Source organism: Ylistrum balloti, unplaced genomic scaffold (genome assembly GCF_031769215.1).
Source record: "Ylistrum balloti isolate Yb309-2 unplaced genomic scaffold, AGI_CSIRO_Ybal_v1 Utg370302, whole genome shotgun sequence".
NCBI lineage: Eukaryota > Metazoa > Mollusca > Bivalvia > Pectinida > Pectinidae > Ylistrum > Ylistrum balloti.
This window is the reverse complement of record NW_026782226.1, coordinates 90,786-162,874: the sequence shown is the minus strand read 5'-3', so window position 1 is coordinate 162,874 and position 72,089 is coordinate 90,786. Positions and strand designations below refer to the sequence as shown.

Sequence of the window (72,089 nt, the reverse complement as noted above, 5' to 3'; positions counted from 1 at the left end):
GGACATATAGGGGGAAATGAATGACAACTCTCAATGTATTCATTGCAATCTATCACATAGGACTAGGACCACAATTAAATACTTCCGGGTTCAGTACCCACGAATGAAGTCCCTAAAAATGTATGTATATTAGGGAAAAATATAATATGCCTCTTTGAATTCGATGTTTGCCTATAAATTTGATGTAGATGTGTTATAAAGATGATAATCTAACTATCAGTGTGTAAATCATTCATATTGAACATGTATTTTGTGCTGCAGGATCCGATGTATAACGTCCTGATTTCACCTTTACCCCTAACCCGGATGTATATAATTGACGTTGATGACACACATGGAGGTATATCTCCAGAAAATGCCCAACATGATGGGTTGAAACTTTTACATTTTGCTTATCAGATGTTGATCTTGGCCAGGTGAAATGGAAATTTGCAGATGAAACTTTGGGACTTAGTTATGAATTTTAATGTTACAATGAAACATATAGTGAAATTAATTGTGGTCTTAGTCCATAGTCTTGGTTCACTGAAAGTTGAAATGTAGACGAGACTTATTTTGGATTTCGGTACGCTGACCCTGTATGCCATATTTTAAATCACGAAGATATAATTTGAGTTTAGTTTGTATCGTCTAAGATCCAACTGAAATATATAAGCACCGTGAAATTTAATTTGAAGATTTTAGGGTTTAGGATTAATTAAAAACAGTCACAGCAAGTTTAAGACTGATAGATTATTTTGTTGTACCTCGAACGTTAGAGCAACCAGGGTTCGGAGACCGATTGAACGTCAAACGTTACATACGTACAGGTATAGAATCACCGAAAGATCACATGATATTTCCTTCAATATCAATACCCATTGAGAGATACCTTTCGGGCCAAGGAAATGATTTGATACCAGCTATAATGATTTGTTGCGTACTTGTTGTAAGTTTTAAATAGGAAAAACTGAATCGCTGATTTCAGATCAAACGAATGATGTAACCGGACGATATGATCACGCAGTATCTGTTTTTTTCAACATCCGTTAATGAGTTTTGAATCAGGCAGTATCAGTAATAACCTTTCACCTCAATAACGTAATACATTTTGTTTCATTTTTTAAAAATTTTAAACAACTGAAATATAAACACTAATTATAATCACTCTCATGTTTTAATGGTATGAAAAACGGATGTATGTAATATTATGATAATGCAACATTGATCTATACACATTGACTATCAATTCCATAAAAAGGCCCACACAAGACAGGTCCTGCATTTATATATTTTAATCGCTCTTTAAATTGGATTTCATTATCAAAGATTTCTGGCATTCAAGTTCATTTATCCATATAACACAGCCATACTTATATCACATGCATCAAATACTTAATTAAATACATAAATCATATCTCATGCACATCAAAGGGCCAGTTCCAACCACAAACCCTAATATCGGCCCGAGGGGCCGGGGTCCCAAGGGTTGATATGTGTCGAGATTTGATATGGGACAAGGTGAAGAGATATACGTATGTGTCAATAAAAAGTAATGAGACTAATCATTATATACTAAAAAACATAAATCTTGTGTTTCGATAGGTGACTCGTGATTTGGAATTAGTTGTACCGTAATGTAAGATATCGTATATCGTGCGGGGTCGAAGAGAAAACAAGGACAATAAGACCAAGTGTTCCGGAATAGTAAACGTATTCCGATTCATCGACGACACCATCGATGTCTGAAACTACGTGAAAATGATAAGTGATGATTACTGAACATGTTTCATGTGTCATTATGGCACAGTCTATGTACGGCTAATGACATGTCCAATAACCTATTAGCCGAACAACGTTTGATTACTGATATATATTGATACATAAACGAAATGATGTGAACGAATAACTGGTGACAACTTAAGTTATATATTATTCATATCTATAGATACATCAGTTTGACCTTTGGAATGAATAAACACGTATTATTACGAATTCCTAGAGAGAACAAAAAAAAAAAAAAAAAAAAAAAAAAAAATAAAAAAAAAAAAAAAAAAAAAAAAAAAAAAAAAAAAAAAAAAAAAAAAAAAAAAAAAAAAAAAAAAAAAAAAAATATGTTTTATATCTATTTACTTTGTTGTCTTTTAGTGTAAATTCATATACATAAAAGTGCACAGCAAAGCCATTTGAGTTAGCTCCCTTTGCATAATAAACATATGCAAATAAAAATTCGTTCGTTAGCAAAGGGTACAGTGCGAATATGGTTGACATAGTTTATATTATGCTCAGATATGAACTTTTCTTTACGAATTATAAACAATTGATTTACATTAATCTATACATCAATACAATATGTATGTCTTAATGATACAATAATCTTGAAATATTTACATTAAAAAAAGCCCAAAAAACCAAAAAAGTACAAATCTCATATTCATTTGACTGTTATGTGAACCAATGAAATTCGCTTTCTGTCGATTCCAGTAAGTATATGTATTCATGGTATGGTTCATGTATTAACATGCAATATAATAAGCAAATGCATTATACCATATCCAATATAAACTGCATTAATTATATCACAGTCATGTGTCAATATGATTACAAGGACAAATAACTACAATGACGCCATTCTGATCGATTTTACACAACACCAATACGGTCGTTACTGCCATAATAATAAATCTTTTCTTTTAATAAGGTAAAATTCGGACAGGCATTATTCTGCAGCAAAAGTTCCACGAATATCAAAGTGTTCGACGAGCATGAAGAACCTTGAAATTACTTTCACTGATACATAAATCGAAATGTACATCAAATGACTAGTAGAAGTTTTGAAAATTGATGCATTTGGTCGCGAAATCGTAAAATAGGATTCTAAATCATTGCGAAATCATTTGATTCCAAATCAATTAAATGTCCCTGTTGTTTTCGTCGTAACAGCATTGCCTATTTTCTATATCATAGTCAAATCTAACGTTTCAATTCTCATTTATTCTTCGGTAAACAATGATTAAATCTTGCATACGACAAAGATGACCATCTACGACCTACGAATCTCATACCTATGATTCCCTTACTAGTCACATTTTCATGACTGGGGACATCACCATACACTTGTCAGTTATGGCAGCGGTTAAATATCGGTTCTTGTGTCCTAAATAATTTTCTCGTAAATGTTTCTGGACATATAGGGGGAAATGAATGACAACTCTCAATGTATTCATTGCAATCTATCACATAGGACTAGGACCACAATTAAATACTTCCGGGTTCAGTACCCACGAATGAAGTCCCTAAAAATGTATGTATATTAGGGAAAAATATAATATGCCTCTTTGAATTCGATGTTTGCCTATAAATTTGATGTAGATGTGTTATAAAGATGATAATCTAACTATCAGTGTGTAAATCATTCATATTGAACATGTATTTTGTGCTGCAGGATCCGATGTATAACGTCCTGATTTCACCTTTACCCCTAACCCGGATGTATATAATTGACGTTGATGACACACATGGAGGTATATCTCCAGAAAATGCCCAACATGATGGGTTGAAACTTTTACATTTTGCTTATCAGATGTTGATCTTGGCCAGGTGAAATGGAAATTTGCAGATGAAACTTTGGGACTTAGTTATGAATTTTAATGTTACAATGAAACATATAGTGAAATTAATTGTGGTCTTAGTCCATAGTCTTGGTTCACTGAAAGTTGAAATGTAGACGCGACTTATTTTGGATTCCGGTACGCTGACCCTGTATGCCATATTTTATAAATCACGAAGATATAATTTGAGTTTAGTTTGTATCGTCTAAGATCCAACTGAAATATATTAGCACCGTGAAATTTAATTTGAAGATTTTAGGGTTTAGGATTAATTAAAAACAGTCACAGCAAGTTTAAGACTGATAGATTATTTTGTTGTACCTCGAACGTTAGAGCAACCAGGGTTCGGAGACCGATTGAACGTCAAACGTTACATACGTACAGGTATAGAATCACCGAAAGATCACATGATATTTCCTTCAATATCAATACCCATTGAGAGATACCTTTCGGGCCAAGGAAATGATTTGATACCAGCTATAATGATTTGTTGCGTACTTGTTGTAAGCTTTAAATAGGAAAAACTGAATCGCTGATTTCAGATCTAACGAATGATGTAACCGGACGATATGATCACGCAGTATCTGTTTTTTTTCAACATCCGTTAATGACTTTTGAATCAGGCAGTATCAGTAATAACCTTTCCCCTCAATAACGTAATACATTTTGTTTCATTTTTTAAAAATTTTAAACAACTGAAATATAAACACTAATTATAATCACTCTCATGTTTTAATGGTATGAAAAACGGATGTATGTAATATTATGATAATGCAACAGTGATCTATACACATTGACTATCAATTCCATAAAAAGGCCCACACAAGACAGGTCTTGCATTTATATATTTTAATCGCTCTTTAAATTGGATTTCATTATCAAAGATTTCTGGCATTCAAGTTCATTTATCCATAAAACACAGCCATACTTATATCACATGCATCAAATACTTAATTAAATACATAAATCATATCTCATGCACATCAAAGGGCCAGTTCCAACCACAAACCCTAATATCGGCCCGAGGGGCCGGGGTCCCAAGGGTTGATATGTGTCGAGATTTGATATGGGACAAGGTGAAGAGATATACGTATGTGTCAATAAAAAGTAATGAGACTAATCATTATATACTAAAAAACATAAATCTTGTGTTTCGATAGGTGACTCGTGATTTGGAATTAGTTGTACCGTAATGTAAGATATCGTATATCGTGCGGGGTCGAAGAGAAAACAAGGACAATAAGACCAAGTGTTCCGGAATAGTAAACGTATTCCGATTCATCGACGACACCATCGATGTCTGAAACTACGTGAAAATGATAAGTGATGATTACTGAACATGTTTCATGTGTCATTATGGCACAGTCTATGTACGGCTAATGACATGTCCAATAACCTATTAGCCGAACAACGTTTGATTACTGATATATATTGATACATAAACGAAATGATGTGAACGAATAACTGGTGACAACTTAAGTTATATATTATTCATATCTATAGATACATCAGTTTGACCTTTGGAATGAATAAACACGTATTATTACGAATTCCTAGAGAGAACAAAAAAAAAAAAAAAAAATCACACAAAAATAAAAAAAAAAAAAAAAAAATCAAAAAAATAAAAAAAAAAAAAAAAATCAGGCAAGTAAAGACGAATTTGTTAAAATAGTTTGCCTTAATAAGATATTGTTATCATTGCAATGTATTGTTTCGTCTTATGACAATAACATAGTTTTACAACCAATATGTTTTATATCTATTTACTTTGTTGTCTTTTAGTGTAAATTCATATACATAAAAGTGCACAGCAAAGCCATTTGAGTTAGCTCCCTTTGCATAATAAACATATGCAAATAAAAATTCGTTCGTTAGCAAAGGGTACAGTGCGAATATGGTTGACATAGTTTATATTATGCTCAGATATGAACTTTTCTTTACGAATTATAAACAATTGATTTACATTAATCTATACATCAATACAATATGTATGTCTTAATGATACAATAATCTTGAAATATTTACATTAAAAAAAGCCCAAAAAACCAAAAAAGTACAAATCTCATATTCATTTGACTGTTATGTGAACCAATGAAATTCGCTTTCTGTCGATTCCAGTAAGTATATGTATTCATGGTATGGTTCATGTATTAACATGCAATATAATAAGCAAATGCATTATACCATATCCAATATAAACTGCATTAATTATATCACAGTCATGTGTCAATATGATTACAAGGACAAATAACTACAATGACGCCATTCTGATCGATTTTACACAACACCAATACGGTCGTTACTGCCATAATAATAAATCTTTTCTTTTAATAAGGTAAAATTCGGACAGGCATTATTCTGCAGCAAAAGTTCCACGAATATCAAAGTGTTCGACGAGCATGAAGAACCTTGAAATTACTTTCACTGATACATAAATCGAAATGTACATCAAATGACTAGTAGAAGTTTTGAAAATTGATGCATTTGGTCGCGAAATCGTAAAATAGGATTCTAAATCATCGCGAAATCATTTGATTCCAAATCAATTAAATGTCCCTGTTGTTTTCGTCGTAACAGCATTGCCTATTTTCTATATCATAGTCAAATCTAACGTTTCAATTCTCATTTATTCTTCGGTAAACAATGATTAAATCTTGCATACGACAAAGATGACCATCTACGACCTACGAATCTCATACCTATGATTCCCTTACTAGTCACATTTTCATGACTGGGGACATCACCATACACTTGTCAGTTATGGCAGCGGTTAAATATCGGTTCTTGTGTCCTAAATAATTTTCTCGTAAATGTTTCTGGACATATAGGGGGAAATGAATGACAACTCTCAATGTATTCATTGCAATCTATCACATAGGACTAGGACCACAATTAAATACTTCCGGGTTCAGTACCCACGAATGAAGTCCCTAAAAATGTATGTATATTAGGGAAAAATATAATATGCCTCTTTGAATTCGATGTTTGCCTATAAATTTGATGTAGATGTGTTATAAAGATGATAATCTAACTATCAGTGTGTAAATCATTCATATTGAACATGTATTTTGTGCTGCAGGATCCGATGTATAACGTCCTGATTTCACCTTTACCCCTAACCCGGATGTATATAATTGACGTTGATGACACACATGGAGGTATATCTCCAGAAAATGCCCAACATGATGGGTTGAAACTTTTACATTTTGCTTATCAGATGTTGATCTTGGCCAGGTGAAATGGAAATTTGCAGATGAAACTTTGGGACTTAGTTATGAATTTTAATGTTACAATGAAACATATAGTGAAATTAATTGTGGTCTTAGTCCATAGTCTTGGTTCACTGAAAGTTGAAATGTAGACGCGACTTATTTTGGATTTCGGTACGCTGACCCTGTATGCCATATTTTATAAATCACGAAGATATAATTTGAGTTTAGTTTGTATCGTCTAAGATCCAACTGAAATATATTAGCACCGTGAAATTTAATTTGAAGATTTTAGGGTTTAGGATTAATTAAAAACAGTCACAGCAAGTTTAAGACTGATAGATTATTTTGTTGTACCTCGAACGTTAGAGCAACCAGGGTTCGGAGACCGATTGAACGTCAAACGTTACATACGTACAGGTATAGAATCACCGAAAGATCACATGATATTTCCTTCAATATCAATACCCATTGAGAGATACCTTTCGGGCCAAGGAAATGATTTGATACCAGCTATAATGATTTGTTGCGTACTTGTTGTAAGCTTTAAATAGGAAAAACTGAATCGCTGATTTCAGATCTAACGAATGATGTAACCGGACGATATGATCACGCAGTATCTGTTTTTTTCAACATCCGTTAATGACTTTTGAATCAGGCAGTATCAGTAATAACCTTTCCCCTCAATAACGTAATACATTTTGTTTCATTTTTTAAAAATTTTAAACAACTGAAATATAAACACTAATTATAATCACTCTCATGTTTTAATGGTATGAAAAACGGATGTATGTAATATTATGATAATGCAACAGTGATCTATACACATTGACTATCAATTCCATAAAAAGGCCCACACAAGACAGGTCTTGCATTTATATATTTTAATCGCTCTTTAAATTGGATTTCATTATCAAAGATTTCTGGCATTCAAGTTCATTTATCCATAAAACACAGCCATACTTATATCACATGCATCAAATACTTAATTAAATACATAAATCATATCTCATGCACATCAAAGGGCCAGTTCCAACCACAAACCCTAATATCGGCCCGAGGGGCCGGGGTCCCAAGGGTTGATATGTGTCGAGATTTGATATGGGACAAGGTGAAGAGATATACGTATGTGTCAATAAAAAGTAATGAGACTAATCATTATATACTAAAAAACATAAATCTTGTGTTTCGATAGGTGACTCGTGATTTGGAATTAGTTGTACCGTAATGTAAGATATCGTATATCGTGCGGGGTCGAAGAGAAAACAAGGACAATAAGACCAAGTGTTCCGGAATAGTAAACGTATTCCGATTCATCGACGACACCATCGATGTCTGAAACTACGTGAAAATGATAAGTGATGATTACTGAACATGTTTCATGTGTCATTATGGCACAGTCTATATATATCGTACGGCTAATGACATGTCCAATAACCTATTAGCCGAACAACGTTTGATTACTGATATATATTGATACATAAACGAAATGATGTGAACGAATAACTGGTGACAACTTAAGTTATATATTATTCATATCTATAGATACATCAGTTTGACCTTTGGAATGAATAAACACGTATTATTACGAATATATTGATACTAGAGAGAACAAAAAAAAAAATATATTAAATCACAAAAAAAAAAAACACATATCACACAAAAAAAAACACAAAAAAATCAGGCAAGTAAAGACGAATTTGTTAAAATAGTTTGCCTTAATAAGATATTGTTATCATTGCAATGTATTGTTTCGTCTTATGACAATAACATAGTTTTACAACCAATATGTTTATATCTATTTACTTTGTTGTCTTTTAGTGTAAATTCATATACATAAAAGTGCACAGCAAAGCCATTTGAGTTAGCTCCCTTTGCATAATAAACATATGCAAATAAAAATTCGTTCGTTAGCAAAGGGTACAGTGCGAATATGGTTGACATAGTTTATATTATGCTCAGATATGAACTTTTCTTTACGAATTATAAACAATTGATTTACATTAATCTATACATCAATACAATATGTATGTCTTAATGATACAATAATCTTGAAATATTTACATTAAAAAAAGCCCAAAAAACCAAAAAAGTACAAATCTCATATTCATTTGACTGTTATGTGAACCAATGAAATTCGCTTTCTGTCGATTCCAGTAAGTATATGTATTCATGGTATGGTTCATGTATTAACATGCAATATAATAAGCAAATGCATTATACCATATCCAATATAAACTGCATTAATTATATCACAGTCATGTGTCAATATGATTACAAGGACAAATAACTACAATGACGCCATTCTGATCGATTTTACACAACACCAATACGGTCGTTACTGCCATAATAATAAATCTTTTCTTTTAATAAGGTAAAATTCGGACAGGCATTATTCTGCAGCAAAAGTTCCACGAATATCAAAGTGTTCGACGAGCATGAAGAACCTTGAAATTACTTTCACTGATACATAAATCGAAATGTACATCAAATGACTAGTAGAAGTTTTGAAAATTGATGCATTTGGTCGCGAAATCGTAAAATAGGATTCTAAATCATTCATTTGATTCCAAATCAATTAAATGTCCCTGTTGTTTTCGTCGTAACAGCATTGCCTATTTTCTATATCATAGTCAAATCTAACGTTTCAATTCTCATTTATTCTTCGGTAAACAATGATTAAATCTTGCATACGACAAAGATGACCATCTACGACCTACGAATCTCATACCTATGATTCCCTTACTAGTCACATTTTCATGACTGGGGACATCACCATACACTTGTCAGTTATGGCAGCGGTTAAATATCGGTTCTTGTGTCCTAAATAATTTTCTCGTAAATGTTTCTGGACATATAGGGGGAAATGAATGACAACTCTCAATGTATTCATTGCAATCTATCACATAGGACTAGGACCACAATTAAATACTTCCGGGTTCAGTACCCACGAATGAAGTCCCTAAAAATGTATGTATATTAGGGAAAAATATAATATGCCTCTTTGAATTCGATGTTTGCCTATAAATTTGATGTAGATGTGTTATAAAGATGATAATCTAACTATCAGTGTGTAAATCATTCATATTGAACATGTATTTTGTGCTGCAGGATCCGATGTATAACGTCCTGATTTCACCTTTACCCCTAACCCGGATGTATATAATTGACGTTGATGACACACATGGAGGTATATCTCCAGAAAATGCCCAACATGATGGGTTGAAACTTTTACATTTTGCTTATCAGATGTTGATCTTGGCCAGGTGAAATGGAAATTTGCAGATGAAACTTTGGGACTTAGTTATGAATTTTAATGTTACAATGAAACATATAGTGAAATTAATTGTGGTCTTAGTCCATAGTCTTGGTTCACTGAAAGTTGAAATGTAGACGCGACTTATTTTGGATTTCGGTACGCTGACCCTGTATGCCATATTTTATAAATCACGAAGATATAATTTGAGTTTAGTTTGTATCGTCTAAGATCCAACTGAAATATATTAGCACCGTGAAATTTAATTTGAAGATTTTAGGGTTTAGGATTAATTAAAAACAGTCACAGCAAGTTTAAGACTGATAGATTATTTTGTTGTACCTCGAACGTTAGAGCAACCAGGGTTCGGAGACCGATTGAACGTCAAACGTTACATACGTACAGGTATAGAATCACCGAAAGATCACATGATATTTCCTTCAATATCAATACCCATTGAGAGATACCATTCGGGCCAAGGAAATGATTTGATACCAGCTATAATGATTTGTTGCGTACTTGTTGTAAGCTTTAAATAGGAAAAACTGAATCGCTGATTTCAGATCTAACGAATGATGTAACCGGACGATATGATCACGCAGTATCTGTTTTTTTCAACATCCGTTAATGACTTTTGAATCAGGCAGTATCAGTAATAACCTTTCCCCTCAATAACGTAATACATTTTGTTTCATTTTTTAAAAATTTTAAACAACTGAAATATAAACACTAATTATAATCACTCTCATGTTTTAATGGTATGAAAAACGGATGTATGTAATATTATGATAATGCAACAGTGATCTATACACATTGACTATCAATTCCATAAAAAGGCCCACACAAGACAGGTCCTGCATTTATACATTTTAATCGCTCTTTAAATTGGATTTCATTATCAAAGATTTATGGCATTCAAGTTCATTTATCCATAAAACACAGCCATACTTATATCACATGCATCAAATACTTAATTAAATACATAAATCATATCTCATGCACATCAAAGGGCCAGTTCCAACCACAAACCCTAATATCGGCCCGAGGGGCCGGGGTCCCAAGGGTTGATATGTGTCGAGATTTGATATGGGACAAGGTGAAGAGATATACGTATGTGTCAATAAAAAGTAATGAGACTAATCATTATATACTAAAAAACATAAATCTTGTGTTTCGATAGGTGACTCGTGATTTGGAATTAGTTGTACCGTAATGTAAGATATCGTATATCGTGCGGGGTCGAAGAGAAAACAAGGAGAATAAGACCAGGTGTTCCGGAATAGTAAACGTATTCCGATTCATCGACGACACCATTGGTGTCATTTTGGTCATTCCAAGATTTACATGTCGACTGTTATGCTCCGAGATATATATATTCAGAGAAAGCATTTAAACAAAACAAAATGGAAGGAATAACCAATGAGTGCAAAATATAACTTGCATAGAACACATGGTTGTCTCTTATGTATACCGTCATTTCTTAAACGCAACCCTTGTACTATATATATCGTATTAAAATATATGTACCTATTCTAAGCAATATACATATATATGTTGTGGAATTCATTCCGACGTTTCGGAAATAGGAAACCTTACATATATAGATATCACAAAGATGTACATTTGTTGTTGTTTTTTTTTTTTTATAATTATCCCTTAAAACATTCTTTTATTATTTAGTTTCAATCATGCGATCAGGTCAATGGTTTTTCAGGCGTTCAAAATGTCACCTCGTTGTATTATGGACAGTTTGTAACCCTCACTGAAGATAAATTACAGCTAAAATAGATTTTTGAGAGATTTGTATTTAAGTAAGCTGAAACTACGTGAAAATGGTAAGTGATGATTACTGAACATGTTTCATGTGTCATTATGGCACAGTTTATGTACGGCTAATGACATGTCCAATAACCTAATAGTCGAACAACGTTTCATTACTGATATATATTGATACATCAATGAAATGATGCGAACGAATAAATGGTGACAACTTAAGTTATATATTATTCATATCTATAGATACATCAGTTTGCCTTTTGGAATGAATAAACACATATCATTACGAATTCCTAAATAGAACAGCAAATCACACAAACAAAATCAAGCAAGTAAAAACGAGTTTGTTAAAATAGTTTGCCTTAATAAGATATTGTTATCATTGCAATATATTGTTTCGTCTTATGACAATAACATAAAGTTCTACAACCAATATGTTTATATCTATTTACTTTGTTGTCTTTTAGTGTAAATTCATACACATAAAAGTGCACAGCAAAACCATTTGAGTTAGCTCCCTTTGTATAATAAACATGTGCAAATAAAATTCTTTCGTTAGCAAAGGGTACAGTGCGAATATGGTTGACATAGTTTATATTATGCTCAGATATGCACTTATCTATACACATTATAAACAATTGATTTACATTAATCTATACATCAATACAATATGTATGTCTTAATGATACAATAATCTTGAAATATTTACATTAAAAAAAGCCCAAAAAACCAAAAAAGTACAAATCTCATATTCATTTGACTGTTATGTGAACCAATGAAATTCGCTTTCTGTCGATTCCAGTAAGTATATGTATTCATGGTATGGTTCATGTATTAACATGCAATATAATAAGCAAATGCATTATACCATATCCAATATAAACTGCATTAATTATATCACAGTCATGTGTCAATGTGATTACAAGGACAAATAACTACAATGACGCCATTCTGGTCGATTTTACACAACACCAATACGGTCGTTACTGCCATGATAATAAATCTTTTCTTTTAATAAGGTAAAATTCGGACAGGCATTATTCTGCAGCAAAAGTTCCACGAATATCAAAGTGTTCGACGAGCATGAAGAACCTTGAAATTACTTTCACTGATACATAAATCGAAATGTACATCAAATGACTAGTAGAAGTTTTGAAAATTGATGCATTTGGTCGCGAAATCGTAACATAGGATTCTAAATCATTTGATTCCAAATCAATTAAATGTCCCTGTTGTTTTCGTCGTAACAGCATTGCCTATTTTCTATATCATAGTCAAATCTAACGTTTCAATTCTCATTTATTCTTCGGTAAACAATGATTAAATCTTGCATACGACAAAGATGACCATCTACGACCTACGAATCTCATACCTATGATTCCCTTACTAGTCACATTTTCATGACTGGGGACATCACCATACACTTGTCAGTTATGGCAACGGTTAAATATCGGTTCTTGTGTCCTAAATAATTTTCTCGTAAATGTTTCTGGACATATAGGGGGAAATGAATGACAACTCTCAATGTATTCATTGCAATCTATCACATAGGACTAGGACCACAATTAAATACTTCCGGGTTCAGTACCCACGAATGAAGTCCCTAAAAATGTATGTATATTAGGGAAAAATATAATATGCCTCTTTGAATTCGATGTTTGCCTATAAATTTGATGTAGATGTGTTATAAAGATGATAATCTAACTATCAGTGTGTAAATCATTCATATTGAACATGTATTTTGTGCTGCAGGATCCGATGTATAACGTCCTGATTTCACCTTTACCCCTAACCCGGATGTATATAATTGACGTTGATGACACACATGGAGGTATATCTCCAGAAAATGCCCAACATGATGGGTTGAAACTTTTACATTTTGCTTATCAGATGTTGATCTTGGCCAGGTGAAATGGAAATTTGCAGATGAAACTTTGGGACTTAGTTATGAATTTTAATGTTACAATGAAACATATAGTGAAATTAATTGTGGTCTTAGTCCATAGTCTTGGTTCACTGAAAGTTGAAATGTAGACGCGACTTATTTTGGATTCCGGTACGCTGACCCTGTATGCCATATTTTATAAATCACGAAGATATAATTTGAGTTTAGTTTGTATCGTCTAAGATCCAACTGAAATATATTAGCACCGTGAAATTTAATTTGAAGATTTTAGGGTTTAGGATTAATTAAAAACAGTCACAGCAAGTTTAAGACTGATAGATTATTTTGTTGTACCTCGAACGTTAGAGCAACCAGGGTTCGGAGACCGATTGAACGTCAAACGTTACATACGTACAGGTATAGAATCACCGAAAGATCACATGATATTTCCTTCAATATCAATACCCATTGAGAGATACCTTTCGGGCCAAGGAAATGATTTGATACCAGCTATAATGATTTGTTGCGTACTTGTTGTAAGCTTTAAATAGGAAAAACTGAATCGCTGATTTCAGATCTAACGAATGATGTAACCGGACGATATGATCACGCAGTATCTGTTTTTTTCAACATCCGTTAATGACTTTTGAATCAGGCAGTATCAGTAATAACCTTTCCCCTCAATAACGTAATACATTTTGTTTCATTTTTTAAAAATTTTAAACAACTGAAATATAAACACTAATTATAATCACTCTCATGTTTTAATGGTATGAAAAACGGATGTATGTAATATTATGATAATGCAACAGTGATCTATACACATTGACTATCAATTCCATAAAAAGGCCCACACAAGACAGGTCTTGCATTTATATATTTTAATCGCTCTTTAAATTGGATTTCATTATCAAAGATTTCTGGCATTCAAGTTCATTTATCCATAAAACACAGCCATACTTATATCACATGCATCAAATACTTAATTAAATACATAAATCATATCTCATGCACATCAAAGGGCCAGTTCCAACCACAAACCCTAATATCGGCCCGAGGGGCCGGGGTCCCAAGGGTTGATATGTGTCGAGATTTGATATGGGACAAGGTGAAGAGATATACGTATGTGTCAATAAAAAGTAATGAGACTAATCATTATATACTAAAAAACATAAATCTTGTGTTTCGATAGGTGACTCGTGATTTGGAATTAGTTGTACCGTAATGTAAGATATCGTATATCGTGCGGGGTCGAAGAGAAAACAAGGACAATAAGACCAAGTGTTCCGGAATAGTAAACGTATTCCGATTCATCGACGACACCATCGATGTCTGAAACTACGTGAAAATGATAAGTGATGATTACTGAACATGTTTCATGTGTCATTATGGCACAGTCTATGTACGGCTAATGACATGTCCAATAACCTATTAGCCGAACAACGTTTGATTACTGATATATATTGATACATAAACGAAATGATGTGAACGAATAACTGGTGACAACTTAAGTTATATATTATTCATATCTATAGATACATCAGTTTGACCTTTGGAATGAATAAACACGTATTATTACGAATTCCTAGAGAGAACAAAAAAAAAAAAAAAAAAAAAAAAAAAAAAAAAAAATAAAAAAAAAAAAAAAAAAAAAAAAAAAAAAAAAAAAAAAAAAAAACTTTGTTGTCTTTTAGTGTAAATTCATATACATAAAAGTGCACAGCAAAGCCATTTGAGTTAGCTCCCTTTGCATAATAAACATATGCAAATAAAAATTCGTTCGTTAGCAAAGGGTACAGTGCGAATATGGTTGACATAGTTTATATTATGCTCAGATATGAACTTTTCTTTACGAATTATAAACAAATGATTTACATTAATCTATACATCAATACAATATGTATGTCTTAATGATACAATAATTTTAAAATATTTACATTAAAAAAAAACCCCAAAAAACCAAAAAGTACAAATCTTATATTCATTTGACTGTTATGTGAATCGATGAAATTCGCTTTCTGTCGATTCCAGTAAGTATATGTATTCATGGTATGGTTCATGTATTAACATGCAATATAATAAGTAAATGCATTATACCGTATCCAATATAAACTGCATTAATTATATCACAGTCGTGTGTCAATGTGATTACAAGGACAAGTGACTACAATAACCCCATTCTGGTCGATTTTACACAACAATAAGGTCGTTACTGCCATAACAATAAATCTTTTCTTTTAATAAGGCAAAATTCGGACAGGCATTATTCTGCAGCAAAAGTTCCACGAATATCAAAGTGTTCGACGAGCATGAAGAACCGTGAAATTACTTTCACTGATACATAAATCAAAATGTACATCAAATGACTAGTAGAATTTTTGAAAATTGATGCATTTAGAAGACTGCCACGAGTATACGCGCATAAGTAAAAATATGTCGTTTAAGAAATGGAATTAGCGAAATCAGTCGCTGTGTAGATAATATGTAATCAAAATATTTCTATGTTAAAAACAAAACATGGAGATATTAATCTACATATATACATATATACAATGAATTATAACACATCTAGCCCATTAACTTTGAAATATTCGCCGTAATTTTAACATTATATTTAAAAGTATACAATCATAAATTATTTGGCTCCATTGAACATATCCTTATTGTTATATTTTCATATTTTTTCAAGTCACGTTATATAGATTATAAAGTATATAATTCAAAATTAAAGCTAAAAATGAAGTTTGAATCTACATTGATTAAAAAATAAACAGTAAAAAACCCTTATGTTATAACCCTACATCATCAAGTGTATTTGCCGCCGATTGTATTGTGTACGTTGCAACAGAAACTTGCTGTTTTAACAAATTCCACTTATCCGCCCTTTTGTTTATCTGGATGTCATGCATAGTATCAACCACTCCTGGAAAACTGTTGTCGGAGTAACTATCATATAGGCTAGGAGCAAACATCACATGTCTGAAACATAAAGAAGTGTTAGGTACATAAATTTCAAATTGCATTCATTAGTCAATAAAAAATACGATTAAATATTGAACTTCATTCTCATGTCTTCAAAAACAAAAAATGCATTCTATAGATGATGTTTTTAATGTTGGTATCATTTTAAAGATAAACACAAACTAAACTCACTCCTTCTTTTGAAGATGAATGCTAAGTATCAAATTACAAGAACATTCACATATATCACTGTCAGTAGTACAACCATCGGTTTCTAACTTTCTTCCTATCAGAATGTAAAATGTGCATCCAAAATATAATACTTTTTTATTTTCTGTTTGTTTTTAATTTGAACATACAATGTATGTTACTATTTTCATTTCTCACGATTTAATACGTTCTTAAAAACAGTATTAATAATTAAGATATTGTTATGTTATGACCGATTACATATTGGTAAAATGTAATAATGTGTAACGTAAAGTTTATATATTGAAACTGGTCGTACTCGTTGTATGTTATTTCAAATTCGAGAAATCGGTATTAGCTATAATGATGAAATACAGATTTGCACGTACATAGGTATATCATGATATATGCTATCCAGTAAAGAAATTAATTAGATAACGAAACTAGGTTCCAAAATAAATGTAACTAGCCACATCTGCTATGCAACATGAAGCTTTAAGACTGCAGTTCATGTTACTCTCTCGTCCATGCATGTCTATTTTGTTTCTACCAAAGCATTTTCGTCATGAAATATACAAACAGAAGTAATGACATACTTGTATATTCTTCTGTCCGGAAGTCCCTCTGGGTCTATGAATGCTCGCTCGAATTGGATCATTTTATCATTCAGCATTCTGATAGTCAATGGACTGCAAATATTAGACAGATATGAAAAACTTAGTCATCCAATTCACATAAATCAAGGTGATTTATGTCACAAAAGGATATTTTTACTTAAACATTATGTTTTTACTACGGTTGGTTAAATTTTGTGAAAACCTAAATTTATCACAAAACCCTGAACGATAAGAATGCCATATCATAATAAATTTGTCCAGTTACTTGGCGTAAGAAAAATTCTTATCCAATCCATCTGAAATTTCATATAGTTCTATTACCGTGTGGTAATATATCTACTTTGATGGCTTGCACTTCTGATACGCTACTGTCAATCAATGATAACATATATAATCAAAAGAAGCATACTTATAGAAAGCGATGCATTTTGATAATGATGATTTTCAAAGATGCTGTTTGTCGCCATTATTCATTACTCTTCCAAATCGTGTTTTAATTCTGTATTGAATGGAAATTTTCACAAGTGTGTCTATTTTTACAATCTATGAAATACCTTGCATCTTTAGGAAGAGAGTCTATCTTGATTTTAAATGCATTGGTGCTTGCAGTCAGGTTATTCACAGCAGACTGTAGGGCTTCTGTTCAGATGTAAAAGGAGTTTATTAAGCTGTGCTCGTTTTTCGTGAAAGAAAACAAGAGTAATACAAAGAATACTTGATATTCTACCGTGAACACTTGTGTAATTCACATTTCATTTATTTTAAAGAGGCGAGAATGGCCATCAAAAGGGACATCAAAAATGGAAAATAATGAACAGACACCACGAGCAGACGGGAGAGAAGTTACTATTTTTCTTGACCGCTTCAGGATCTGTTCTTAATACCGTTATCATACTGAACTTTATCCTTTGATATAACCAAGAGAAAGACATTTAAATCCTTAAGAGTATCTTAATAGAAAATAATATGGTTTCACTTGAAACAACATATTGCTTGTTGTACATGTATATTGACCAAACAATAACAATGATTTTAAAACATGTAATCCCTGCTCACCTATATTGACATCTTGTTCTTGCCATACAGAGCCAAAATCTTTTTTCAGACTGTCGACGAAATTCTGTATTGCTGTAGCATACCGTGTAGCATCAAACGGCAGCTTTTCGACATTAGAAAGGTCCCTGGAGAGAAGAAGTAACAATGCTATCGATGTCCACGCTCAATATAAAAATGTAAATATAATTTCAAATGTTAACCAACAAAATATTTAAGTCCTATCTAGAAACAGGATAATCTGGTCTATAGTGAATATATACCACTCGCACACCTTTTAACAGGTAATGAAATACAGCAAAAATTAAGATGGATAACATCTTTTCTCTGTCCACTATTGCCAGAGTGAGGTAATCAAATATTTTCATTCATTGTGGTTACAGAACTTACCATGCCATGATAGCCCACATTTGTGACATAGCTAATGTGTAGTTGAAATTGGGATCAATAAATTTAGTGAACATCTCAAACGTTTCGTATGCGGAGTGGTAAGTCGGATAAGATAGAATGTCCCATCTGTCCTGGAAAACCAATATTAAAGATTAAAAATATAACTTGCTATAGAAGTAGTGAAGAAATGAGTCGATGAAATAGACTAAACACAGTGCATAAAGATTTGCTTTCTGCGTGAAAGGAAATGAATACAAAAAGGGCAGTTTTGATTGAGAAAAAAAATTGATGCAAGTTTTGAATAGGTTTGATAGTGGTTATTGCAGATTACACTACTAACATCGTCATAGGTGAACCACATGTCGACACTAGGGACGCCTGCCCGTTGGTAGAATGTCGCCATATCGCTCCCAGATCCTAGACTATAGTAAACACTGTAAAAACAAAATGTCAAATACTGTAAGCTTTTTTTTCCGAATGATTTGGCGAGGAATACAGAAACACAGCTTCATTGAAGCATGTTTCGCTGTAAGAAAAGCCAAAGTGATGTCTCTTTAGTAGCAATCTTTTTAATCAATTAATTGTATGATTATGTGGGCTTATGGCGATAAAATTATCAGATAAATGTATGTCGATAATATTCAACTTTATCTAAAATGGAAAATGTAGAGAATGTCCGTGAAAGTGTGGAAGCATAAATTGAATTATATGAATAATAAAAACACTTCATGAAAAATTGTTTTACATTAAATATACTTGTACAATATATGTTTTAGAGTTGTCAACAGATATCAACAAGCTTGTTTTCAAGAGTATTTTGCTTTTTAAAATAAACATTACGGTTATGTTTCCACAGATACAAGTATCTCGAAGAAAAGAACATCTCAAGACTCGACACCCACATCAGTAATGTTTTGCTTGAATAGTGAAATCGAAAGAGTATGGATTGTAGGTGTAAAAGTTGTTTCTACACGTGACAGCAAGGAAAAACGTGCTTTAAAGCTGGTAAACTTGTTTTCAAATTGCTCTTGGATAAACTTTTCATTTATGTATTTATCTAAGTACCAATCTATTGTTGTAATTCGATTGTCATATCACGTATGATGCGACTGAGATTAATATCATATCAAATGTACTCCATTTTTATAAATCCATTGTACTGGACTCTTGTTACTCCGTCGATTGTTGCTTAAATCAAATTTCAAAGCGAACAAACATGATGAATTGAGTGTGTTTAACACCTGTAGAGTTACCTACCTTGGTTCTGTACCGGCTGTGTTGGGTAATCGATCGACCCACGCATCGTACAATGTCTTAAACTGACTGTTCTTTTCGGGATTCGGTACCTTTTCAAAACAAAATGAAATTGTTATGGTCACTTATTTCAAAGCAAAGTCATATCATAATATAACACATTTTCGTTCAATTTGTGGTTAATCTTCGTCCAATAATCCATGTGTCCAGGAAATAAACATAGACAATTGACATGTTCAATGTACTTCAAAACAGGTGGATTTCGAGAGATTTATCCACGTACTCAGGTAACGTAAATGCATATATATTTTGCAACGCTGCGAAATCCGAGCCAAGAAAATAAAGATCATTTCACAGTAAACATAACATGTATTAAATACTAAACTAGCAAGACATTAACTTCATAACGTTAAGTTTCTGTTGAATACTACTGATTTCCACGACTTTCAACTTATTCTATGATTAACACGAAAAAAGACTTTATTACAGAATTATTTCGCTCGTTTAATTTTTATCTTTTACAAGTTATACTTGTTACACTCTTACAGCATATGACAGAATATTCCTTACAGGCCATCAACCGCAACCCTACCTTACAATGCATCACATGCAGTTGTACAGTGTGCTGGACGTACTCACCTATCGCACGTCTGCGCGTGCGTTGTGTAGTTCTATCGTACAAATGTGCGATTCTATCGTGGTTAATATAGATCTAGTAACAATTTATAGATAAGTGTGTGATATGATTTGTTTTCAAATATATATGAGTACAATTTGAATAGTTTCAAGGTGCCACACGCGACCAGTCGTATGGAACAGACACTCAATATGCATGTGCGTGCATTATATACGTAAGCATTTAATGGACATCTCTTTCTTCTCAGCAATGAATCATCTAAAATCTCATAACGTCGGAGAGGACATTTATTTTCATCACTTCATTATCATCTCATTTGTCTATTATTCTGTAAACAAAAAACGTAAACTCAGGTAATTTTTAAGTGACGTGTTTGTTACACAGGAAACTTGACCGGTACGTATCCTGACTTGTCAAGTATACACGTATATACACGTCTACAGGTACGTCATGTTGCCCAAGGCACTCCACATGTCACTCTCTGATGTGGGGAACTATACACTTGATAGACTAATTGACTCACGGTCTAATGTTATTTCGAAAACTGTCGAATTGAAAAAAAAAATATATCAACCATTTTCCTATCGCAGTTGTGTGCTAAATACTGTATGGTTCATGTGCACGAAGATGTATGCAGGACGTGTGCACAAAGTAAAATGTTTGATGCGTTTTGCTTGTCACAACTGTAAAACGTGTAACGGATTTGTACCTTGGGCTAGCACAGACGATTAACGTACATCTATTCTTTTCTTGATACCGTCAAAAAGTGGAAAATTGGGAGCGAATGGGTCGCAAATGACACGAATATCGTAGAAGAATTTCTTTTTCGTACCGGACATACCTGTATAAAACATGCCAGAAATACAGACCGAAGATTTCCTGGCTGTAAAACATTAGCAACATGCTTGGTTTTTTTTCAAACAAGTACAGGTAATTTATTTTCATTGTTATCATGTTATAATGCGAATGTTCAATGTAATATTTCCGAAAACATATTTCTATCATCTAGCGATCGACATCGCCATCTTGACCTCATTTGGTATTGCATTTTTTTAATTGCGATGTCCATTTTTTAATCACTGTATGTAATAATCATAGAAAAATAAAAATTATAGATATAATTTGCTTGCTGTGTTTATCGTTCCGTAAACAGCCATAGTCATTTTGAGGCATTTTCTCCTGAACAACGTTCAAGAGGCCCGGCGCGTGCCATCCGAAGCAGCTGGCTTAAATTATCTCGATCAAGGATACAACTGCAAAACCACAGGACGGTTTGGGATCGCTGCTTCATTAGAAACACAATCCATCCCTAACTGGGATCGAACAAACACACCTCCCTCTAGTTTAAACTGCACCGTCCTCTACCGAGTTATGGCGGTCAGTGTCCATCGTCAAGTAAGATCCGTAAGCATGATTAATGATAAAATATGCCTATTCACTGCATTACATGTATGAAATAATGTGTTAAATGTGTTTGATACTATAGATATAAAGTTCCTGGAAGATGGTGTTTACTTATTTCTAACCTACCAAATATACTTACTTGTTTGGCCGACAGGTACAGTGAATCCTGCAGTAGAGGACTGGCACCTGCCACAAGAGTATAAGGATAGTCACAGGCGTAATCCACGTTAAGGTACGCAATGGTACGCTCGTAAAGCACCTTCATGTACTCCTGGGAAAAAAAGGACCAAAACACAATAGAATCGTGTCTGATATTATCTATACATTTCATATTCACATTGTCTTTTATTTGATTTTCTTTACATGTAATACGTATTTATTTCTTGATAAAAACTACAGAATGTTGGACGTAAATAATATTCCAGTTAGAGTCCTCCAAAATAAGCTATAAAGCACAAATGTATACACATACTACATTGAAACGTAAATGGCAGGAAACATTTCTTGTTTTTGAAAAGGTTGATTATTTTTACGATCGTTAATCATAGAAAAGCAAACACTGATAAGACTTTGAATTGGAAGAGAATTACAGGTAAATATCACTCTTAAGTGTTGTTTATAGACCCTGTGATACAATCTACCTGAAGATTATCCCTACACTTCCACGTGGACTCTATCAAATCGCTCCTCAGGTGTATATGATGAACTTATGGTATGGAAGCACAAAACGAGCAACTCAATAATACATAAATTATTCAACATCTGACGGTGGATCATGAAGACCCGAAATTACAATGATTTCCGTGCTCGTTGATATATTTTCTTCGTTTCGTCGATTGAATTCTGCTGACATCTTAAAATTTACTTCATAATATATTCGTTCTATTCAGAGATAAAGAAAAGAACCTTGCGATGTTCCGGCTTTCATAAAAAACAGCGAGTGAACAACATGTTATTTTTGGATAAATCGTCCACGTAGATTATAAAGAATGGCGTGCGCGAACCTGTGCAGTAGCGAGTAATCGGAAGTTTAGATGAGTAGGTAAAACTCCTCAAACTGATAATAATCTTATTGGAATGTAAGATGTCCTTCCGACATAATGTGAGTCATCATAACGAAGGTATGGCCATTAACGTTACATGGATAGAGCAAAAGCCAGAATACATCATTAGCTAAAAGATATGAACAGAAATATAAGACATCCAGAGAGCAAAAGGCATTTTAGAGATGAACGGCAGACTCTGACTTCAAACAACGGTAAAAGGTCAATTTGAAATGTCAAACAAAGAAATATTAAATGTTCACTGGGCTGGTGTTTTTGTTCGGGCAGCACACCTATGTAACGAAAGGCTCTTTATATTGTTGCTGATATGTGTCGCAACGAAATTACGATAATTACTTTGTCTATACACTGTAAAAGATATATGCATGTTATTGTTAATTTGCGCCGAGGAGCGAAAGAACGACATTGCTTAACAATACGAATTATGTTAGGTCGCTAAACAGCGATTTTATGTGTTCTATATTCCAAGTTTCTTTTTTTTCGCAGTATTGAATTGTCTTATAACGAAAGAGTGATGTCAAGCGGAGTAACGATATTAGCGTAAAAAACGAAATGGTAGATGTAAGGCACCACAAGTTTGAGATAAAAAAGTCGCACAGATCACCGTATACAAAATATCCAATCTTCCTGAAATATAAAGAAAGCAATGCTCTCTCACGGGTACGTTTCGAGATGTGTATGGGTATACGTTAAGCACCCAAGTTTTGAAAACTCCATTACTAACAGTTTTATTTTATCAGTTTCATCACCAAATGTTAACTGAATGTATGTAAACAGAAAACAGGACATACCATCTCACTTTACAGAAAACAACCTCAACAGGGAAGGAGGGATTTAACCTCTGACCCATCTACGGTAGACAACTGCGTGGTATCATCCCTACCTAACTTAGCGTAAACGAGTGGAGTGACCAATATGACCAAGATTGACAGCGGCCACTAAGACGAATTAATGAATATCAACACCGCTAAATCTTACCTCTACCCATTCTGTAGAACCTATCAGACCGTGCTCCTCCGCTCCCCAGGACCCAAACACTATGGTTCTGCGGGGTCTTAATCCTTCAACAGATAAGTTTAGAGTATATGTTGTTGCAGAAACAACCTGTTGACATGATATATTATGTATTGAAATAAGAAATACAACACGTGCTTGTTGACTAGTGAAGAATATCTGGACATATTCGAAATTCCATCCTCGTAACATAAATAAATACAGAATATCAAATAGTGTTTTCAGTAATAACAAATTTATTTCACAGGCGTGTCTAATATTTTAGTATCTTTCTAGACTGCTCTTCGCGGGCACTACTCACTTATTATAACTTTGTAGTAAGCCACAAAATATAGTCCGCTTTTTAACAAATCATAAAAAAATGTTAACACAAAAAATAAATGTAAAAACGTTCAGAGAGTTTAAGCTGTGACAAGTTACTACACGGCTGGAAACATGGCGGCGACCTACAGCTGTCGCTGTTGATAACACAAATCCTCTTGTCATGTCTAACGTGTTAGTTTCATATCCAAAATGATTGGTTGGGGGCTGGGTTTGATGTCTGATAATGTCTTTTGTGATACATTGTTTGTTGACTTTCATGGAAATAAAAGTTTACCATGGAATTGAATTTCGTGGTCCTAGTAAGCAACGTTTTCAGGTTTCCGGTTTTCATGATTGTTTGTACGGGGCTTTATGATTTGTCTATTATATAAGATGATTTGTGTAAAAGTGTTTTTTTTTACCAAAAAAGAGGAAAATCTCACTTTTCTTAATGAGATACTTCTCTATATTTCACTGGCAAACATGTAATAAATTGAAATTGGTTATGCTCTTTGTACAGAAAGTGGTTTGTTTTTTTTTCAAAAAAAAAAAAAAAAAAAAAAAAAAAAAAAAAAAAAATTCTCACTTTTCTCAATGAGATATTTCTCTATATTTCACTGGCAAACATGTAATAAATTGAAATTGGTTATGCTCTTTGTACAGAAAAAGAAGTCTTCTTTATTTATTATGCTTTGTTTTGTGATGGTGTAATGAATACGACTGTGATCTCAAGCGTTCCTGAAAGCGGAAACTTAGATAAAGTTTAGTTCATTTCTCTTATGCAGCACTAAAGAACGTGATCTAACGTCATACCAAGTAACATCATATCAGTAATGACGTAATCAAATAAATAGATAAGTGAAATAAGGAACACACCTTGTTTCAGCATGTTTCCCAGTACACGAATGATTTCCGTGAGAGCAGCCGATCCTGAGAGTGGGTCTATTGCCCCGAACACCCAGGAATCGTGGTGGTTCCCTAGCATCACATAACGATCTGTCAAAAAAACAAACAAAAATGAATAGGTATTTTCCAATAGTGAAATTGTTAATCGCTATTAAAGTATGGTGATTTTAAACCCATCATATATTCATTTCTATAACCTTGTTAATCCTTTCATTCACATCCTTATACAACATGATGATACCATCAAGACCGTGTGTCTACTTTGGATTGGGAGTTATATCGTCCAAAGTAAGATATAACTGTAAGAACTGGTACCTGGTTCGATCTCCCCACGAATGTATCCAATCACATTCCTCACTGTCTTTACCTCTTCATAATTATTAACTGTGAGACGGGCCTTTCTGTTGAAAACAAAATCAGAAATTACTTAAAATCTTAATTCAAAATCATAAAAGAACAAGACCAGGTGTTCCGGGAGGAAAACCATAAAATATTGAAAAGAACTGATGTACGTCGACGCAGTGAGGCGTGAAGGCAAAATTGCATATTCATTTACCATGAAACACGAAACGAACCGTGTAAAGAAATTGGTGTATTCTAAGGTATAATGACCAATACCTTGAAGAGGATGACTTCAGATAATGTATTTGTGAAACCGATAAAGCGTCATTGTGAGACATGGATATCTTAGTACGTTTAACACGATAGAAACCAACCTGATATATAAACAAGACTGTTTAAATTTTGTATCAGTTATCGCTGATAGAACAGCTGTTATACTTACACGGAACTGTTTCTAAATCCAGGTCCGAACCTATATGTTATTGGAAGTTTACCTCTCCATGCCATGGGAACCTCCTCTCCTTTCATGCCGCTATAGATCAGAAACAAAACGGATATCAAACTACTGCATCACACGAAATGGTGGTTGGCTACTTTATATCCTGGCTTAAACATAGGACTCTTTAAGGGTCAACACTTTATGGATGCCACATAACTTTACAGTCTAATCTTTTATCCGCTCAACACAACGAATAGTTCACAGTAAACATACTACTAAAAGCTTTTAAAACGACGAGGCTAATAAGAAAAACTAAGATTTGTAAACATATAAATATATAGTTAGGGCGGTGAATTAATTAGAACAGAGAGATTAATAGAACCAACTTCCACTACTGGATAAATTTAAATGAAAATGAAGTATATACAAGTATTCCGCTTAAAATTAGTCCAAAGTAACATGGACGGGGAGGTGCAGTAACCCGATAATTCAATATATTTCGTATTCTTCAAAACTGACTGATCTTAAAAGAACGTCAAGAAGATGTGCATATTCTGAACTGAACTTTTCTTATGAATAAAAATATCGCATGTCAGATAACAGCACGTTTTATATCATCTATTGATAAAGAAGTCCGGCACATCAGCGGGAACAGGATAACTGGTTACACAAGAGTACGTATAATGTTGTGAATTGTGAACTCTCGACAGGAGACAACGGAACACTGTTGAGAGCGTATAATAGGAGGAAGTATGTCACATTAAACTCCACGTATAGAACACAACAGGAAAACAGTGACATGATCATGAATGTTTCAGAAGACACAATTTATGAAACTTTATAATAAATATTCCGTTATGAAAAGGATGCAAAAATGCGTTCATTTTTGTGGTTGCAATATATTCTTGTATTAAAGCAAAAAGGATATTCCAAGGTTAACATTTCTTTTTTTTTTTCGCAATTTTGTTTCAACCTCGAAAATAGCGTAAAAGAGGACAAATCGACAAAAGTAACATTTACAGTATCTGACATAAGCCTTCTCTAAATATAGACATGATAAAAGTACAAGGTTATATTACTCCTCCAGATTTGCAGAACGTGTTGCCGTCAAAGTTTTATTATTACAAGGACGTTGACTGTTAACAGGTTAAGCAAGATGAGGATACAATCAATTGTTCGTTTCATATGAGGAAATCTGGGTCAACTGTTGACCACAAACAGGAAGACATATCTATTTCTAAACAATGTGGTAATGTCTCCACTTGGTACATAACCTGGTGAAAGAGGGGGATTTACCCTGACAAAACGACTGTTCCTGATATACAAAGGTCATTAACACAACATATATTAGGAGGTTCTGTGGGTAAGGATCACATACCAGCCTTTTAATTCATTCACATCTACACGACAGACATGTGTATAACGTTGTCGATACTACGACAAATATATCTTGGAATGACCTTGCGTTTCCTATGATCGTGTAGTGCGCATTATCATATGTTCAATTCTCCAATTATCAGCTTCCTTGTTTGGTAATAATATACCATCATGTTAGTTTTACCATCCCCATTGGTGTCTCCTAGTTCAGAGCATGCGACCTCGACCATCATCCCTGTACTTTAGTACGGTTCTATAATTACTTCTTCAATTTCCAAACTTTTTTCATCAGACATATGAAATTATCAATTTTGTAAAATGAGGATTAAAACAAGTCTAAGAAAGCATACGAAGCGTTTCATAAAAATTTGACGATTTCTAAAACGCGATGACTAACGATTATTTGATGAGCAATGAACATTCAGGAAGTGAAATATATTTGAAATGTTTAATTCTGCTTAAGCCCTCCTCTCTGACTAAGGATGTCCCCGTATTCACTACTTCACTTATCTGGTGTCATTTCCTCCACAGCTTATATGTTTAGTGATGACACCTACTCTTTCCCCTGCTTGTAAACTTATCAATTGACGTCATTGGATAACAAGTACTCGATGAAAACTACGAAGTATAAAACTGTTCCTACCCCAAAAATTGCTGAGCGTCTCCATATCCTATTGGTTGTGCAGGAATTTTAGAATTCCCAATCCAGCTCTCACTTTTGGGAATACGGTAGGTATAATCTTAAAAGAAATGAAAATACAAAAATGAAATGACAGCTTTAAAATAAAGGATAAGTGAGAATCAAAGTTATCATGTAGCAAGACGTTTGGTATGACTTCATCACGAAAAACGTTCTCCACGACATCGCCATACTCTACAGCGTCCATCGCTTATGCTGAGACAAAATCGCGATTCGTCTGTGAAAACTACACGATTCCAGACACGTTTGTGTTGAAATTGACGTTGTGACAAAACCAAACTTGTATATGGCCACCGAGCTTTTAACGAAAAAGATTTCAGCCGTCTTCGAATGAATTGTCCATGGACTGACATTATTCCGAAAATAACGTCGTGACGTCATACAAGATCCCTGAGATGACAACGGCTGATGTACCTGTCCTCGGACGTTTTACGCGGTCGACCATTTCTTGGAAGATCTATTATTGTTCCTGAATCCTATACTTTTTCCACAATTTCACGATTGTCAGTCGTGTTACGTTACGTTTGTCTGACGTTGACTAGGAGCTTCCAAATGCCCTGTTTCTTTGTTTCTTTGTAAGTCGTGGCATGTCTGTATTTATCAATTATCAATGGCAAATTGCCGGTGTACGTCCCTAGTACAGATGTAAGCGCAGGTAACACGATACACACCGTAGCGCGCACTGCACGTGCAATGTTAGAAAAACAGCAACATTCGGTTGAACGTTTTTACGCTTGGATGGTTTTTCGTTTGTTTTCATTTCAGAATATGATTTTGAGTCGGGAATATCATATTTATAAATTATACCAACCTTTCTCTCAATTTTAAAAAGAAAATATATTTTTCGCAAATATACTTACTTTTGCACCTCAGTATATAATGTGTACAACTTTATATCTAATATGATTTATTCGTAGAATTTATGCAAGTATGGACATGATATATATATACACACTTTTTTGTCAGGGGGGCATTGGCTTTCTATTAATTATAGGATAACTCAAAACTTAAGGGACAGATTATTTACAACCAAACTTTACCATATTCCTTAAAGAGGTACAACGTTTATGTTTAGAATATTAAGTCCTATTTCATAAATCAATTCTGTTTATGTTACGACGTGTCCATCACTTTATGATGAGAGAGTAACAGTGGATGATGAAAGTACCTTTAGCTGGATAGAACATGGTCAGCATGTCCCCGTCGGGTCCGGTAGTTCCCCTTTGGACCCCCGTCCCAGGGAGCCACCAGCTATCAGGATATGTTGTATTACCCATGTTAAAGTCAGCTGGGTCAGTATACATTATTATACCAGTCGCATTAAACTGTTGCGCTATTTTCACCTACAAAGATGAAAAAAATGGTTTCATTATCTTAAGTGCAGTTGAATGCGTCATTTTCACAAATTCTGAATAACACACTGAGTTAAAACCACGACACATTTCGTTTAATCCGTGTGAATCATTGAAATTTCAATCCGACTCCTATGATGTTTAAGTATTCCATTCCTTCTTAAGACATATTTCATCATCTACATTTGCCATTACATTTTCGTGAACTCGTCTGATATTTAACACAAATCACTTTTAATGATGTATTCTAATACTGGGCATATACAATATGTCCAGCAGCTTATGCATAATCTCACGAAATAAAAAAAAGAGTCAAACAGAGTAATAATTTGCCATATCGTAGTATATGTACAAACAAATACAGAAAGCATTTTCAGAAGGTCTGTTTTTATGTGAAAACCGAAATTGAAACAAACTGGATGCATTAGACATTTAGGAAAAAAATATAGACATAACGATTCGCAAGCTTTGGCAAAAAGTTTGAGTAAATGCAGAAGAATGGAAAGCATTCAATAAAATACAGGTGGTGCTCGGTCCACGTACCTTATCCCCACGGAAGATTTTTCCATATCTGGCGATAACAATCTTGCCTTCCACAGAGAGAGATTTGTTATCTCGAAGGTAGACAAAGTCCTCAATACGGCCATAATTCACGTATACCAGATCTCCCTGTCATGTGAAAAAATATCATTGTCAATTAGGTCAATTTAAAAACAAAACTTCATCTAAAGTTTGTTAAAAAGACAGGCAATTCCTCTAGTATGATGCTGAAGGAATGCTCTGTGAATGAAAATAAGTTTTAAGGCTTTCTAATGCCCATCAATGAATATCATCTGTGACGTCAGAAGAAGTAATAAATTAACAAGTTCTCTACAGTACCCATAGATCCAATATAACTCTATGTTAATAAACAATGCACTCCATTTTCAGCCCCCAAATAAACCGAACAATCGTGAAGGTACAGACGTAGAAAACGAAATGATGACATTGAGTCAAAATAAAATTTAACCTTTCAATTGTCAATTATAACGTTATAAAAGTGATCGATACATTCAAACCGAAAGCAAAATACATTTTCAACACTGTGGCTTTGTCATTAAATCATTATTCGACAGATGTTAAAGATTAAACCCCACACAATGCCCAGACGTTTACGCAAAGTATGCAAATATTGCGACAAATGATTTTTGTTCTAACTGAATCCTCTTTCACGACGGATGTGTGAAGGAGAAAAAACTAAGTTGTGACAAAGGTTAAAGCAATTATGGAATAATAGAATCTTCCCCTACCCTGAGGGTGTGATAGAGAAATCTCCAGAGCCTCGGGTTAGACTACAAAAAAATCACCCCGAGGGTTGGAAATTTCTCTGTCACATCCTCTGAGGGTAGGGGTTGATTATTTTTCTCCCACCCCATTATTTCTGCCACGACGTAAAAAAAATCCCACGGTACAAGTGTCTGAATGGCGCATGAATATCACCATTCACGTTTCCAAAATTCTACATTCTTCCGCGAGAGCAAAATGACAGACTACAAACGCAATATGAATAACCATTAAAAATATTTATTTTTTGGAAATTAAAATATTTTAATTAGCGATAGATACATGGAAATACTTGTATTGAACAACATTTAACTCCGTATCATTTATTAAGGTAGGGTAGGCTTGCCGCGATGTCATGGACAAAAAGGGGATTTCCCAGTTTATAATGACGTCAATTGTTTATGCGCGCGAAAAATTGCAATGGTGTGAGTGTCACGCGTGTGTTCATTCAGAATTAGAGTCATAGATGATCCTCCAGCGTATATTTGTGTTCACTGGACAAGGATTGTTATAGTTAATGTTAACTGTGATGTTACAGTCGCGCATTACGGAGTCTGCAAATAAAGCATCCACTCGTCGGTTTGAGTCAGTTGTGATAGCCGACTGAGGTCACCGAGTGCAGTCATGTGGGATAGATTTATCCTCCATGGGTGTTCCACATTGGACATATGTATCCTACATGGGCAGAGGTGGGAGAAAGAAATGTCCCTCCTGGTTTTAGATTTACATATTTAGAAATGACGGGAGGCCTTTATTACATATAAGATATACTGATATAGATATTTACAAATAAATTAAAGAAATAGTCACTCGTATACCTCTTGTATGTACAATACACCATAAGCCTTGCTGTAGAGAGAATATCACCTGACGGTGCCGTCAGGAATCAAAGATGGCGGCATAGGAAAGGCTTTGGGGTGCAACGAATATGTTGCTTTATTTACAATGCGTTTTCGTTCCAGAAATGAAATAACATCTAAATTTCAAAGTGTGTCACTAACAATAATTCCGGATTCACATGGAACAGTTCCGAAACAGACAAAAGACATCCACCATATACCAGACCCCGACCATTTTCTAATCATGCTAAATGACATCATAGTAAGTTTTTTTCCATCTTACCTCTGCCACTCCAGCTACGGCGAACGCGTTAAATGGTGGAACAACTTCCGAATTATTACCCTCAGCGTCCAGTGCTGCTTCAAATGTAGCCGCCTCAAATAGGACTTCGTCGGTCTGTGTGAGCAACTGCACCTACAAAAACATCACAAGAATTTTACATATTTTTTCAAAAATCACAGCAACATGTATGGCAACTGGTTGCTATGATATCGAGTATATTCTTGGCTGTGGGAGATTAGTTAAAGCACAGGTAAACATGTTTGTTTATCAATGGTGACTGAATCAGCATTACGATCGGTCAGTCTGACAATTTTCAGTAAGACATACTAACAACTGACCGTATTAGGGTTTGTCCGATTTGGGTAGGACATCAGCACGTCATACGGCGTTACCCGAACCATGTCCAATCCGCTATCCCGCCATTCTTTGGCTATGATATCAACTATTTCGTCACCTCCGGCTGTTCCGGACATGCGCGGTCGACTGGTATATAACCTTTCGGTTAACACAAGTACAAACTTAAATTAAGATCGTATGGAGAAGTACTATTAAGCTGTAAATATGAACAAGAAAATTATATTTGACGAAAATGGACGAAAGAGAATCAAAACACAATTTTGTTTATTATATGTAACTAAAATTGATCTAAAAACGAAATCTTTCAAATGAATGGATGTCGCCTTTTTAAGTAAACTAGACCATGTATGCGAAACATACAGCATACTAATTAAGTCATTTTAAGCTGTTTACAGCATTCAAAAACTTTGAGTTACCTTAAGTATAGAAAAACGTGAAATCCTACTGTGGAACCTTGAAAAATCTCTCGAATTCACTTATAATTACGAGCGGACATAATAGAATATATTACCATTTCACACATGTTTGGAAAGGGCAAATTTTGCAATAGCGACGGATAGGATGGGTTTTTTCACATAGAGTAGCATACCACTGAACATTTTACCTGAGATTCGCTTTGATATTCGCACTGTTTAAACTGGTTAACAGCATATTGACTGCATTTTGGGTTTGTCTGTAAAAGAAAAATATCGGTCACTGGTTTTCTAATAGATCATTTACCTTTCAAGAAACATGATCGATTGGTCCGCGAGGAGAGAGACAGGCACAGATATATTGAAAATATACACCGTATCCCGATTCAGGAAAAAGGAGGGGGAGGGGCTAATAAAAAACAAGATATATCGATGAAGGAAAACACAAGTCCTGAATGATTCTCAAATCTAAGAGTACCGCAGTCATAACGTTTGATTTAGTTATATTGTTTCAGTTTCAGTTTTTTTTTAAGATTTAAAGTTCATTATTTAGTGTGGAAATATCAAAATTCCAAGATTTTATGATGGAAAAACTTCTACTTTTTTGTTTCATCTGTAAACTAGATAATTTTGAATTCTGCCTTATCTGTTGAAACTTTGTTTGTCGGAAATTGTTGTTCTAGTAATAATTGAAATTTCTAAAAATAGTTTTCAATGCACTCAAAACACTCAGAGCCACACGTTCTCCTTACCAGGTACACTGACAACACGTGTATATGTTTAGTGTCCTGAATACTATAGTAGTGCTTGTACTTGTATCGTAAGTTTTGGTTTCCGTCACGAATGACTGACCCATAAACGATCAGCGTAAAGTGCGAGGTACAAGTTAACACGCGAATACAATCACGTGACGCGGACATTTGAAGCACGTGACTGATATGAAATGATTGTATCTTTAATTGGCAGATCACGATTACATAGTCTTTATAAAAATGTTTGGTGTTTTAATAGATGAATACAATACGTACACATCACTTTATCCGACAGAAAACAAGAAGAAAATACTGACATGTTAATAGATTTCGATGAAAGTAGAGGAAAATAAGAGCAAAATGTAGGCAAATAAAGATTTTCACGCGTAAGGACTCTGAAAATGTTGGTAATATACAAGGAGAATAAAACAGTTGTGTAAATCTGCATGATATATTGGCTCAATATTTATATTAAAACATCACTTGGCTCTGTAAAAAAAAAGTAAAATAATTAATTTCGCACAAAAAATAAGTGTTTACTGCCTTGACGTTTATAATTCTCAAAACATGGCGCTGTATAGTATCAAATAACGTACATTCCGTACCTCCAGCATGGAAGAGTTTCAGTCAAGACTTTGGACAATCTTGCCAATTTACGAATTGTAATTGGCGTTACGGCGTATCTTTTTTCTATTTTTTAAGTAAAAGGACAAAAAAAAAAAAAAAGCATTGCGGAATTTGCGGAAATTTAATCAGCTAGTATGTTTGTTTTGGAGGGAATGTTTACTACCAATCGAATTTCAAGTCATCTGCACTCGCAAGTTACTCGAGTCAGATATGACTGAAAGTTTTTTTTAAGGAAAATAACAATATTTATCAGCTGTTTGATTTAGTGTTAATTCACTGTCTCTTTCTGGTACAGAGATACATATACGTTATCAAATAATAAACAGACACATACGTTTCCTGTGTTGAACTGTCGCCGTTGACATGGGCCTGCTCTGGGCTCGATCCCCTAGCAGCATATCCAATCCCAAAACCAACTGCCAGACCGACCACGCCCACAAGCACTGCGCCGAAAATGAGTCGTGAGCGAATAGTTTTCTTCTTGTTGCTGTCCATCGTGTTGATGGAAAGATTTGAAAATCTGTCAAAACACGAAAAAAATATACAACAATCATGTCGTGTCATTTTGAATAATTGTAATCATGCATCTGTGATTTCACTCTTTAAGCCATCATGCCCACATGAAAAAATACAACCTACATTTCATAGTTAAACCTACAACCTAAAAAATACTCTCGGCTAGTCGTGAAAACATGATGTTTTTTTCAAATTATGTAGTTTCCCAAGAGTCAGAAGTCGACCGTTTTTTTCTCTGAAAACTGAACGGTTGTTACTGTGCAAAATCACTTATTCTAACACTAACTACATCCGAAAAGTATCAATACTCCATTTTGAATAGATTATGTTTTGTCCTTGGGTTGAGATTACAAAACAGACCCGGGTGATAAGATAGGAGAATAAAAAAAATTGATTCCGCTAATATATCGCTCTGATTTCTTGTGGGTCCTTAATCCATCATCAGGATATGATACGCGTTATGTACATCGTGAAGCATACGTTTATACATGCAGATGCTGATGTGGTAAATGTGGCGAGTATGAACGAAAATATCCGATTTACCTATCTACTCTGACACCCTATTTAACACTATATACTTGTTGCTAAATCTAGGATAGAGTGTTATAATATACAACAGAAAAAATCGAATCAACACTCCTTGTGACACAATATATCCGTTCGTTTATTAGATGAGATTGGTGGATTTCAACCCGAGAAGAAGGATGATAAAGATAGCAAATACGAGGCTTGTCAAGTGTTTACAATTCAAACATCTTTTCTCGATGAGAGAACACCCAACAAGGGGGTGGATGGTTAATTTTCCTTTTACCTACTGACTTTATTAGGTACTCGTAAGTGTTCTGTATCCCAATGCTTCGCTTCTTTGACGTGTTTACTTGTTGACATGACGTAAGTGAATTGTAACTGTGACGTCATATCAATGTCCTGACAACAAGGATTTGGTACTCGTCTCAACCCTAGGGCGAGACAAGGAAATCTCACTCCGTTAAAAAATCTTTATTTACCTGTTCATGATAAGAGAATTACCTGTCCATGATAAGAGAATTACCTGTCCAGCGTAAGAGAAATTCCTGTCCATGATAAGAGAATTACCTGTCCATGATAAGAGAAATTCCTGTCCATGATAAGAGAATTACCTGTAGAGCGTAAGAGAATTACCTGTCCAGGGTAAGAGAATTACCTGTACAGCGTAAGAGAATTACCTGTCCATGATAAGAGAATTACCTGTACAAGGTAAGAGAATTACCTGTCCACGGTATGAGAAATCTTTGTCGATGTTAAGAGAATTACCTGTCCATGATTTACCTGTGCAAGGTAAGAGAATTATCTGCCCATGATAAGATAATTACCTGTTCATGATAAGAGAATTACCTTTACAGCATAAGAGAATTGCCTGTCCAGGGTAAGAGAATTACCTGTACAGCGTAAGAGAATTACCTGTACAGCGTAAGAGAATTACCTGTCCATGATAAGAGAATAACCTGTCCAGGGTAAGAGAAATCCCTGTACAGGGTAAGAGAATTACCTACCTGTCCATGATAAGAGATTTACCTGTATAGGATAAGAGAATTACCTGCCCATGATAAGATAATTACCTGTCCATGATAAGAGATTTACCTGTATAGGATAAGAGAATTACCTGCCCATGATAAGATAATTACCTGTCCATGATAAGAGATTTACCTGTATAGGATAAGAGAATTACCTGCCCATGATAAGATAATTACCTGTCCATGATAAGAGAATAAGAGAATTACCTTTACAGCATAAGAGAATTACCTGTCCAGGGTAAGAGAATTACCTGTACAGCGTAAGAGAATTACCTGTCCATGATAAGAGAATAACCTGTCCAGGGTAAGAGAAATCCCTGTACAGGGTAAGAGAATTACCTGTCCAGGGTAAGAGATTTACCTGTATAGGATAAGAGAATTACCTGTCCATGATAAGAGATTTACCTGTCCATGATAAGAGATTTACCTGTATAGGATAAGAGAATTACCTGTCCATGATAAGAGATTTAACTGTACAGGGTAAGAGAATTACCTGTCCATGATAAGAGATTTACCTGTATAGGATAAGAGAATTACCTGTCCATGATAAGAGAATTACCTGTACAGGGTAAGAGAATTACCTGTACAGGATAAGAGAATTACCTGTCCATGATAAGAGAATTACCTGTACAGGGTAAGAGAATTACCTGTACAGGATAAGAGAATTACCTGTCCATGATAAGAGAATTACCTGTCCATGATAAGAGATTTACCTGTAGAGGGTAAGAGAATTACCTGTCCATGATAAGATAATTACCTGTACAGGATAAGAGAATTACCTGTCCATGATAAGAGAATTACCTGTCCATGATAAGAGATTTACCTGTCCATGATAAGAGATTTACCTGTCCATAATAAGAGAATTACCTGTCCATGATAAGAGAATTACCTGTCCATGATAAGAGAATTACCTGTCCAGGGTAAGAGAATAACCTGTCCAGGGTAAGAGAATAACCTGTCCAGGTTACAATTATGACGTCGCGTCATCTGCTAGATCCTTGTCTAGTTGGTGTCTATGGAAAAGGAAGTGATCTGTCATCATCTGATTTATTATGATTTAACGACAGAACGCGAGTAAAATCTGCCAAATCGTCATCAGTTAAAAGTTGCTAGACATTATATATCATCTGAAAATTTCATATTCCTCGTCACCGTACATGTATATAATGCATGTAGATGCACAGACCTGTTACAATTGCCTCGTTAAAGGACAAATACTCTGTCAATCATCATAACCTAATAGTAATACTGTAAAAACATTTATTTTCGAGATGGATTTTTTCACCGTTCAATTCGCGGGTCCACGAATTTATATGTCCACGAAAAACTGATAAAAGTTGGCATTGAATAGAGTACTTGTGGATTATGTGAGGTTTTTAAAGAAATCAAGCGCCAACGAAAATGCATATTTTTTAGAAAACCATGAAATAAGACTCTCTCTGAATTCATATATTTTTTTTTTATACAAGAAACAACGGAATTATCAATATAACTGTGCTATACCTGAACTCATTTTAGAAAATGCGGTTGGCTTCTGAAATAAATAACCAGGTGATGAGATATTTGATAGTATACCCATCCGAAATTATAATTTCGAATAATTATTTTTGTAAGATTTTAGTAATACGTCAAGTTGTATTTTGATGAGAGTTTGCATAACATGACTTTTATGGTTTTTCCATTAAATACAGTATTTTTTTAGACGTAGTGAGCAAAAGCACAACGTAATATAAAGCTATTCTGCTGTAAACGTTTATGATAAACAGTTAACAGGGTCGGTTTGAACGGTAACGCCCGTTATAAATTAATTCCTAGTCAAAGTTTATCATCGTCCCACATTTTACAGGCGTTTTTTTCAGCATGATATTTATGATTTTGATTGGACGTGCCATCTTCTGAACGTTTGAAGATTTTCAGCAGTCATTTGATTTCGACGAATTCCTTACTTTTTTCCTTTTAATAGTTATTGATATTGGCAAACAACGTGGGCTAGACTGAGAGTTTTACCATTTCATGGGTCATGCAAAGGTACATTTAACAGATCCTATCGAATATTTTCCCATCTTAAAGGTTGTGTTTCGTATCTACTATCGACAGAGTTAAAACCCTTTGTTTAGATATGATATAATTTTTTATCATATATGCAACTCATTTTCAATGAGGATACTGGGACGAGGTAAGTGTTCCATAGGTAAGAAGAGGGATGCTGGGACGAGGTAAGTGTTCCAGAGGTAAGAAGGAAGACACTGGGACGAGGTAAGTGTTCCATAGGTGAGAAGAGGGATGCTGGGACGAGGTAAGTGTTCTATAGGTAAGAAGGAGGACACAAGGTAAGTGTTCCATGGGTAAGAACGAGGACACTGGGACGAGGTAAGTGTTCCATAGGTAAGAAGAGGGATGCTGGGACGAGGTAAGTGTTCCATAGGTAAGAAGGAGGACACTGGGACGAGGTAAGTGTTCCATAGGTAAGAAGGATGACACTGGGACGAGGTAAGTGTTCCATAGGTAAGAAGGAAGACACTGGGACGAGGTAAGTGTTCCATAGGTAAGAAGGGGGATACTGGGACGAGGTAAGTGTTCCATAGGTAAGAACGAGGACACTGGGACGAGGTAAGTGTTCCATAGGTAAGAAGGAGGACACTGGGACGAGGTAAGTGTTCCATAGGTAAGAAGGATGACACTGGGACGAGGTAAGTGTTCCATAGGTAAGAAGGAGGATACTGGGACGAGGTAAGTGTTCCATAGGTAAGAAGGAGGATACTGGGACGAGGTAAGTGTTCCATAGGTAAGAAGGAGGACAGTGGGACGAGGTAAGTGTTCCATAGGTAAGAAGGGGGATACTGGGACGAGGTAAGTGTTCCATAGGTAAGAAGGAGGATACTGGGACGAGGTAAGTGTTCCTTAGGTAAGAAGGAGGACACAAGGTAAGTGTTCCATAGGTAAGAAGGAGGATACTGGGACGAGGTAAGTGTTCCATAGGTAAGAAGGGGGATACTGGGACGAGGTAAGTGTTCCATAGGTAAGAAGGGGGATACTGGGACGAGGTAAGTGTTCCATAGGTAAGAAGGAGGATACTGGGACGAGGTAAGTGTTCCTTAGGTAAGAAGGAGGACACAAGGTAAGTGTTCCATAGGTAAGAAGGAGGATACTGGGACGAGGTAAGTGTTCCATAGGTAAGAAGGGGGATACTGGGACGAGGTAAGTGTTCCATAGGTAAGAAGGAAGACACTGGGTCGAAATACGTGTCCATTAAATAAGAAGAAAGGATGCCGGGACGAGGTAACTGTCCCATAAATAATAATAATGATAGTGACTCGATATAATTGTCCCATTAGTAAGAAGAATTATATTGGGACGAGATAACCATAGATGAGAAGGCGAATATTAGGAGGTAACTTTATCAGCGACTCGAAGAAGATGTTACTTTCCCATTGATACGTTACTGGGCGAGATGACTTTACATGAAGATACAGTGATACGTTACTGGGCGAGATGACTTTACATGAAGATACAGTGATACGTTACCGGGCGAGATGACTTTACATGAAGATACAGTGATACGTTACCGGGCGAGATGACTTTACATAAAGATACAGTGATACGTTACTGGGCGAGATGACTTTACATGAAGATACAGTGATACGTTACTGGGCGAGATGACTTTACATGAAGATACAGTGATACGTTACCGGGCGAGATGACTTTACATAAAGATACAGTGATACGTTACTGGGCGAGATGACTTTACATGAAGATACAGTGATTACGTTATTGGGCGAGATGACTTTACATAAAGATACAGTGATACGTTACTGGGCGAGATGACTTTACATGAAGATACAGTGATACGTTACTGGGCGAGATGACTTTACATAAAGATACGTTGATGCGAGGTAAACTTCCCATACCTCAGACAGAGACTATCAGGACGAGGCAACAGTCACCCAAGACCAACACGAATATATCAGACAACGGGTAGAGTACCTAGCTACCGTAGGATGGAAGGAATAAGAATGCTTAAACCAACTCGTACAATGTAATGTGTACGTCCAGAAGCGATGTAGGTTTGTAAATAAATATAGAGCTGTACAGAATTAATGGCACATTCCGACTTCCTGTCTAATTGGATACGTAAACTCGTGATATTTGTTTTTGAAGCCACTGCCAAATCGACTATATGCACTTGACATTGCATATTCAAGTGTCTGTCAGCTTTATTTCTCATTTGTTCCCAAGAATATTTTGTCAATTAAAAATCTTTTTTTTCTTTCTTTTCATTTTTTAAAATTCTATTTATATGCCGAGTATTTGTGCAAATATGCACTAAGTATATATGTACAGTAAAATTAGAAAAAAAACCTAAGAGGTAATTTAACTTAAACAAAAAAGTCTGAAATTTAAAAAAAAACAATAGTTTGAGTTAACGGGCCAGTGAATAAATACATCTGCCCTATATTCTCTACCTTTGTCTGGGCGTTGTTACAAAATAGCGTATGTATCAATTTTCACATATTTCCCGCTCGTGAGTAGTTTGCACGTGTTGGTGATTACGTCATTGTTCCTTTAGTAAACTTCTTTCTACGATGAACTTTGGTCGTCACATGAGTTTTAGATTTCAAACACTTTATCTAACGTAATGTCTACATTAAGTATCTTTTTTAGAGAATATGAAGAGAGAAGATGAAGTCCATAGGTCCGGTTCATGATATTCACCATGCTTCCAGCATGAAACGTCATTTCCAGAAGTTCAAGTTTAAAAGCGAACCATGTGTCTATTCTTCCTGTATGAGACCGATTTCAGACAATTAAGTGCTATGAGAAAAACGTGTATTCACAATTATTGCTATATTTACATACAGAAGGGGAAATTATTTCAACGATGTATCTTTTAGCGCGAAAAATGCTTGAATAAGATTACCACCAAATCAGTACTTTTACAACATTTCTTTACCAGTTAAAGAAAACGCTGTTGAAAAATTGACGAAAAACTTAATTTGATTGTTATTAAACAAATCGTTGATTTCAATAATGCCCAAAACATGCTTCATTCATCTTGACATTTCGTATGCACGAGTCAAATTGACAACTTTTAAATGCTTTTCAATGCTAATAGTATTGTACCAGTTCATTTCGAAAAATGTCAGATATATTTATAAATTTGGTAAGGGAAATTAGTTATTAAGAAATACATTAAACACATCACACATTAAATGCCAAGAATTTATGAGAGTGTATTACATAACAGTAACAGAAGTGTTGTTGTACCTTGTAATCCGCTTAAAGTACGTGTCATTTGACAGAATTTACAATGCAACAAACGGAACTAAATTTAAATGGCAGATCAATAAAAACAGTGCATTTTTTTCTATTTGAACCCTTCCTAAAGTGCATGCAGTACAGAGAAATTGTCATGGTAATTATATCAGTGAAAAAGGAAAAAAGAGCAAATTGTTTTGTTGGTAAATATATTGATAACGAATAATAATATAGATATTCTGCTGGTGTTATTCTATTTTTAGATGTTTGTTGTCTAGTTATTTACTTATATTATCGATTTCTGAATTGTTGCTTAACACTGAGTTATAAATTTGTATGAGATGAAGGTATTGGGATCAAGCGGTAACTGATACTCCGTAAATGCGAGCAAAACACAAAAGTAATTACAATACAAATAACAATTTTGGTGAAAACAAGAAATTTGAAGGCACACTCATGTGACCTTGGTGCCAATAAAGACATATAAATGTCTGGTGACAGTTTCTCATAAATGACACGTGTCATAAACGCTTAATAAAATATGCACATTGTTGATCTGGTAATAGAGAATGGAAGTGGCAACTCCCGGAACACATCGCATTTTATATAAAAAAAACCGAGAAGTTTCGCATGGTGCTGGCATGGTTTTAAAATCTCTGACTTTAAACAAGCTGCAGAACACAACTATATACTTCCGACTGCGGTATGTGTTTTTTTTTCATCAAACAGCAAATATCAAAACAGAGGGAGAAAAAATGTGATAAAAACTTTGTCGAGCCCCGGAAGAAGGTAAAATAATATGAAACAATCTTATAGTATAAAAAACGCTAAAACCTCATTAGTATATTGCGCACGTGTTGCGATCTGGCAATAGTTATAATGATACCACGAAAAAGGTCATTTGTTTTCCTGTGGTTTAATATGCACGATACAATGTAGATAAGGAGGTACTTCATTCTTGCTTGGCATTGGACTATGTTTGAAGTAGTCTGCATATTTAGAAAAATAACCGATACCGTGTTAAATAAAAGGCTATATTTGGGTGATAGTTTGCGGTTGAGTGATACAATAAATGTATTAAATAAACATTTTTTGTCAGATAGCCTATTGAGGATTCCTAAATAAATAACATGAAATGTTGTTAGGTTAACGTATAAAGCAGAGGATAAAATAGAAAATGTGTTAAGGTCACGAAATCACCTCCTCACTATGTAGAAAAATACATTGTTTGATATTTTAATATCAATGATAGTTGTAAGTTTACCCACAGCAACATTAACTCTGCAATATTTCTTGATATTTTTTTTATCAATTTTAAAGTTTAAAAAAACTTTTGTAAGAAAATGGCTTCTATTGAAAAGTTATAATGGTCGACATTTGGCACAGTGTATGGAGTTCTTATATTCGACTTCAATATATTTTTGTCCATATTCATTCAAAACTTGTGTTAAATACACATTTTTGAATTTCTATACAAACTAGACTTAAATTGTTATCCTGAACTTTCCCTTGACCTATGAACCTTGATTACAATACTATTTCAATGTGTGCACTGATGCACTCTAACGAGAATTCGTTCAAATATGCAACCTCTATCTGACGCAGTGTAATAACACATGAGTGGACGAGAGGACATGGTTGGCTGGGTTTATCGCCTCGTGAATACTCTTTTTATTGGGGTCTCCTTGTAATAACTGGTGGCTACCACACAAGCTACCACACTGAACAACATACGAGAGGCTCGCCACATGCTATTTACAGAAATCAAGCAAAAGTGTCTTGCAAAAGGACACAACTATATCAGCACAGATCTGCCAGTTGCTAAGTTTCCCGAGTTAGAGAGCATCGAATTACACACCACAATCCAGAAATTATGAAGACCAACACACCAATTGAGCTACAGACCGATCCCTACATGATAAAACTACATGTCATAATATTTCGATAAATCGAAATTAACAACATATTAACAACAAAACAAACAAAAGATGTTTTTTCTGTAAGATGTCAAAATGTAAAAAGGATAAAAAAAGGAACAACATTATAAATGACAAAAACTCTGTGTACCGTATGTGTAAATGTGTAGTGAAGAGGGCTTACCTTTGCATAGTGCTGTTTACTACCTTTTTTATCGTTCTCTGACTTCCGAAGTTATCATTCCTTCCGTTACGTAAGACTAAACACAATCTAATGCTACACTTGTACAACACAACTGGTTGCTAGTACGTGCTGTTATGACAAGAATGCACACGCTCACACATGTGCGCTGTGTCACCTGTGGGTAATAGATGATGTTATGATTAAGGAAGGACAATAAACACACGGAATACTAAAACATTTTTATAACCTTATAACTTTTTTGTCAGGATGTGTTTGATCTGTTTGGCAGTTGAGCCAAACCCTATGTCAAACTCGCACATGATGATGCCGACATTTTCGCAGCAAGAATGTTGACATCGGACACGTAATTATGACTTTATAATACATGCACATATTAATATCAGTGTGTGTCAAAACACATGAGCCCATACATATGTATACACAGGGATTCGGCACAATAAACAAGTCCTTTGTATAGCACTTTAAAAGACATTAACAAAAACTTTCGCCTTCAAGTTGACACTATTAATCAAAGTCAGTAGCGAAAAAAATATCATTCACCTGCAGTACACCCGTGTATACTGATTCCTTCATTCTGCGAAATCATAATGAAAGGACAATATTTGATACTTTTTCCAAGTCTGTTTGAATGTTCATCAGTTTTTTTTACTTAACCGCAGTATCGAAAACTTTCACTATCAAAACTTGGACACTAAGCAAGGAGAGCTGTAGAAACTAAGGTCAACTTTAGACAGTAAATTTCTGTCATCCATCTTCATACAAAAATTAACATTGTAATGTCATTAATTACAGCGTTAACTGCAACATGGTATCTGTTGGGTCAATAAGGCATCTGTTAGGTCAATGAGGCAACTGTTAGATCAATGAGGCATCTGTTAGGTCAATAAGGCATCTGTTAGGTCAATAAGGCATATGTTAGGTCAATAAGGCATGTGGTATAAATTACCATAATGATTCACATGCATGTAAAGATATTTCAGACACAAATAATTCATGTGGACGTGCATTGTAAAATGTGTTTGTTATTTTGTACGCACAATTTGAACCTGGCATATTTTGGGAACACGAAATACAGAAATAGCATCAAGAGAACAGGGTTGAAGTTATCAAACCTGAGTACGGATATATATTTAGTGGTGATGTATGTGATAGGAGCGGAGAATGAGAAAGAACGAATGACGAAATGAGTGAGAGAGGTGGGGGAAGTAAGGCGGATGAGGAGTTAGAGGGGATAAGGGAAGTGAGGGTGGTTGAAAGGGTTAATGGGGGTGAGTGAAGTAGAGTGGTTGAGGGGATTTGTGGTGGTGAGCGATGTAAGATGGATGAGAAGATCAGTGAAGGTGAGAAAAGTAAGGGGGTGGCAGTGGGGGTTACAGTGGGTGACAAAAAGGGGTGGAGATGGCGGTGAAGAATAATAGTGGTTGTGGGGAGTTAGTGAGGACAAGGAAAGTGAGCATGAAGAGAATTAGGAAGACTGAGATAGTCGGGAGATTCAGTGGGCGAGGGGAACTAGTCAGTGGAGTTCGAATGGGCGATCAAAATATACGCGAGGCAACGAGACTTAGAGAGGGTGAGGGAAGTGAATATAGAGGAGAAGAGTAAGACATGAGGAGAAACTCCATGCAAGAATTCGTGTGATATGACCAAGTATGTGGTAAGTGACTAATGCGGCACTTTTAGAATCCCGGAAATGTGTTCTCGCCATGACCTTGGGATCTTAGAAGCAACCAAATTACTTACTGCACCACCAGAAATGTTTTTGAAACTTTCTCTTGCCTTCCAACTTCTACTCTTACTTCCTGATGTATTAGCAATAACGCATTTTGTCCTTGATTCTGACCTTTTGACAGCATTTAAGTATCATGGTGTCGATGTTAATGGTTCCTGAGTGGCCCATCGGTCTATCCTCAATCTCAGAAATCGGGATGTAAACAATTTCAATGAAGAGATTTATAAAGTATTTTGATGTGTACCGCTGACTTACCCATACTCGAGATTGATAAAGGTACTCCAATAAACTTCATTTAAAGTGTTGGTACTAAACATAGATACCGGTATCACGGTACAGATGGCGACAAGAAGGATGAATGTCGTTGTCATGTTTCTATCAAATTCCCAATCGAAATGTTTTAATATCTTTTCAGTTATCAAGGCCTATGAGGACATGAGTCTAGAACATGTGATTACACTGAGAATGATTTCTGTACATTAATGAAATACTTAAACAAAACTAGATTCGATAATTGTACATGTTTGTGCCTCATCCTCTCCCCCAGAAAATAAGACAAATCGGAAGAAAGCCATGAGGAGGAAAAGAAAAAAACAAACAATAAAGTCTTATGTTTTTAACAGATCAACTCTGATCCCTTCGCCCCCTCACTCCTCTAGTTACATATACACCATAAGTGATTCATAATGCCAAACCTGATGTTTCATTTGCCACTTAGCAATCGTACCACCCACTCCTGTAACCTAACCTACTGCTGTACAAATTTGCCCATACGTGGGTTGATAATTTTCACAATATTAGATAATTTCTACCGAAATTGACTTTCATGGAACATTTTGTTATCATCATTTTGACCCGTTTTCCCCATTATCCAATATATTACTACCACACTACTCTCCACCTAGATGTACTTTTCGGCTGTAGTATACATGTAATATAATAGCTTAAACGTCCTGTGATTTCACTATCATCTAGCAAACTATACTTAGGCGCAAATAGCATTAATTCAATCCCTTTGAATAGTCTTAAACAAGTTGTAACAATATAAAGAAAATAACTTCTTAAGCTGTCTGTGTCTTCATCAGCGATCATACGTCACAGTTAAACTTATTTTCTTAGAAACTGAATTTAGTTTCAAGAACCTTATCCCTAATTGTCCTCTTTCCTTGCTGAAACTTTTACATTACATAGAGTAGAATTTTAAGAGCGAAGTTACTTAAATCGGTTTATCATAGCTTACTTACGACGTAGTTATACAGTAAAACTCGCTTGTGTCGTACACGCTTGAAACGAATACATCGGATAAGTCGAATGTTTTATTCGGTCCCGATTTTGTATCTTCATAGTAAATTAAATTAAACACGGATGAGTCAAATACCGTGTTTGTGTTGAATATGTTTTGTGGTCCATCCCTTCTAAATTTTACCAAAAGTTCCTTTTCTTGTGCCGAACATTCAGGCGTCACCTTGTCTCAGGTAAAAAAAATTCCCGACTTCGGTTCAGATGACAGGATGATCAGTTAGCGGTATCAGTATTAACGAGCCCATTTGTAATTTTCGATTGAACATAAATATGTATGTTATAAAGAATTCATGTGACCAAGCTGACATTAGAACTACACTCTTTTAATTATTTGTATTGGATTTTTTTTCAATATTCAGATCTCTCTACCAAAGAATACTTAATTATCTACTGCCAAATCTCAAGTTTTCGACATTCAAAATATCTGGGCTTTAACCAAAAGCTCAAAGTAAAATAACATCTTTTTCGCTGAATTTATAAAACGGAGAACAGCTTACTCTTTTCATTCCATTTTCAAGGTAAGATGCATATGATTTTGCGATTTCATTCTAACTGCGGGAACAGCCAACAATAAAATCCGCGGAAATTTTCACATGAACAATAAGAAAGATCAGTTAATTTCTTTTTCTTTTTCATCAAAAACTATTCCCTCCTCACTACATCACAAATAGTAATATCATCATTGAAAACTATGGCTACGTTCTTGCATGGACGACAGTTTTGTGATGTCAAGCAAAATGGCACGTGTGTCCAAATGAACTTTGGAATGAAAATGAACACAGATTGTATGATTTAATATTCCTAAATAGCATCAGTCGATGAATTGTCCTGGGAATTGATTTTTCAGAGAATTTATTTAAGTAAATGTCTCACTTTTCAGGCCCACGTAACAAGGAGTTATTGGGATTAAGTTTCTGGGAACTGATATGAGATTTCAAATTATGTTGTGGCCGCGAAAAACATATTTAGATTGCCGAACGTCTCAACAAACCAGTTGGTGAGGAAAGAAGATAAAGTATTAGAGACTTTTCAAACTTGAGTTTTCATTGGTCGTTGTAAAAAGTTATTGCTTAAACCGCAACCAACTAACCAACCAACCAATCAACCAACCAACCAATCAACCAACCAACCGACCAACCAATTAACCAACCAACCGACCAATTAACCAACCAACCGACCAATCAACAAACCAACCAACCAATCAACCAACCGACCAACCAATTAACCAACCAACCGACCAATTAACCAACCAATCAACCAACCAACCAACCAACCAACCGACCAAACAACCAACCAATCAACCAACCAACCGACCAATCAACAAACCAACCAACCAATCAACCAACCGACCAACCAATTAACCAACCAACCGACCAATTAACCAACCAATCAACCAACCAACCGACCATTCAACAAACCAACCAACCAACCAACCAACCAACCAACCGACCAATTAACCAACCAATCAACCAACCAACCGACCATTCAACAAACCAACCAACCAACCAATTAACCAATCAACCAACCAACCGACCAATCAACCAACCAACCAACCAATTAACCAATCAACCAACCAACCGACCAATCAACCAACCAACCGACCAATCAATTAACCAACCAACCAATCAACCAACCGACCAATTAACCAACCAATCAACCAACCAACCGACCATTCAACAAACCAACCAACCAACCAACCAACCAACCAACCGACCAATTAACCAACCAATCAACCAACCAACCGACCATTCAACAAACCAACCAACCAACCAACCAACCAACCGACCAAACAACCAACCAATCAACCAACCAACCGACCAATTAACCAATCAACCAACCAACCGACCAATCAACCAACCATTCAACCAACCATTCAACCAACCAATCAACCAACCAACCGACCAATCAATTAACCAACCAACCAATCAACCAACCGACCAACCAATTAACCAACCAACCGACCAATTAACCAACCAACCGACCAATCAACAAACCAACCAACCAATCAACCAACCGACCAACCAATTAACCAACCAACCGACCAATTAACCAACCAACCAACCAACCAACCAACAATTCAACCAACCAATCAACCAAGCAACCAACCAACCAACCAAACAACCAACCAATCAACCAACCAACCGACAAATTAACCAACCAACCAACCAATCAACCAACAATTCAACCAACCAATCAACCAAGCATCCAACCGACCAATCAAGAAACAAAGACATAAACAATTAACCAAACAAGCAAACAAGCAGGCGTTCCACAAACCAAATCAGGAAACAAGAAGAAAATTAAACCACCAAGCAAACGATAGGCTATATATACTTATTGTCCATTAACCATTCAACAAGGACTACTCCTGCATTGAAGTATAACACATGTGCATGCATATATATATATTCAAAATAGGGACTTACCGTTTGTATATTAATTGTAACCGTTATACGACTTTCTCTTGAGCGCGTTAAATTGGAATATAAAACACAGCTGGTATACAATACGTATATCCGGTAGATGGACATTTGGCTTCCTAGAGAACAATGTTAAAATCTAGCTATTCCTCGTGTAGTATCATACCTAGTATGTATACATTTAACAATAAAGTTTTAGATTTATAAACACCTTAAAACCGAGCCAATTGATTAAGTTTCCTCTCGGTCGCGGCCAAATTAGTATGAAGTTTCCGCCAATACACACATAATTCACGGGGCCCAAATGAGGATACACTTTTGTACATGCAACAATTGAACTTGTAATCATTTGCTTAAACAAGTTGATGGATTATACTGAAATTGGGTCAATACGTCCGTCCGTCCGGTTTCGAAACAATTTGCATTTTATATCCAGGAAACTACAAATAAAAAATGATGCAAAATCCAGTGTCCTATCACATATGTATTAGATACGCTTAATTTGACCTGCATTTCATGTGTCATTAACCAATTTCAACGTCCAGTTAACAGGTGGAAATTTAGCCTATATCAAGGTGGTTCAGATTATATGTAGCTTTAAACACTGAGCCAGTGAATTGTAAGGGTGTGCTCTATGTTACTTATCACATTATGGCTATATGCCAGTTTGAACGTTTTGTTGAAGTTACCTATAAACATTGCTACATATCTACATTTTGTATGATGACCTCCGTTTACCCCGTATTAACCTGGCTTGTTTTCACAGAAGCATAGATGCAGCTTGGAGCACAGAACAATTGCATGACGTCATGTTGTCACAATTTTTACCGTTGTTATGTGCATGTCCCCTCAGAAAACCAATCTCTACCAGAGTTGTCGTCCTTTACAGTCCCGCTACACCCCAGTAACGGCGCACGGTCTACAGATAATTGCCCTCGCGACCAGGATCAAAGTTGGACATAAGTTCTACGGCGGCATCCTTGACAACAGCAACGAAGGGTTACCATCAGTTATCACATATGTCACGGAATATCAACATTTATCTCATGAACACGCCGGTAATTGAAAGAAAAGTGAAAATGTAAAATGTGAACATGACGATTGGTGAGTATTTACTCAAAATTAAAGGTACCGGAACATAATTCGTAAACTAATGAAGTCATTTTCCAGAAGAACACGCGTCTATTTTCAAAATAATGATAAAAATAATAAAATGAGATATTTCATTATTTGACAAAAAAAAAAAAAAAAAAAAAAAGTTTCTCAAGAATCGTGAAAAGACGTGAGCCGTTTACAGAGGAGTTATTGGGGTACTAATTGACATTCTCCAAAAGTATAAGTTAACATCATATATAAACCAATACGCAGTGGATGGAAATTTCCCACCACGACGCAAGTGGAAATACATTGTAAACGCAGCGATAGATATACGCGAAAACACACTACTAAAAGCAAGAATGAACTGCGATCGAGATTTTAATCGTTTTAAACACGTACATTTGACATATAGTAAGCCTTATGATATGTTAAAGGCAGAAAACACAGACAAGGAAATAATATTATATAATTGCAAAATGATAACCTGCCCACCAACAGAACAAGGTAAAATATGCAGCAAGTGCGGGAAACCCTTCCATGACGTCATTCGGCATTTCGTTACGGACTGCAATGTGACATTCCCCTTAAGAGACACCTTTATGGACACAGTAATAAACTACTATGGTGTTCAACCATATGTGCTAATGTCTCAAATGACAGAGGAAGAACTCGTTATTACTCTGTTTAAAGGAACCTTAGACAGTCCTGATTTTGATGACAAAACTGTGTGCTGTGAATTTGCACAAGACAGTGCTTACTTCCTATGGAAATCGGCACAGATATATTTCAATGCCGCAGACCTGATGTAACGTTTTCAGTTTCAATGTAAGGGTGAATATACCCTTCCCCAAAGAACAATGACCAAATGAGCGTAAAACGAAATATGTATTAACCACTTTTGTATTGCATAATTTTCTTATTCTTTTCTTAATTTGTATACTCTCATGATTGAGGAATAAAGAGTGATGATCGGCTGATTACGACTATGTAAACATACAACAAGAAAAACAGTTTTAGATTTAAGAAAACATGTATCATATTTTTTGCAAACACACCCGAAGTGTAAACATAACCAATGAACGTCTGTCATTTTACATGTATTACCTTTTTGGATGCAGTTATCTTGAACGCCCTAACGTCATTCTGTTTATCTGTCACCAATATTGCATGTATTGACATCAAATACAAGATGACAGACGTTCAACGGTTAAATGTTACCACAGTTGTTTCGGATAAAGCTATATGCCACCTTAGATTTTATTCAGTTAAGACTATATGCTACAGCTGTACCTTGGAAATTCTGTTGAAGTTACAGGTTATTTGCTACCATAGATATTCTGTTGATGTAAAGGTTGCATTCCAGCACTGTAATTGTTCATGTGTATATCATCATTAGCAGTCAGTATCAAAAATAGATAGTTTCTCGTAATATGTTACATCTTACGTCATGATGAGTCACTCGTCAAGGGACAATTGATGAACTGGAAGGATTTAAGTGGCAGCTTGACTCTCACCTGAACTCTGGTAACTAGAAACAGTAGAAATAGAAGATATATATACATTCTAAGCTTTGACGTGAACCCAGGACTCATTCCATCCTCGATACTCTCTGCACCCCAGGAAAATGTCATGGCAAAATTGAAGGCACACGCAACGTAATTTTATTGACTGCAGGAGAAAAAAACTGACCAATCATAGCCTGATATGCTGCTTTTTGAAGATTACAAAGAAACGTCACCCAACTTCAAAGCTGCTGCAATGGACTTGTATAAGACCTCGAGATTCGTTTGATGTTCATCAAAGGATCAAACTAGTCTTTTAGTCTTGTCCACAAGGTGTCAAACATGGGACCTTCAATTTTGCCATTACATATTCCAGGGGCTTACAGAGCAAAAGTGACAGTAACCCCTGGAGTATCGAGGATGGACTCGCTCAAGTGACCAAACAATCGGGTTTAACAAACCGTTTTTCACCTCAGATGCAGAAACGGTGTGTCATAACAGGGCCATGAATGTTTCATTGAATAAGGTCGCCATTGCGTTGATGTCGAATATGTAAAGTGAGAGTAACATCATACAGTGCACATGACATTCCAGTGTAATGAACACCTAGATATTTTATTATTATTTAGTGTGATTCTAGTACCCCACAGGACACGCCAGTCGGACAAAGAACGACAATTATTCAACTTTGTAATATGATACAGCAATTAATTTTCACCAAAACTAGAGTGATGTTAGTTCACATCAATTTTACTCACGAATTTGTTTAAATTCTTATGTCACTATGTGATGTATTTGTTTATTTACTTTTAAGCCAGCACGACCTTCACTAGTGAAGGTCAAATGAGATGATGGAGTCAAGTACGGGCCACGCAGAATATCTGTACTTATTGTTATGGCTGTGCGGTGATACTAATGAGTCCGGTGTATCGTGGTAGTGTCCGGCACAGCCCGGTCTAGCCTAGATTATTGTACCATCTGATAACTATATATTGACCTCTACGGCTATTGTTTACATTTAATATATAATTAAAGCTGCGTTATGAACAAATTTGATATACGCGATTGACCAATACGCACAAGGTACCAAACCCTACATCTTAGTCAGTGCCGACTCTAATTGTTATATAAGTACTTTATACTATTACAATATGCATAGCTTACAATTTTTTGGAAATGCAGTAGGTTAGCAGCTTTTAATACTACACCCTTGTTTCAGGTTTTACATAATTCAGATAAACGCATAATGCTGTCATCACATAAACTTTAATTATACCCTGCTTCCGGTGTGATTTAAATCCGTCATATTGTTTTATATTGTTTTTTTTTTATCTTTTATTGCATACATGCAATATGATCTCGCGGATGTGTAATTGACTGAAAAATCCCAGTCATGTCCTTTATGAAAGTATGCTTCATGGCGCCATATGCATTGTCACCAAACAAGGAGATATGGAGTGTGAATACTAAAGCTACCCTTTTCCCCAGTGTCAAATCCTTTTATTATCATGCATATTATATCTGATACTTAATTGCAAAGATGACTAGCTCTATTTGACTTACGAGATGTATTAGAAATTCATTAAATCAATGCAAATTTGAATGAATTTACACGTGACATGCTGTCAGTTGGGCCAATCGCTACTGATCAAACGCCCATCCTCCATCATCGGAATCCTGATAAACAAGCTGACAGCGACTAGTTTATAAAATGCGATATAAAACACATATATTTATAAAACCCATTAAATCTAAATTTAGTTAAATGTTTAAGGTATTATAATGTTGGCCGTCAGAGATTGATATGAAAACCCAGGCTTTATCAGCCATCAATAGCTTTTTTTGATCGATCTGTTGTGTTACACTTTCACAGGAACAAGTATGTTGTACTTCGTTCTTTACAAACAGTTTTTTCCTTCTGCATGTTAGCAGGACATGTACTGCAATATCAATCTTAGATGAAGATTAAAACAAAGAATTATCCACTTAGACGATAAAGACATTCATCTTTCATGGTATGGATTATATTATAAATTGCACGTATTTGCAAAAACAAACGAAGAAAAAACCAACATGTCAACAATATCATAATCCAAAGCCAGATTCAATAAAATTAGAGCAAAATCTGAAAAAAGTACAAGGAAAACAAGATCATTTGTTCCGGGAGGATAAACGTTTTCTGCTTCATTGACGAAAGTCAGTAATGTCACGTCCCAAATGAAAACAAATGTATATAATAACGGGGAATCAGAAGGCATACTAACGAACATCAAGAAATTTAGCGTAACTATCAAAACGATCCGAGCACACATTTTAAATATGAACAAATTAAGACAAAAAAAAAAAAATAAATGCTAATAAATGCAGTGCTATATTCATGACCGTATCTACACATGACGTTGTCGTGTCTCGTATGTTATAGAAATTTCATATCAACGTCACGGTGCTCACTCTTCCATAACAATGTTAATCGCCATCTCTGAAGTACGTAGTTCCCGGTCTCGGCCCAGACCTCAAAAACCCAGTCTATTATTATCACAAGAACAAAACAAAAACAAAAACACAATGAATTGCCAAATTGTTCCTTAAAAATGTATTTCATTATTCTTAAAATCTTACACTGCAAATTAATTCGTATCCTTATAATATACGCCCCTGATGATTAAATGTATGCTTCCGGTATAATATTGCGGTGACTGAAATGAAATGGCTTATAATGGCTTCATTTGAGATGCTATACTATTCATCACATGCTTAATACTTCTAGTAGTGGAATATATTCTTTACATCAGGATGAAAAAAAGGTTTCATATTCACCGACAAATAAAAAAAAGTATTCACTCAGTCAACAGAAGAGAAAGGATATAAACTGTGTGAGAATGACACTGACCTTGAATTACCGTGAGCACGAGCTACACAAATTAAGATCAAGGCAAGGTCATAAGGTTAAAGGTTTTCTCAAGAACTAACAAATACTTTCAAAGGAGATAGCAAGAGAGTCCGACCATGTGTTATTATCTAGTGATATATGGGTGTCTGTCCATCGCGTTTAATCCTACATTCTAATTATCTACAATGTATAGGTACCGTGCCATTAATCTTCCACCTAACACCGGTACCACTTCCGCTTGTTTATCGAGTTCGTATCAAATTCAGCTTGTAATCTATTCTCATGTTCAGATAGTTATTCTAAACTTCCGACCATTTCATCTATTTTATGTTTAAATTGTAGTATGACGCAGGAAAAGTTGTATGTACGATATACATGTACTCCTTGCACGGTACAGAAGATAGTCACGATGGTATAATGAGAACATAAGATAAATAGATTGTGATGTCAGATACATGATGTTTTCTATATAACATAAACTCATTGTAACTTTAGACAATTATTTGCATCCGCGTTGTTGCTGTGTTTGATTATATATGTTATCGCCGTGAAGGGAACAACTCCAACATTTTTGAAAAGTTTACCAGTTTATATGTTTTTTCTATAATTCCAATTACAACACCATTTTGCAAATGCCTTCCTATTTTTTTTTATCTAATCTAATTTGATATGATGCGTGTTTGATTTAAGTTAAAATTTTGAAAAAGTATATTGATTGAAAGGTGCATTGAAACACCATGGGTCATGTAAGGATGCGTCATGTTTGGACAGGTGGAAGAAAGCCGGAGTTCCCGCGGGAAAAAAGGATAGACCTGCTGCCAGCACCTGGCGACTAGCCTAAGAAGGTCTCGGACCCGCGACCCAAAGGTGGAGCGCTGGTGAAAGACGGCAAGACGCTTTTTTTTTTCTTGAAAAATCATAGGACCCCTGAAGCAACATGAAGTACATATGCACAAGTGCAAGGAAATGAAACTAGCTTTGTACAACGAGGAAAATTGTGCTATTACAACAAGTACAAAAGTGTTATACAGTCAATGCAAGCCTATCGAAGGCTTCTGCAGTTTCAGGAAAAAAATAGAAAACAGAAATAAAAATATTTTGTAAGCAGGATACAATGTAGCTCAGTCGAAAAGAGTAAGACTTTAAAAACTTCAAGGTTCGACGATCTTTACCAGACGATCAGATCGTTACCATGGCAGCTTGAGTTTATCGGAAAGCTGAGAAATGAGTGTAGCAACCGTCCTCAAAGTGCACTCAGCACAATAATGGTGTGCAAATAATGAACATTCAATTACTGAACAAAGGGAGAAAAGTTTTGAAGTTAATCAAAATACATGTATATTGCTATCGGCATATTCATTCTATCTTATTATTCATTTATTGCTGCACTGTAAGAAAGAACTTGAAATAAACGCATAGGTAAAATTTGTACAGGTAAAGTATATAAATGTAAACGTATTTCAGTTCTCATGAGATCGGAAACGAGTGATACGCTGTGATCCTCGTGTTTACATAGACTTGGACCATGTGGTTTGACTCAAATACATCCATGTGACTATATTCGGATTTGACGTTTTTGATAAGCGATCGATTTATTTACTTGCTATTCATGATCTGTCATTTTGTATTACTTAACCAATGTTTATTGAACATTCGATAAACACAATAATGAAAAAGTACTTTTGAAAGTCTCGTTATAACGTCACATTTTGGCAACGCCACATTTTATTTCCTTTCCAGTTAAATATCATTTAAAATCATGTATTCATACAAGTACATTGAATTATTGAAATTTGAAAAAAGCGAGTGGCCAGTATATTATCTATAAGTATTTGTTTCTTTTTCGAATGGGCACACGTCTTAAACATTTCTGCATATCCACAAATACTACATGTATAACGTTCCGACATACACGGGTGTCAGAACTAGTTCCGGTATGCAATTTTATCTGAATAGATTACTCACATACGTACAGATATTTCAGATAAATTGAGATATACATGTACATGGTATAGGTGTACTTACCTGATTTCTTTTCTATCCATCATGAACCGAATCGCTTTTTTATCGCCAAATATTGTGACAAATGTTATCAAAACTCGTACAGGCAGAATGGTAAACCAATGCTTAAGAGCTCAGGTCGAACTGACTGACTATTTAAATATACATTTAAAACTGGGTTCATCCTCCTTTTAAAAGTTAGCAGATGTAATGAATAATCTTCACGCATCAGTGAACTCTTTAACCTCCCCTATCGTCACTCCCCCGTACTTTACGACATAAAAGCGACATCAACGAAACTCCCAGTCCACCCTTCCTTGTCTCATGTTAATTTCGCCATGTCATAACCACGCCCTCCTTTGTCGCTGACACACCCATTATCAATCGTTTGTCGTTCGATGGTCTGAATACTATATTTTCACAGATGTAATAACATTTATTACTCATTAACGATTAATATTCATTACTCATACGACATAATCGCGTAGGCTTCATCAAATGGATACATTGTGTTATGGACATGTTGCAAATCCCTTGATGCTTTAACTTTTAGAAAGCATTTCCAATTACTTTTACAATGTATTTTAACATCAACATGTCTGTCATGTGGTCAGTTCGGACAATAAAATGTGATCGAAATAACTCAAATATACCCGCCAAAATTTAGCTCGCAAAAACTATCTAAGTTCATGCCAAAAGTATGATCTCAATCCAGATCAGCGTCGACACTGAGAAATAACAAAGTCCCTGGTAGTTTTATCTAGAACACATACACTTCATATGTATTCAACAAACACATTGGCTGAAATACAATGTATATAAAGTTCACTATTCAGTTCAATATGTAGCCTCGGATGATCACGTAATGAGATATAATTGATTTATCAGTGTGAATGGTAAATGAAGTATACGTAACCAGGCCCCACTTGTATAAAACATCTCAACTTGAGATTTCCTCAAGTCGAGATTTTCCTCAGCTGATATCTCCTCGAAAACGGCTTGTATAAAATTTTCTCAAGGAACAGGAGGAAGGCATCGGCTAGGATTTCCTGAAATTCCTTGCGGAATTTTCATACAAGATATTTTCAAGGAGATATTAGCTGAGGAAAATCTGGGCTTGAGGAAATCTGAAATTGAGATATTTTATACAAGTGGGGTCAGGTCTATAAGTATACCATTATATACAGTGTTAGGTCCAAGAACTGATAACCTGTACATTATGTTCTTTGGCAAATATTCGAACATTGAGGTTTTAGATAACGGTTACATGATTATGAAGGCATGACTCATCACGTTTATACACTGTAGGGGGCGTGCGCCATCAACGTCATGACAACTAAAGTATGACGTACAACGCACCGCAAGACCGGAACCTCATTGCAAAATATTCTCCCATATTCATTAAACTTAAGTTGGATCAGTTATCAGTTCAAAATATACAGTATATCCTTTCAATATCGAGGTCTTCACAGGTAAGTTATCAATCAATCTCAAAATATGAAATTGTACAAGATCGCCTGTTCGAATTTTAAATGTTATTCTATGAATAGTATTACTTCATCAACGTGTCAAAGCTATTTGAGACTGGATTCATTGTACCAATGTGTCATTACATGTAATCTAATTGCGTTTATAAACGCGTGAACGTCATATCTTTAATGAAAAGCGTGGACATGTAATGGAAACGTTACTACAATGTACATTTTATCGCAGACCAAAAGTTTCATGTTTGGATTATTTTTTTTTATCTATATGTACACCAATTACCTCCATTGTCATGTACAGTGGCTTATACAAATGTACCAGGTTATTGTCATTGTTTAACACAAATTATACCGTATTCCATATCTTCAGATAAAACATAGAAAAGAAGAGCTTGTTGTTAATATAATGTTAAATTTAGCATTTTTTTTTTTGAAAATGTGACAGCAGAATACAGTTATTGTTTTATTTAGTCAAAGGCAAACGAGTATAATTGGCTACAGAAGAGCCAAAACCACACAATCTGGTTCATTAGCCAGGTACACAAAACGTAGCACCACGGGAAACGTATACAAAAAGACATGATTGCATTGAACACAATTACATCATGGCAAACTTTAAAAAGTAAAGGAATTCGTATCATACGAAATGTCCCGTCAGTGAACTTTTTGATAAAAACGAACATCGTACACCTGCTTGTGCCAAGCCCCAAAACACATCCGTTATACAAGGTACATATTGTACACGATCTAGTTGTTCAACAAATAGATAAGATTTCTGGTACAACCCCTCATCTTAAAAACGTTACTTATGGTGATGATTCGAGACAATGACTTGCCCCGTTGGCGACCATTTTGTCTTGTCCACAAACTCACTTCCGCTGTACAAACTCCTTAACTCCTGGAGTCTATCTCGTAATTACTATGTAAGTGTGTGTGTTGGTGTGTAAGAGGTTAAGAAAGGGTGTGTATGTGTTGTCTTGTCTGTTTAATATTGGACGTGAGTAATGCATTGATTTGGCACCAGTCACAGAGCTGCAGTGTTGACATCACGGTACTTGACAAAATATTTGCCAAGTAGACAATCGAATGACCTTCGTAACATTACTAATTTTGTATGATAGCTTATTTTTTTTATAACTTCAGTGGGTTTTTTTTTTTTTTTTTAAATAATTTTGAGCGGAAAAAATTATATTAATTTTCAATGTGATATGTTTTCTGTACACTCTTCATACCTAACACATAATACTATAAACTAACTGCATGTATTATATATAAATAGAATGAATTGACAGTTTTCACAGTATTATTTTGTTTTTTAATGTTTGAAATAACGCCCTGGTTTACTTTTTCTCCCAAAATATAATTACCTCACGGGGTGTAAACTGTTTACAGAACCTTGTGTTTTTTTCAGTAAACAAAACTTAGTATGCAAAGAGTTTTGCGTTTTCTTTACCGTCTGGTTCCTGTTAAAATGCCGAAGTACTTTAACTAGCGGTTACCGAGAAAAACCTGTAATGGCTTTCACTGACGCCACTGTTGATGGCTTAGAAATGGCGACGTCTACCGTCAACATGGCTCATCCATCATAATTGGCCTGTTATCCAGTGGATTTGCCCATGTGATATTTGTGAGTATATGTTACTGATGTAATATATACTGGAATACTTTTCATTCGCTGCTCCATTCAGAAATCGATTGTGATATCATAATGGCAACAATGACGTTACGTCATGCACTGAAAATGGCAGTACAAAATAGGTACATCCGTTTAATTTTGTCTCTCACATTTTGTCATAAGAAACTTTCAGTTTTAACTATTCTGAGTTACGTGATAAAATGTGTCTCTAATTTGTTTTTATTTAATGAGATTTAAATGAAACAGCAGCAGTCTAAAATTTTTGAGCGTCATGACGAAACAAAAATTAATAGTATTTTCACCGATGTATTTCAGTGTGGTAAACAAACTATTTGGGAACAATTTTGATGTAACCTAAATTTTAAGGAATATTCCTTCCTTAGATAACGTATTTATTGTTTTCCTAACTACATATAGCTCATGCTAGTTTTTCTTTCAATTTCGACAGGTTTATCTCGAAAGATACTAGTCTTTTAATCTCGTTCAACTAAACTCTTGTTGTCTGGAAACGTGATGAAGCGTCTGGGTGAACGAGACTATTTGTTACAATGTCCGCCATATGCATGATGCTGTCTGCTATCGGCGCAAAGCATTTCTTGGACTTTCACTTCCGTGTCACAACTGTATGACTGATAACATGGAATTAGAAACATGTACACTCCATATGATCCAGTCATTACTAGGGCAGAGCGACGATTGCAATGCCACAAGGACAATGTCGGTTGAAACTATTAAAAAAATACAACACCAATAGATTTTGGTGAACTGGTTAATGCTTCAAGAAATGAAGAAAATTTGGCGCGCTACAACGAGTGATCGATCGCACAATTATTAAGGGTGCTCGTGTATGTGTTGTGATGTTATGATATTAGTTGGCGGGTACTTGACTGGATGAAAAAATCTAAATTCATGCCAGTTTATTTTGTACAAAATCATATTTGTGTTTAGTAATGATAAAAAGTAAGTCAAACAAATTTTGGAAGCGAAAAGGATGTCGTTATATATATATTTTTAAACTAGCTATCAGTAAAGAGTAGAGAACAGATGCCTCATGCCTTTCATTTCCAGATGCTCCATATCTTCCGATTCCGGAAGATTTTTTCTCAAATGGGTCAATTCCTGGGACCTCTCGTGCTGGCCGTTAACAAATATATAGTCTTACACTAGCTACTGGTATAGAGTTTGGCTCTTATAAGATCTCACATGAAATGGAAACATATTTGAGATCATACATATCACCGGCATAAAAAACACCAATTTGTTTAGAGGATGTAAAATATAAACAAGTACTGTATTGCTATGCATTTTTTATATATAGTTATATTGATCAAGCTGAGTAAACAAATTTATGTCACCTGATAAAATATTTGGAAGGCAAATACATACACGAGTTTCCAGGAGACCAAATAACTGGGCAGTTCTCCCTGGGACCGTATGCACTAAAAGATGGTATTTGTAAATTACCCTCTCAAAGACAGCCGATTGCCATTTCTCTGTAACTAATACAGGCATCGCGTTGTTAACAATCGCCCTGCTTTAAAGTTCAGGTTAGGTCATTTCTTTGAAATAAAGCAGTTTTAGTACGAGGAAGCTTATAATTGATAAATTAGATGTCAGATGATTGACCCTCGATCGTTCCAATCAAAAGTTTCATTACAAACAACACCAAAGATATTGTGAGACTTGTCGAAATGTTCAATGTGCGTGTTTTGCTGCGGTCTGTACACCTATCAAATGTTTTTAAAACCCTTGTGTATTTATCAGAGGACTACAGTTTTTACCTGAGAGATCTCCAAAGCCACCAGATAAAAAAAAACCCTGACCTCGTATGTAATGTTGGTTTGATCATGGTGATTATTAGAAGAAAATGCATTTATATGACTATAAATGCATTTAGATTTCTGTTATTTTGATGCTTCGCAATGTTTAACGTCATTGTCATTTGAAGACAGATATAAAAAAGAACAGGACGAGTGGAAAATAAGCTCCAGAAAGCGAGCAGACATGAAAAGGTAAAAATCGAAATCAGGTAGGAAATGTGATGTAATACCACAAATATTGTTAGATAGAGATAACATCTAGCAGTTAATACACGTAGTTAACTTTCGTGTGCATACACGTACACATTAAATGTATTGTAGCTTTCATTCAAAAATTCGAAATTTACATATTGTACTTTAAATACAGTTCTATTTTTATAACGATGTTAATGCATGTCAGTTATCTCCATATTGCATGAGTTAATGTTCTGTCGCTCCTGTATGAAGTCATTTTATGTTACAACTGGAAACATTGTCGGTATGGTGCTTGACAGGTCGTTTAATTATTGTTGCTTCAAATAACCGTGATGTCTGAGACGCCAATTTACACCTTTGTTTGTAGATATACATAGGTGTAATTACGCGGAGTGACTATGTATAATCAACAGGAAATAGGACAATTATTCCAGGATAATTTTGGCACGTAATCGACGGAAACGGTTAAAGAAAGATATATTTAAAACCACCTATATATCATTAATCTTAATTATTAAACTCCTACAAAATGCATTAGCTTTTTTCAGATTAACCCAAATGCTGTTACGGAAATACTACAAGAAGTACAAACACGCCAGCGTTTTTGTATATATATGATGACAGTTACGTAACTAATGCATGGCCTCCTTTAAATATCAGTTGATGACATGAAGTTTACATGAAATAGAAATATACTCATATCTAACACGTGGTTATATATACATGTGTGCACACGTACCTTAATATATATGTAGCACGTGCAATATACTAAAATCATGCAAAGGTACCGATCACAATGTCTATGTCAATATTTGTATAACAAATGTTACATCATATTATGCTCCATAAGTTCATTCAAATGTAGTGTATATGGCCTTAATACATATCTAGACCGAAAATGAAGGAAACATTTAGGAATGATTTCTGGTACTTTAAAAACATTTTTCATTGCCACTGAAGAGAAATCTCATATCAAACAAAAACGAAAGAATGTGTCACTCAGAAAAGATACCTTAAATTCTTTCTGTACTCATTCTTTGCAAACATTATACCATTTTTACCTGATATGGTCTCCACTCATGATGCGCAGACTGGATTATTCACTTCTGTTTGTCAATCCTAATTCAATAACACAAGTATCACTATGTGAGGAGTAAAGCACTTTTAAGTCGAACTACACCATAGACGCTTGATTTACAGTGTGTATATAGCAGGACTCATTTAGATAAAACGCAGCACCATGTGTGTACTGTATATCGTCTCTGTTGTAATACCTGTAAGGTATATACCGACATTAAATCGGGGAAGGGGGTGGGAGGTCGTGTGATTACCAGCCAGGTAAATTTCACACACTAATTTTTAAAAATTTCATAGAATTTTATGACAATTGAATTAAACATATAGCCAAAATTATTACAACAGGCAACAAATACACTAACTAATATATAACATATTTTAGACAGAGAGAGAGAGAGAGAGAGAGAGAGAGAGAGAGAGAGAGAGAGAGAGAGAGAGAGAGAGAGAGAGAGAGAGAGAGAGAGAGAGAAGGGGGGGGGGGGGGCAGTTTTATTTTATGACAGGAGAAAGTTCAGTCAAGTTAAGACAGTGCAATTTTGATTAATATTAAATTCCGAGTTCCCTGTAAAATTGAAAAAAAAACCCACTAATCTATAAAGGTAAAAGTGCCTTTAACGTTGTTTTATCTTACAAGAAGTGATAATTTTTGTTTTAAGATTTCTCTGTTTATTATATGATGGTTATCATCGAGGGAAAATGAAAATATTGACTCTTCATTAATTGTAATAACTCAATAACGACGGCATTATGTAGTTCTAAAGTCGTTAACGTATCAAAATGAGTTAATAACACATAAAATATTGATTGAATAACACAGTCAATATAATACAGTTGTGAGGTAAATGTAGCAACACAATCAGAAATGTGTAAAACAACCAGACTATCAAGTTATTGTATAATGAAATTAAAAGTCGATTAAAGGAGCCGCCATTTACTTGTTAATTAGCGGGAGTTATCTTAACTACTTTCGACCGGAAGTTCACCGCCGCCCATGGACGACTTTAACCTATTAACCCCTAACTTACATATGTGGGGCTCGGAACGCTAAATCTAAATTCAGACGTAAGCATAGAGAGTACGCTGAAACAAACAGAAAAGTAAAGAGAGGTATAACAAATTAATTTTGGCCATGCAGTCTTTCAATTTACATTTGAGCCACACCTGTTATGTAAACTCTGGCTGATGTACTAGAATTTCACCTGAGAACATACCACAGTTAATCACTTTCTGAATACATATTAAGCTGTGTTAGGTGTAAACCAAAACGTTTGAATTTAAATGAAGCTCTTATCATTCTTCAAATATTTAAAATCTTGTTCTGTATTTGTTATATATATATTGTTCAATGTCAGTTTGATTTCAGCTACCGTTGTAGCTTAAACCAGCGAACACATTATCTATTTTTGTAACATACAGACGTATATATTGATATTCCGGGAGCTGGGACTGAAACCACAGGGACTTGCTAACTCGTTAGAGCAAAGATCTATCACGACATGTTAATACTATCTTACAGATTATTAACAGGAGTAGATCAACATTTTTGAAAAGAAGAAATAAAAGAAATTACACCACACACATTTGAGATGCCTGCATATCCGTGAAAACGTCTACTGATACTACAGACCAGGACAGGTCTTTCTTAGAGTTAAAGCTTTGTATCTGTATGTACACGACAGTATTGCTACATACAAAAACGTGTATCAAGTTAACTTAGACAAATTGCTCTATATCCTTACGAAATGCCGAAACTTATCACGTGCTTTTGAAATACACTAGAAAATCAAGAGAAAACTCTTAAAAAATAAGATTTCAAAATACTTCTATGTCAATATAAAATAATCAAGATGAGGATAAACATTCTGCCACCTACCTTTCTCTGCCTGCCAATAAGTCGTGAACTGAGTGAATGTGATTTAAATTTGCTGATACGAATCAAGAAAATAGGCAAGTCACTGACCCGAAACGTTGATTCTCACTATTATAGCACTGTGCGCGTATCCGGTTGTCCCGGAAGTGAACGAGAAGTAAAGTCCGCCACATTGGGTATGAAATTGAGTACACATTTAAGTGCTGATTAAGTACATCCACATATGTATCTGTACCCTAATTTCACGCTCTAGTGAATAACTTTACAGCGAGTAAAGAGCGAATTGATAGTTCTGCTTAAGAGAACTGTGTTTATTTTACGTTCATATCACACGTATATGAAAAGAAAATGTATGCTTTTCTAAAACTTTTACGGATGTCTTCTTCTAAAATATGAGTTTGCGATGAATTCATCCCTTTAATGAAGGTAATGAAGGCGTTCGACTAGAACTGCGTTTGCAATATGGTTATATATTCTACTTTTTTATTAAAAAAAAAAATTCATTTCATCCTACTGCTGATGAAACAGCAACTACAGTACACGTTGGTACACCATTGTAGTTTTGATGTTGTTACGATATGTACAGTATCTTAAAAAATCTAAGTTTGATTTCCTTTCTTGTTTCGTTTGTTTGTTTTTTGTTTTGTTTTTTATTTTCTTATCATTTGTTTTTTGTTCTTGTCCTTAAACGATATCCAGTCAATCCACCATATAACGTCTTAAGAAATTAACAACACGTTATATCACATGGCACGTGTCGGTAATCATCAACTTTAACCTGAAAACGAAACTTGATTAACAACAGTTTTATCTTCTAAATTTGTATGAGTCAACAAAGCAAAATATGAATATGTAACAAGCACAGTCAAACTCAGTCATTAAGTAATTGAGATAAACTAATGATTAAAATGAAAACATGTTTAGTTCATTAGATTTCAGTGTAATATTCCTATATATAGTCATCAATATATAATCAAAATCAATCTTCGATAAAGATGTTTGTATATAAATCACCATAGTTTGAAATATGTTTCCATAATCATCTATTTAACAAAAAAAAAAAAAAACGTGTGTATCTACGGAGCTTACAATAGCTAAATTTTCTATTTGAAAAATTAATTTATGTTTGATAAAAACACACACAAGTTTTTTAATCAACAGCCAAGGCACGATCTAACATCCAGGAGAGATTTAAACTCAAGCGAGGCAAATCGAATAAAACCACAACAAGAGTTCGCTTGGTGCAGTCTTCCTCTCTGTGCTGTACCGACTGAAGTAGTTTAGACTCATGTTACAGAAAAGTACTCGACTTCCGTACACAGCTCAGAGCCTTACAAGAGGAGTTAATGTCGATATCAAACTGAAAATTCGCCAAACCACATGTCAAAATCAATTATTACAAGATGCTGACGCAGTATTATATATTTTATCCATAATGTGTACATGCTAAATGTATACGTTTTCATAATGAAATTTAAGTTTAAACATCGAATCAACTACTAAATATTTCTAAGTACATGCTATTAAGTACTTACGGACGAAAGATTTCATTAAATTTTTCTCAAAATCAAATATAAGGTTTTACGGTAAAAATGTCAATGATTATTACTAATTTTTCACCAGGTAGATCACAGCATTTGCATTCGAAATATCGAATTTCATGGTCGGTCGTACATATAAGTGCAACAACATTTATAACGATAGGAAGACTCACAAAGATGGAAACCTAGTTAAGCAATGCATCCAACCTAATTAATGCCGAAGGTTTGGGAAATCGAGACGAGGGGACGGGGGACTTAGGACAAGATGCAAAATCTGCCTGAGACACTTCACCGGAAAGATTCTATTCAAGAGGGTTTCAAGAGCATTCAGCGGTTATCAAAGTACCAAACTCCTGTAATTTTAATGAAACAGGAGGGTAATTTGTGTGATTATAGATATCTAGCAAACACGGTGTCATTTTGGTTTTTTCCCACATCTTTTTCTTTTGCTATGTAATTAAGCTACACGTTTTACGGGGTGCAGTCTTTAACATGACATCACGCACATTAATTACTAATATGAGAGTTCTAATAAGCGATGCTTATCGTCTAAGACTGCTGTTCCGCTGACGTTATTGTAATTTCCAATCCCAGTATGTATTTTTCACAGAGTCTTCCCACGGCTTACAACATGTAATCCCCGATATAACTAGGATATACGAAATATGATATTATCCTTTTAATTATCATCACGAGTTTGTTTAAGTGACTCGGAGCAAAATGATTCAAGGTACTATTTAGAAACACTTCCGTTCCTTCCAAAGTTACCGATTAGAATTTATAATGAACATTTCACCTCTGATTGTTACAAAGTATAGATCATTTTATGTAAACTGTCATATGATGTCTATTGATTTAAACATATTATATGTGCATTAAACATATACAATGGGATGTCTATGATGTATATGTTGAATAGATACGGCTCTTCAGAATATAAACGGTGACCAGTTACACATAGTAAACCACGTTTATTTTGTGCTGTAGGTCTTTCCATCCAAACCTTCTACCCCATCTTTTATCCCAAAACTTGTTCCAGAGAGGTTGAAACTACGCCAAGAATTATGAAAAGGTACTGAAGTTCGTAGCACTTTTCATTATAAAGCAAACAAACCAAGATAACATAGGCATATTAATGGATGCATGATCTAATTAAAACGAGGGCATATTAGGATCAAAAGAAAAAAAATAACACGGCGACTCCTGGCAATGGAGAATAGACCTTGTATTCCGAAAGTGGAAGCGTCTTCTGCTTAGTTTGGTTTTTGTTATATGTTGTTTAACGTCATATCAACAGCTCTGGGCATTTAGAGGCCGCCCTTACTGTGTGTATATGGGTGTTCGCGATGCGAGTGATGAAATGGTGTGTTTCTGGGAGGAAGCAACGACACTTGCCGAGTAATTTTTTATCTTCCCAACTGAGAACAAACATCGACCAACGACAGACAATTTAAAATTCAATTAAGTATAGCCAATCACTGACTTGACTGCAACATTCTACTCATATCAGCTGTCGAACCTCTGAACAGCCTCTGAACTCACTGGATGATCATCACATTGGAAAGGAATAGTATGTAATTTCTGTATTAAATACTCAAATAATGTGTTAAAGTTATGGGACGTTTATCAGTGAGGCCAGAATAAGGGATGTATTCCTGATAGGGGGCTATCGGGAGGCTGGAATGTCCACATATTTCCGTGCAGTTTTACACCAACAAATGGATCATGTAAATGGGTTCAATTTAGTCAGAAAGTTCTCAATCCATTAGTTTACTAAGATTTGTTTAATTCAGTGCACACACTAATAATTATAGATTGAAATTAAATCGGAATATATCAGATATTTAAATGAATATCTAAACATTTCAAGTATATCTATATAAGTTATTAGAACACTCACGTCATTTCCGGTTCAATCTGTTGTCCTTTCCGGTCCTCATGCCCCTCCTCCTCATCTTCAGCTTTACTCCGTAGCCGTGTGTATCTGTGTGTCATTTGCATAGTATTAGAATTCTTCCATAGCGGTATCCCCTACAAAATATATTTTGTTCAACTCACATTAACCTGATAGTACATATTATCCTAAAGAATTTGAACTTGTGTATAACATGAATTTCGTTCTACATTGTAAGTATGGTATACAGACGATTTAAAAATTTCAGAAAATTAAAGCAAACAGACATGCCCTTTGTCGATTTGAAGCAGTCTTGATGTTGTTTGTGGTCAATTGTTCCGTTGAGTTTTTTTCAAAGTATAATTTTGAAATAAAAATTGAATTAAGTTTATAGTAAACTTTTTTTCATTCCTTTACACGTCCAGAAACGTACATGCATTTTCGGATATTAACGGTAAAAAACAATTTATTTTGACAAAAAAGAATGGTAAAACAGAAACTAAGGGGAAAACTTCAAACTGCCATAAATGATTAACTGTTGTAAAACTACCATACTTACGTTAGAATTAAAAACAAATTTCTAAGTGTAGATCCAAAAAAACGAGGAAAGTTTAATAGGTTTTAATGTAATGAAAAATAAACAACATGTTTTACTACAATAGTAGAGGTTATTTTAATGATAGCTTATATACAGCTTATTACACCACGTAGGGAACAATTCAAAGTTCATCCTGACATAAAGACGTTTACTTTAGTGATGAAAATTGTAAGAGTTATCTTTCTTTATATAAACATATTCATGGTAGGCCTTAACTTAGTGTCGTACCACGTTGTAACACATGAATCGATATCTCGATACAATCCGCAAATGTTACAATATTACTAAGCACAACTCCCCTACAGCAGCACATCTGGTGTATATAGACATATTTACCTGTAGACAAGGGACATTTACTAGCCCTCATATCCAACAACACGTGGCTTGTACGTACGTATATGGACAATCGATATGCTAATTCATTAAAAAGTTCGTGTCATAAAATCAAATTGACGACGCTCCATAAATACAGTATAAACACGACATCCTTCCATCTAAACACACAGGGACGACCACACATACACTTCATGTGTACATATTTTCTGTTTACAGTGATAGTGTAAGTGTGCTTTTAGCACTTCCGTTTTACGTTAGAGTAACTTTGTCACCAGGTCAATCAACCCGTACAGGTAAGCAGAGCAGGTTCAACAGAATTGACTCCACTGCGTGACGTACTTCTAAAGCCTTATTATATACAACAGTATAACGCAAAACATGCTGTATATAACGCATAGACCACAAAAAATATCTGCGGTTTTGGGGAAGTAATTCCATCTGAAACGTGTATGTGTACATGAAGATTAGTAATTTTGTGTAATACTAGTATATGTTGATATATAAAAATGAAAATAAAAAAATCTATGTTGTCAGCATTGTCTTCCACTTATAGCTATTTCATATGGATGATTTATTTATTTATTCATTTAAAAAATAAAGCTGGACTTTCAATCATCTGGTATTGATTTGAAGTAATTTTGGCCAATTTAATGCATATCAGACCACACCCGGAAGTATGATATGAGTTTTCCGCCTGATATCGCGGACCTGATGAGTCACAGATAAAGTTAGATAGTCAAATCATAGATGTATATGTCTTATCCATATATAACGTGTATACCCAATGTACATATATAAACACAAAATGAAGTTAAGGCGGTGTCGTTCCCTCCTTGTATTGCCAGTGTAGCAGTGCATCAATAACACTAGAACCACCCGTCTAGAATCAACACATTGATTTACAAATTCAGTACTCTATTGGCATTCGGTCTATAGCGCAATGATGTTTTTTTTAACCAGTACATAGTACATAGTTTTTGGTTTAAAAGTGTTAATAAAAGAATAAATTTTCAATGAAAATTCGAAGTGGCCATACAAACATGTCTAAACACCACAAAGCAATTACCTCGCTAAATGTACACTTTGAACGATTCACATACAACAGATAGATTTTGACTCTCACATCTTTTGTAAAAAAACAGGATATATTAACTTTTCCCCCTCAAATTCCTCAATTTTGATAGAGATCTATCTACGATTTTCTAATTCTATGATAGCTTTGGTATGACCAAACCAAAATGTGTGTCTGTTTGTATCGAAAAATCTATATTTCATCCACATTTCAATTTTCATCATTCACAGAATGGACTTTTCATTTGAACTGACTTTTCCTAACGAATGGAGGGACTACCAGGAAAGTCATTGATTCCGTTAAAGTACGAGTTGTTTCCGATAGATGTCTTACTCACCGTTAAGTGCCGTGTTTGTATGGCCAATTCGATTCTGCTGTGTCCTTTCGTTATAACGTGATCTCCTGATCGACACTGAACAAAACATTAATAAAATACATATAAATCATCAATAGATGATGTAATGAGGAAATAAAATCGGCTCTTCCCTGAAATCAATGATGAACTGCTCTTTTTTCTATTAATTGACCTAAACTTCAAGTGCGTTATCATGTATTTTGTTCTGAGGAACCATCGACTAGGTCCCATATCCCATATGGATCATACATTGTTCGCTGGTAAGTAGTAGTAAATTGCCGATTCTGGGACATTTTCACATATCCAACCACAACATGGTTAGCAAAAATGACAAGAAAAAAAATGTTTTGTAGAAAATTCTTATTTATGTAAGCTAGAGACACACCGAGTTCTGATCTGCACTCTGGCATCCGTCCGAATTTATCAACAGGCATTTTTTATAATATAAAATATATTTTTATAAAGTAATTTCTAATAGAAGTGAAATAATAGCTCCAGTAATTTTCGTTGTAGTTATTTCAGATACAAAGTTGATCACATCACCTACATTTAATCTGATTCCTTCCACATCTGAAACGTGATTAAATTCTCCTTGTGCCTTTAAAATTTTACATCGAGTTTTACGGCCATTCACCACGAGGACTACACCAGCCTCTTCAGGAGAGGATTCTGGTGTTGTAACCGACATACCAATTTTCAAAACTTTAGTTGGTGCTAGCACGGTATAACCAGCTTTTTTTCCTGTTACACCATCACCAAACGAGTATTCGTATTTACCTCTCACAAGACCACCCTTTTCTTCAGCCCAAATAGTTATATATTTTTTATCCAATTCTCGCAGTAATTTTTGTGTATTATCTAATAGCTGAGAATACTTGGCTCTTAAGTCTTGCATGACGTTCCCTAATTCAGGCACATCAGATTTTCGTAGAAAATTCTTATTGATGTACGTCAGAGACACACCGGGTTCCGATCTGTACTCTGGCATCCGTCCGAATTTATCAACAGGCATTTTTTATAATATAAAATATATTTTTATAAAGTACCTCATCACGCAGGTCAAACAAGCGCATAATAGCTTCTTTTGGTAATTTCTCTTCAAAAGCTTTCTTGAGGATGCGGTATTCAGGTTGGAATAGACTCTTGCCGAATACTGCTAGCTTGTTATAGTCAAGCCAACCCGGTCTTAGTAAAAGATTGAGCAAAAGAGTGGTTTTACCACACCCCGATTTGCCTATAATCAATCCCCTTATGCTTTTTGGCAGAAGCAGGTGATTGAACCGTTTTGACACCATTTCGTTCCACGACAGATCTTTGACTTCCATTTTTTTAAATATAAATAAAAAAAATCTTATATAAAAATATGTATTGCGTGAAATGCAAAAGAGTTACTGAAACAAGTGACGTACAAAACACCGTTTCTAAAAATGGGCGAAATATGAAACGGGGTAAATGTGTCGTGTGTGGGACTACAAAGACACAATTTGTACGAGGTACCAGAGGCGGTTCGA

The 72,089-nt window shown here is 34.9% G+C and overlaps 1 protein-coding gene across 1 annotated transcript; it reads right to left on the bottom strand.

Annotated features, from left to right (window-relative positions):
- Positions 1-16,471: 16,471 nt before the first annotated feature.
- Positions 16,472-71,566, bottom strand: LOC132553169 (glutamate carboxypeptidase 2-like). Its single transcript, XM_060217393.1, has 23 exons — positions 71,126-71,566; positions 70,561-70,635; positions 68,224-68,354; positions 64,786-64,842; positions 34,647-34,832; positions 33,125-33,193; positions 32,502-32,658; positions 32,164-32,295; positions 30,262-30,387; positions 29,535-29,709; positions 28,310-28,406; positions 26,293-26,382; positions 25,824-25,909; positions 25,479-25,598; positions 24,264-24,346; positions 22,361-22,492; positions 20,184-20,272; positions 19,267-19,360; positions 18,927-19,057; positions 18,540-18,664; positions 18,038-18,122; positions 17,463-17,555; positions 16,472-16,695 (listed from the first exon to the last, which is right to left on the bottom strand). Exons 1-23 carry the CDS (start codon positions 71,564-71,566, stop codon positions 16,506-16,508), a joined length of 2,964 nt encoding a protein of 987 aa, XP_060073376.1. The 3' UTR covers positions 16,472-16,505.
- Between the last annotated feature and the right edge of the window lie 523 nt (positions 71,567-72,089).

Coding starts and splice junctions, on each gene's coding strand:
- LOC132553169 (XM_060217393.1), bottom strand. CDS start 71,566: ATGCCAGAGTACAGATCGGAACCCGGTGTGTCTCTGACGTACATCAAT. Junction 68,355..70,560: donor TACAAACACGGCACTTAACG/GTGAGTAAGACA, acceptor TATATTTTGTAG/GGGATACCGCTATGGAAGAA. Junction 29,710..30,261: donor AAATCTTCCGTGGGGATAAG/GTACGTGGACCG, acceptor TCATCTTTGTAG/GTGAAAATAGCGCAACAGTT.